This window comes from Vipera berus (genome assembly GCF_964194415.1).
Source record: "Vipera berus genome assembly, chromosome: 2".
NCBI classification, from domain to species: Eukaryota; Metazoa; Chordata; class Lepidosauria; order Squamata; family Viperidae; genus Vipera; species Vipera berus.
Window position 1 is genome coordinate 60,369,054 of NC_138203.1, and position 72,089 is coordinate 60,441,142.

At 38.5% G+C, this 72,089-nt stretch overlaps 1 protein-coding gene across 5 annotated transcripts; it reads right to left on the reverse strand.

Annotated features, from left to right (window-relative positions):
* Positions 1-8,069: 8,069 nt before the first annotated feature.
* Positions 8,070-55,501, reverse strand: SPIN1 (spindlin 1). Of its 5 annotated transcripts, XM_081320558.1 has the most exons (8): positions 55,196-55,501; positions 48,453-48,514; positions 24,000-24,199; positions 17,731-17,809; positions 16,551-16,599; positions 15,136-15,389; positions 12,459-12,692; positions 8,070-11,517 (listed from the first exon to the last, which is right to left on the reverse strand). In XM_081320558.1, exons 5-8 carry the CDS (start codon positions 16,574-16,576, stop codon positions 11,318-11,320), a joined length of 714 nt encoding a protein of 237 aa, XP_081176684.1. In that variant the 5' UTR covers positions 16,577-16,599; positions 17,731-17,809; positions 24,000-24,199; positions 48,453-48,514; positions 55,196-55,501; the 3' UTR covers positions 8,070-11,317. The 5 variants fall into 5 exon arrangements, with proteins under 5 accessions (XP_081176684.1, XP_081176683.1, XP_081176685.1 ...); XM_081320557.1 differs by lacking the exon at positions 17,731-17,809; XM_081320559.1 differs by lacking the exons at positions 48,453-48,514; positions 55,196-55,501 and adding an exon at positions 23,784-23,915 and having other exon boundaries at positions 24,000-24,189.
* Positions 55,502-72,089: the final 16,588 nt, after the last annotated feature.

A 72,089-nucleotide genomic window follows, 5' to 3' on the forward strand; every position in this document is an offset into this window, starting at 1 on the left:
CAATCTGCGGTTTGCTAGGCATAATACTTTTTGCAATGCTAATAAGCCAGGCAGATGGTTGGCTTATAGACTGAGGAAAAAACAAAGGGCATCTAATATAGATAAGATTGAGCATAAAGGAAGGGTTGTGTATCAACAGAATCTTATTAAGGATGCCTTTGTGGATTTTTATTCGAAATTATATACTAAAGAGGACATTAATGCAAAAGATATTGATACGTATTTGGAGAAGGCTAGCATCCCGGTTCTTACGCAAGTACAAAAAGAGGGGATTAACCAACTGATTACAGAAGAAGAAATTTTTACAGCTATTAAGGAACTGAAGGTGGATAAAGCACCAGGCACTGATGGCTTGACTGCGGCCTATTATAAAAACTTACAATTAGAGATGATAAAACCGTTAAAGGAACTGTTCCAGACAATCCAGAGGGGGGGAAAGGTGCCCCCGTCTTGGAGAACAGCTTTTATCTCTTTGATTCCGAAGGAAGACCAGGATGCTACTTTAGTTAAAAATTACAGACCGATATCGCTTTTAAATACAGATTATAAGATATTTGCTAAGGTTTTGGCTAATAGACTGATGAGGGTTCTGCAACAGGTGATTCATGGGGACCAAACGGGGTTTATTAGTGGAAGACAAATGAAAACCAATGTGAGACATATAGTTGATGTGTTAGAGTTTTTGGAAAGGCACAACCAGATCTCTGCTGCGCTAATCTTTTTAGATGCTGAAAAGGCTTTTGATCAATTGAACTGGCAATTTTTGTTGAAAGTTTTAGACAAAATGGATTTTGGGGAAAAATTTTTTACAACCGATTAGGGCATTATACCAAAAACAAACTGCCCGAATTATAGTTAACAATAGTTTGACAACAGTATGTAATATTGAGAAGGGCACAAGGCAAGGCTGTCCGCTATCGCCCTTGTTATTTATATTAACATTAGAGATACTATTGGTTAAGATTCGGAATTCGGAAAAAATTAAGGGGATACAAGTTGGAGATCAGGATTACAGATTGAGAGCATTTGCAGATGATCTGGTTGTTACAGTGACCCAGCCAGAGAACTCTGTTGTGGACCTGATGGAGATAATAACACAATATGGGAAGGTTTCTGGATTTAAAGTAAATATACAGAAAACTAAAATTTTGGCTAGAAATATGACAGTTTCGCAGAAGGCTCTCCTAGAAGGATTAACTGGATTTGAGATTGTTAAAAGGGTTAAATATTTGGGGGTGATTTTGTCGCCCTCTAATACAAAGCTATATAAAAATAATTATGAAAAGTTATGGGGGAAAATTCAAAAAGAACTGGAGAGTTGGGAAAAATTGCAATTGTCTTTGTTGGGACGGATTGCAGCAGTGAAAATGAATGTCCTGCCCAAATTTTTATTCTTATTTCAAATGATACCGATTCTTAAGAAAGACTCTAACTTGGAGGAATGGCAGCGTGGTATCAATAAATTTGTGTGGGCAGGGAAAAAGCCACGAGTTAAACTTAAGATTATGCAGGATACTCGTGAGAGAGGTGGCCTTAAAATGCCTAATTTTAAATTATATTATGAAGCTGCTGCACTAGTAGGAATAAGTGATTGGATTAATTTGACACAATCGAGGTTATTAAATCTTGAGGGCCATGATCTGTTGTTTGGCTGGCATGCATATTTGCTGTATGATAAGAAGGTAGATACTGTGTTTAGGATGCATATTTTAAGACAGGCATTGCTGAGAGTTTGGAAGAAGTATAGACATAAGTTAAGCAGCAAGATACCATTGTGGGCAATCCCAAAACACGCAATAGAAAATATACATGCTGGTTTCAAACATGATGAGACTACTTACAAGGAAATTTTAAGTTTGGAAAGGAATATTTGGTGCTTGAAATCATATAGTTTCTTGCGAGAAGAGAAGGTTGTTCAGACTTGGTTTCAATATATTCAGTTACAGGCCAGGTGGAAAGAAGATCAAAAAAATGGATTTGCAACGACTGATGAAAATTTGATAAAGCAAATTAGAAATCAAGGACCAGCACATATTAAACGGATATATCTTGCATTGATAGAGATCGATTCAGAAACAGAGCTTGTTAAGGATTGTATGATAAAATGGGCCCAAAACATTCAGGAAGTTATTACAATGGACACGTGGGAAAAGATCTGGGTGAGGAATGTAAAATTCACTCAAGCTCAAAGTTTAAGAGAGAACTTTTACAAAATGTTTTATAGATGGCATCTAGATCCTAAAAAGCTTGCAAGTATGTATCCGAATTATCAGCCTAAATGTTGGAGGTGTGGTGATGAAGAGGCAACATATTTTCACATATGGTGGACATGTAAAAAGGTCAAGGCTTTTTGGATAAAAGTCTGGTGGAATATGCAGAAGATTTTTAAACGGAGGATAAAGTTTTGTCCGCAATTTTTTTTGTTGGGAATAATTGTTGACGCTACAGTTGTGGACTCTAAGTTGATGTTGAATTTAGTTACGGCAGCAAGACTTTTGATAGGTCAATATTGGAAGAAAGAGGAACTGCCGACTATACAAGAGTGGATTTTAAAGGTTTCCGACTTGGCAGAGATGGCGAAGATTTCGGCCTATTTGAAAGATTACTCGCAAGAACATTATATTATGGAATGGAGAAAATGGATTGAGTTTATCCAGAATAAGTATAGGGTCAAGAAGTTTTATCTAGCATTTGAATAAGTCTTCTTTCGTTTTCTTTTTTCTTTTTTTATTTTGTCTTCTATATATATTTAATAATGCTAAGTTTTGTTTGATCCTATATAAGTTAGAGAGTGATGGATTTTAGAATTTATAGTTGTTAGTATATGGTTGTTTATGATTGCCTTTTTATATATATATACCTTGTATTTAGCTCTGGGAAGTCCGGGGGGGGGGGAGGGGGGTTAGGGGGAGGTGGGGGGGGAGGGGGGAGGGGGGGGAAGGGGGGAGGTAGGGAGGGGAGGAGGGAGGGGGAAGGGGGTTTTTTAAAGGAAAACTGTATTTTTAAAACTTTTCAATAAAAAAAAAAAAATGCAAGTAGAAAAATAGGGACCACTACGGTGGGAAGGTAACAGCGTTCCGTGCGCCTTTGGCGTCTAGTCATGCCGGCCACATGACCACGGAGACGTCCTCGGACAAGCGCTGGCTCTTCGGCTTTGAAACGGAGATGAGCACCGGCCCCTAGAGTCGGAAACGACTAGCACGCATGTGCGGGGGAACCTTTACCTTTACCTTTAATGTCAGTGTAATTATTCATAATTCCAGTTTTATACAAATTTTTCATTTTAGGAAGTTGGGTTCCAGCAAAGTTCAAAATCTAGGGTGTAATTCAGCTTCCCACACAGGAAATGAAATTCATGAATTTGTCTCTTATTTTTATTTCTGTCCAAAGTAGTCCACATCTCCCATTCACCTCATAGTCTTCCCCTCATCTGAACCCAATCAATTCCACCACCTGCCATTTAGTGCAGCTCCAGAGAACTGTAATGTCAATGTTTTTCTCCCTTTCACTAAATATAACAACTGTTAATTCATTTCAAACCTTTCAACGGTGTCTTTCTTCTTTAAAAGTCAAACTCTCTGAGAGGCAATTTAGAACTTTGTTTTTCAGCCTTGACAACATTACCACATGTGGACTTCAACTCCCAGAATTCCTCAGCCAACTGAAATATTTGGTTTAAATATTGCTGGTCCAAGGTTTATACAGTATTTCTCATTCTGTTACAGTTTTAAAGGGAAATGACTGATAAAGGGGTATTTTATTCATTGTAAAAATGTATGGATGGGTTTCTGTGCCATATGCAAATGTTCCTCAAAGCAACATTTAAAATTTAAAGCATCTTTAAAATTACACCAAATTTGTACACAGCATAATGGTCTTTCCTTAGTTTTATGCCCATCAGAGACTTGGTTGGGGAAATTAGTTGACAATCATTTGTCTTTCCAAAGAGGCAAATCTTGGGGAAATACTGAGTGAGAAGGACTTAGTTACTTTGCAACAAACCCATGTCTTCCCTCTTTTTTCTTTTGGATACATAGTGGGCAGACAAGGAATTGCCAAATACGGAAGCAAGCATTTTGAATTAAGCTTGATTCCTGATAATTATATGGACTTAATGTCTTATTCTCTTGCTAACAAATAGCTGAAATGGGATGATCTTTTTACAAAGCCCCTGATGTAGGCCTCCACTCTACAATACAGTCATAAACAGGGTACATATCTAACTTAGAACAGGCTATCAGATCTTATCCTTAGCATCATTCTTCAAAGCATGAGGGCCATTTAGTATTGTCTTCTAGCAGTAAATATGTAACAGTCTGTTTTAAAGTACTTCATAGTACGACATACGACCGACAATCTTTGCTGGCATGGCGAGTTTCTAGTTGTTTTGGAACTGTTGGTGAGACCGTTAAAAGTCGTTAGCACTGTTTGTTCTACCAGCAGCAAGATCTGACTGCTGGCCCAGTGATGGATTCTACTGCAAATCAGGGCTGTTTCCAGAGGAGGCAGAGGAGGAGAGGACCTGGAGCTTATGGAGCGAAGGAACTGGATGAGGCTGTCGGCAGGCCCAGAGGAAGAGAGAGAGGCTTTTGGAGGAGTTGGTGGCGGCGGCGGCAGCGTGCTCCAGGGGCGAAAAGAAGCAAGGCCTTTTTAAGGAAAGGGTGGAAGAGTCAGGATCAGAAAAAGGAAAGAGGGCGAGGTTGTCAGAATACAAGCGAATTTGAGGGCTAATCCACATGGAGCCCCATTTCCATCTGTCCTGTTTGCCATCGTTCACTCCCTAGAGACTAAAATGGACAATGTGAAATTTGAGTGGGCCCCGAACAAGGAGTATATATCGGAGGTGGTGACCCTTTGAGAGCTGTATGCAACGAAATTTCATTTTGATGTATGCCAATTGGTGTACATTCAAAGTGATAATAAAGTTATCATAAAGTTATCATCAGTATTTTGAGCTTCTTTCCCAGTTCTTAATTGCTTGGAAAAGGGGATCTAATAATGCTGCGTACAGAAACACTGCGTAGCTCCATCAGAATGACATTTGATTTCGAAAGAGTTAAAAAGCCTTTAGGTTCCCATAGCCACCCTTAGGATTCCTTCCTTAATCCCTCATTTTACACCCCTTATTCTATATATAAGCCAAATATTTATTTGACAGACATTACTTATTCATGTGTTTAATCTGTTCTACTGACTGGCTACTAGTGTTTTATGAAAAATTTTAACTTCATAATTTTACTGGTTCCTAAAGGGAGATTGCATTTTTGTTTCATGAGAAATGTTGAGTAGAGCCTTGGTGGAGCAGTGGGCTAATGCCTCCTTAAGTAACACCAGCTGCCTGCAATTAGTGCAGGTTCGCATCCCACCAGGCTCAAGGTTGACTCAGCCTTCCATCCTTCCGAGGTAGGTAAAATGAGGAGCCAGATTGTTGGGGGCAATAAGCTGACTTTGTAATAATGCCGCTTGGGGGGTGTATGAAAGCCCTAATAAGCAGGCATATACATAGAATGAAGGCTACTGCTAAGCTTGTAAGCCGCCCTGAGTCTTCGGAGAAGGGCGGGATATAAATGGAATTAAAATAAAAATAAAATAAATAAATAAAGGCTAGATATGTAGAATAGAATAGAAATAGAATAGAATAGAATAGAATAGAATAGAATAGAATAGAATAGAATAGAATAGAATAGAATAGAATAGAATAGAATAGAATAGAATAGAATAGAATAGAATAAAGTGGTAGGCAAATATAATTACTGGAAACCAAAGCAAGGAAATGTAAGATTTGAGTTTCTTCAGCTTCACCGCACAGGCCAGTATCAAATTCATTCAATGAAAGTACATTCTATTTCAAAGAAAGGGAAGTTTTGGCCAATGTCAAAAAGTTACATGTGTGGGCCCTTGTGGCTCTCAAGTCTCTTTTTGATGGCCTAACTTTGGCTACACAGGCTAAATATCAATGACATAGTTTAATGCTATTTTGAAATCAGTAATACTTGAAAAATATTGCCCCAAAATACTGTGAACATAGTTTAAGACTCCTTAAATCCTGGTTGAATCTACTTTGTATCATCAATGTGCCTTCTGACCTCCATTCCCAAGTTAAGTGTGCCTGCTGACCATTGAAATAATACCTTTGAAGATGTGATGGAATATGCACCTGCAGCAGCAGAGGGGGCGAATATTCCCAACTCAAGAGCTGTCCCAGAAAGAGATCTGGATTAAAAGACTGTGGTCTCGAAATGGCAGGGGAGGGGGGGGGGACAAGAGGTTGAGGATAACTACACCCTAGAATCTCCGAGGATATATCCATTAGCTTAGAAAATTATATCTTTAATTTGGCAAGATTCTGGCCATTAGGTGTAAGCAAATAAATGTTTGGACTCAATTGGATTTCACTGACTGGACTCTTGGCTTGGGCCTAAAAGAAAAGTCACTCTTAAAAACGCATTCAATACTCATTCATCCAGCAGTTCTCACATTTGCACTTTGATTATGGATTGAATACAGGCATAAATTTAAAAAATGCTTCCTAGATCATTATCAAATAGTTGTATGCAAAAATGCTGGCACTCTGATAAAATAGCATGTTTCAGTGAATTCCCATGTAAAGGAAAAATCTATATGGTAAACACTTAAAACATGTTCAAATTCATCATGGAATATTTTTAAGATGCCCTAATCTCACTAGATTCCAGCTAGTGAATATATAATACAACAGAGAATTTTTTTTAAAGACAGCACAAAATAAATCAAAATAGCTATAGTGGATGCCTATAATAAATTAGGTTTAAAGGTACGATTTTACTTGCTTGCTTGATGCAACATCGGGTGGAGCTTCATTTACCTCCAGGGACAATGTTCCATGAAATGGGAGCTACCACAGAGAATGCCTGTAGAACAGGCTGGACATTAGATTGAAGTTGAAGAAAAATCTCTGCAAACTGGTCATATCTGCAAACAGAATTCCAGATCACTGCAAATGATCAACTGGAAGGTTTAGATATCAGACTAATTGTCTACAGGCCCATAATACTGATATAAAAATAATTTGCAAGAGAAAGTTGTCAGGAGAGAAACCCTTCTCTCCAACTTCGTTGCCTAAGATTCATTTATAGAAAAAGAGTAAAGAATATGAAAAGAATATCTTGCCAATCACTAATCTACGACTATCTATAATATTAATTTAATGAGCATTTATTTGGAACTTACTTTAATTCTTGTTATTTCATGTAGCATTTTTATTCTGTATGTTCTGTAAGCTGCCTGGGATGCAATTTGTTTTTAGCAGTAGCTAAATTTCATAAATACCTCCAAATCAACCGTGAAGTAGTTACAGGTAAAGAGAGAATGGTTTTGCAGTAGTCTTCAGTCCCCCAGGCTTAAATATTACTGATACATGTACGTGCAAGCAGTCCTAAGAATAATTTGATATTAAAGGAAGGAAGGAAGGAGGGAGGGAGGGAGGGAGGGAGGGAGGGAGGGAGGGAGGGAGGGAAAAAGAGGATAGCAAGATGGTCTTGGTTGCAGAAAACATTTGGGAGCTTTTATTTTTGCCAAAAATGTTACAAAGGAGTTGTGATTCAAATGGTTTCCAACTGCCATGGTCACTTTTTTTTTGAAACTGCAAATTCGTGTTTAAACTTTGTACATCCAGATGTATCAACCTCTGTCCACTTGAGGATTCACTTGAATATACAGTTTTACTAAAGATGCCTAAATGTTTGTATACAACTTTATATTGTTTAACTATAACACAAGGACAAGGTAATGAAACATTTATCAGGTTATCTTTTCAGATGTTTGATTTCAACAGTTTAAATAATGCAACTCAAGTATTGCATTTGCTGAAGTATTGCATTTAACTTAAATGGATTGGTGCTTTGTATGATTTTTTTAAAGTATTGCCTAATAATATTTATCAGCATAATAATTTTCCATTGTTAAAGTAGTTTAATTACAAACTGGAATAATTTTTTTTAAATTTCATTTTAATTATAAAATGGAAGAAATTTCTCTTCAGTTTGAACACATCACATTTGTCTTATGAGAACAAGATTTACAGTCGTAAGTTGCACATAAAGGGTTTATTTTAAATGTTTTAAGGATAGAGTTACATCATAATTATAAAAATTACTTACAGAATTAAGTAACAGATTTAAAGATTTAAAGTGTTTATACTTCTAAATGCAGAGAACAGGGAACTGTCTACATCATTAAAAAATAAAAAAATGAAACCAAGCTCTAGAGATGGTCATTTACCTAATTTTAAAATGTGAACACGAAGACCTTTGAACTATACACATAGCAAGAACCATCCAAATTGCACTAATGATGAAAAATATAAAAAGCACAGCATTTCCAAGGAACCACACATTTTTTATTTTTTTGGTTCTTTGAAATGGTTGCAATTAATATATTCATGGAGAAGTCTTTTTTTAAAACGCACCAATTTAAGGAAGTTAAAAATTATCCAGCAAAAATAGCTTTTTCCACTATTGCCTGGGTTTTTAATATGATTCTACTTCATCACAATTCAGGATTTGGCACAAAAAAGCCTATTACTAATTTGAACTAATTTTTATTTCTTTTTGAACAAAGTACATGGTCCCTTCAAACGCTGCATGACACATACAAAATGGAAAGTTACCTCCTTGGCACTATGTTTGCCTCACCAGTGCATTTAATCCTACTATCACCATTAAAACAGCACAATAAGCAAATTCACAAAAAAAAAACCTAAAATAAAAAAACCTAAAAACCTAAACATTTTTTAAACATGCAACTTTAACTTTCTTACATTGAACATTCTACCTTCTAAGCATGCAAAAAAGGGATGATCTGCATTTAAGTTTTGTCTTAAAATTTTACAGGGCAGCCTGACATCACATAAACACACAATATACAATACTACAGCAGGTAAATGGAGAAAGGCCAATAACTTTTATACACAGATCCATAGCTTGTGCCACCACAAGCTTGTAATAACTTGGAAACCAATGCTGAATCTCTGGAGCAAGGGACCAACATTAGTTACCAGGGTGACAAGCACTGCATGCAGATCTGAAATATGAGCCTAAAATGAAGCCCAAAATAGATGGGCAGGGTGTAAAATTAAGTCTCTAGCTCAAAAACAGAAAAAGGTGGTCTAAGCTATCAAAAAAGCAGACAATGTGGACACTTAAAAAACCATAAAATTTATACAGAATATAGATTACTCTAAACTGGCAGAATGTGGTGTATTAAGAGACTTGCAGAAATCACCTCATCACAAGCTCTTTGAACATGATCTTTTTGTTCCACTTAATTCTTTGCAAGTATCTTGAGACATACTCTTGATTTATAGTTTATGTAGCCCACAATTGAAAGTACTACATTTACGTGTTTCTCTTGTGTATGTTTAATACACACTCATTCTTGTGCCACAAATATCAACTTGGGCTCATGGAGCCAGGCTCAGCTTTGAGATTTACATGCAGGACTCTAAAGAGTCAATAGAAAACATACAGATCTGCTGGATGAAAAACACTGGGTTGCAAATCTGCTCACTTTTGTTCAAGAACACAGGAACATCATGACTCAGGTACTCGGGGCTTAAAGACTGCATTGGAAAAGCTCTTCATGGAAAAGACAAAAGTTTGCCTTTGGTTGCCTATTGATGAAATACTGGACATAATGCAATAGTAGCAATGGTCAAGAAATTTTTAGATACTGTATTTATATGGTGAGTATTACCATTAAAGAGCATAATGAGGCACAAGCCTTAAGGCTACAATATGAATTCAGGCAAAACTAAAAAAAAGTCTAAACTGCATGGAGTTTAATATGCATACTCACACCAGAGGTAAACTTAACCTCAAAAAGCTGATCAGCAACACTTCCTAAAATTCCTCAGCCTTGTAGTTAAGCAAAGAGGTTTGGTTCTCATTTACTTGTGCAAAGCAGTCTTCAGTCACTGCAATGCCCTGCCTCAAATTGGTTGCTTTATGATATTTTCCACTGATTAGTTTAAAAAGCTGCCACGCCAATCTACACTTTACAAAAAAAATGACCCAAGAATGAATTTGAATGAAGCTGCGGGTGGCTTATTTACATCCATCCTCGGCTGCAGATGGCTGAACCATGGAGACTGTCTAGCTTCCGTTAGATAGTGCACCATTAGCATGCAGAGCCCTAGTGTTCTTTTAATGTAGTTCACATTAAACAGCATACCTCAAGCAAATACAATGTACAATACAAAAGGCGACAATAGGTTGGAATTGTATGTCTTGTTTGGACTCACCCCAAGAAGAAAGGCCAGGAGAAAAAAAGGTAGAAGCCTTCTTTAGCAGAAGATAAGGAAACAAGAAGGAATGCAGTATATCAAAATAGAAGGCAACAGATGACTTTCTTTCTCAGTAAGACAAGCCTTTAATGTATGAGGACTCTTGTGAGGTTCGTCATTACATGTAACAGATTTTAGTCCACATACAAGAATCTAAGTTGCTAGATTTGATAAGACACCCAATAATTGCTGTGTAGTATTCTTTAATGTTAACATGAATGACTAAGCTGCTACGGCACCAAGCACCTGGGTTCTGCTAAAAGTTAACAAAAAATCCTACAACAATATTGAGAACTGAAGGCATCCTTGCTTTAATTTTATCCAGGTCCTACATTTGATAAACACTTGCTCTGCATTTTTCTTATCAACTGCATCGTATGTATACCATATTCTATTATCCTGTAATTAAAATGTACAACATTCTCATGTAACAGAAGTGTAATAGTATCTGGAACATAGGACACTGATATTAATTGGTTTAGGCACTCCTTAACACTGCTTAAAATAGTTTTAATCATCTCTGCCCAAACCCCCAAAACAAGGACGTAATATGTTTAATACAAGAAAACTTAATATTACATACAGGAAAGCAATTTAATATCAAGCTACACTTGCATTGGCAGTTGAAAAGTTAAGTGAAAAGCCAAGGGAAAGATATAATTGGGGGAGGGGGAGAAATCAGATTAATGATTACATTGCTAGATTCTTTTACACAGCTTGAATTTGCAGCTGCTGGTTTTTTTGTCCTAACTTTATCCAGATACCCACCCCCCCAACAAGACCTCCTCTAAGAAAAGGAATTCCCCTACATAAAATGTGTCATGTTCACATCAAAGTCTATTTGTACAGTTCACAATGGAATAATTTTCCTGGCAGATTGTGGGCTCGCAGGGACATTTAAGCTTTCAAATAAACTGGAAAGCAGTTAAGTCTTCTGTGTCTACAAATTTTACACTGAAAGTTCCACAAGTTTGGCAAAAGTTTGCATGGTGGCGTCTAGGATGTCTTCACCAAATCATAGACATAAATATGGAAATCATCATCAAACTTGATGAAATAGACAGAGGGTTTGGCTTCAACTTGATGAATCACCATGCCAGTCCTTTTTGAGCCATCTTCTTTGGCATATTCCACTTGTTTTCCAACTAGGCTGTCCACAACTTCTCCAGGTTCCCGCTCTGCTGGAGGTGAATCATCTGAAAAGACAAAGTTTATATTAAAACGCAACAGCGTTTAACATAATATACCCTTATTAAGTCCATTTCTTCATCCAATTATCTATGTTACCACTGTCAGTTTATTCACTTCTAATAATAAGCAGACAAGCAGACAGCTTAAAAGAGAAGTTCCTTCTTTACAAATGAAAACAACCAGGAATGTATAATTGCAAAAAGTACACCTTTTACCAAGTTTATCTTAGTGATCCATTTCAAGCACCTTAAAAGAAATGGAAAGAATGGATGTTCCCAAAATGTTAAGACTAATTCGATTGATTGAATGGTTAATGACTTATTCAGATGGATAACTTTGTAACCTTGGTAAATATATTCTACTTTATGCAGCATAGCATAGCCAAAATTTCAAATGTCGAAATTATTCTCCTTAAACTCAAACTCAGGGTGAACAGTCCAACAAATTCTTGTTTAAAATAGGTTCTCTTGTACCTTTCCCAACATCAGCACTACATTCATGTACATTATTTTTTGTAAGCCTCATCTTCCCTTGCACCCAAATAGTGGGATCTGAATATTCCTATAGCTGGATGTAAATATAGGGCACAAGAGGTGATAACATTATATTCTATAAAGGAAAAGGAAAATAGAAATTTAAGAACATTAAATCTAGGTAACTATTCACATGCCATGGATGTGAATACTGCCAACAGCAGCAGTCAATTCTCTCTTGCCTTCCCTTCCAATTAAGTATTTGTCATGCTAACCTAAAGGTTCATCTTGATTGCACAATATTCAAAACATGCAACTGTGTTGAGGAACCTTTCTGTTCTCTACTTGGGTAGCTCTCAGTTCAGTTCACAAGAATTATTCTTTGTATCGGTGATAAAATTTATTCTCAAAACTCCCGTATTCTAGCAAACTCTGAGAATTTTAAATTGATTTTTATATATGGATCAACTTACTAGAATCAGGCATAATACGGAGATCGCCTTCTTTATAGTCATCTAAGAGCTGGTACATGTACAAGACAGGATCCTTTTCATAGGTAATATAAAACCATGTCTTCATTATAGGTGCTTGAGCCAAGACCATTCCCCTCCATTCATCTTTTGAGCCATCTTCTGTCTCAAACATATGCTCTACTGCTTTGCCAATCATTATGTCTGCCAGGTGGGCATCACTGATCCGAGACGAAGCTGAAAGATACAGTTCAGTGCTTGATTAACATAAGCTATACCCATTCTATTTTAAGGTGCCAGAAAAATAGTATAAATGCAGCAATTGAGCATTGCTCGACTTCAAAACTAGATAAATGCTTGATTTTACTCAAGATTTTATTCAAGATTAACATAATTAAAAATTCTCTGTATGGGATTTAGGTAAGAAGGGTATTCAACAATCACACTTAAAGGCTGAAGAAAACTTTATTAGATTAACTGAAATAAAATTATTCATTAAGCATTGACTACACTTGCAAGAAAAAGTATGTGAACCCTTTGGGATTACGTGGAGTTTTGCATGAATTGGCCATAAAATGCGCTCTAAATGTCATGTAAGTCACAACAATAGAAAAACACAGTCTGCTTAAAATAACACTACACAAACATTAGCTTTTGTCATGTTTTAATTGAAGATAAGATGGAAACATTCACAGTGCAGGGTGGAAAAAGGTATGTGAACCTTTGGACTTAATAACTGGTTGACCCTCCTTTGGCAGCAATAACCTCAACCAAACGTTTCCTGTAGTTGCAGATCAGACCTGCACAACGATCTGGAGTAATTTTGGACCACTCCTCTTCACAAAACTGTTTCAGTGTAGCAATATTCTTGGGATGTCTGGTGTGAATCGCTCTCTTAAGGTCATGCCACAGCATTTCAATCGGGTTGAGGTCAGGACTCTGACTGGGCCACTCCAGAAGGCGTATTCTGTTCTGTTGAAGCCATTGTTTTGTTGAATTACTTGTATGCTTTGGGTCATTGTCCTGTTGCATCACCCATCCTCTGCGGAGCTTCAGTTGGCGGACAGATGGTCGTACGTTTTCCTGCAAAATGTCCTGATAAACTTTGGAATTCATTTTCCCATCAATGACAACAATCCGTCCAGGCCCTGAGGCAGCAAAGCAGCCCCAAACCATGATGCTCCCTCCGCCATGTTTTACAGTGGGGATGAGGTTTTGATGTTGGTGTGCTGTGCCTTTTTTTCTCCACACATAGTGTTGTGTGTTTTTCCCAAACAACTCAATTTTGGTTTCATCTGTCCGCAGTATATTTTGCCAGTAGTGCTGTGGAACATCCAGGTGCTCTTTTGCAAACTTCAAACGTGCTGCAATATTTTTTTTGGACAGCAATGGCTTCCTCTGTGGTGTCCTCCCATGTACTCCATTCTTGTTTAATGTTTTCCTTATTGTAGATGTCTCAACAAAAATGTTAGCATGTGCCAGAGATTTCTGTAGGTCTTTAGCTGATGCTCTAGGATTCTTCTTTACCTCATTAAGCATTATGCACTGTGCTCTTGCAGTCATTTTTACAGGACGACCACGCCTAGGGAGAGTAGCAACTGTGCTAAACTTTCTCCTTTTGTAGACAGTCTGTCTTACCGTGGACACATGAACATCAAGGCTTTTGGAGATGCTTTTGGAGATACTTTTGTAACCCTTTCCAGCTTCATGCAAGTCAACAATTCTTGATCGTAGGTCTTCTGAGAACTCTTTTCTGCGAGGCATGGTTCACATCAGACAGTGCTTCTTGAGACCAGTAAACCCAAAACAGGTGTGTGTTTTTAAAGGGCAGGACAGCTGTCAGCAACACATCCAATATCATCACACTGATTGGAGTCAAGGTTGGCTCACTCCTGGCTTCAATTAGCTCTTGGAGAAGTCATTAGGCTAGGGGTTCACATACTTTTTTCACCCTGCACTGTGAATGTTTACATGTTATGTTCAATTAAAACGACGACAGCTAATGTTTGTGTAGTATTATTTTAAGCAGACTGTGTTTTTCTATTGTTGTGACTTACATGACGTTTAGAGCGCATTTTATGGCCAATTCAAGCAAAACTCCACGTAATCCCAAAAGGTTCACATACTTTTTCTTGCAACTGTAAGATTCAATTTTAGAGTTATCTTATTCAATTTTGACTTATTTTAAGCTTGTTCAATTTTACCACAACCATTAACATTTATATCAATATTATTTGGAAATGCTTTTCTTAGAAGCTAAATTTATTGACAAAAAGAGGGATTCTTTGGTTGTACTGCCTTTACTATGTAAAGCTCATCCTTGAAAAGGTTCAATAGGAGAACCTGGTAAGCATTTATTTCAGTAAGAATTCAGCAGAAGGGATAGGCTATGATTCTTAGTAAACTGGACACATTGCATTTGCAGGTTCTCTATCATTTGACAATTTTTTATATTTTAATTTGCTGCTTTGTAGGATATGAAAATGTTTATATTTGCACTTTAAACAGTACTATGTTCAATTGGCAGCTGTTCATAAAGACATATGGGGATTATTTAAATCAGTAAATTTTCTATCTAACATTCCCTAGTGCAGAAAATCATTATCAATTCACTTCTATTGCCTGTGGCAGTATTTGACGATTAACACCCAACACTTCTAGACTCTATCAAAATACTTACCAACTCGATCTGGAAGGACTTCAAGCGCTGAAACCCTCTCATCTTTGTGCAGTTCGAGTCCATAGACACAATCAAATCCATCGTATTTAATAAGGAAGAGAGAGGGGTTTACAGGAACCTGGTCTAGGACTGTGCCTTTCCACTGTGTAACAGGCCCACTCCCTTCTTTCCATCCATGTTGTATTCTGCAGCCTACAATATTTCTTCTAGGTTGAGAAATGGGTTTACTTGGTCCCACGTTGTTTCGATGCTTTCTGTATTTATATATAAAGCCATTAAGATGTAAATACATTGAAAAAATTCTATTACTTTGTAGGAGCTGCTCAGTCACGTTGAACTGCAAGATTGGTAGCAAATCAATTTAAAAAATAATATGAAGCATCTCATACTTTACTCTTTCATATTAGGAAATTTATTTATTTAATACATACACATGGACAAAATTTTCAGCAATGAGCCAAGTCCACAGTACATTTGCACCACGTTCAGTAAATAATACTATGACTGTATCTCCTCCCAAATATATCCTCATTTAAGAGATGAAGTTTTGAATCTTTGTAAAATTATTTCATGTGATTCTAGAATTATCTCAGAAGTAGACTCTGGCTGAACTCCAGAAAATTTCCACTTTAATGTAGTGCTCTGATCTTGGCCAAAGAAACATTAGTCTTTTCTTAGAAATATATGTTTTGTAATTAACATAAATTTATTTTACCTATCTGGTTTCAAAAATATGGATTTTACTAGAATCCTTGGCTCCAAAGCATAACATTTCGTATTTATTAATAACAATGTTTTTTCCCTGCCCTATTCCCACCCTGCAACTTGACAGGAGGTTTGTATTCTCTCAAAAAAAGCCTCCCAGGGCTGGGAAACACTTGAGACAGTTTGGGTATATGAGAAATTACAGCCAAAGCTTTGAAAAACCAAAAGCCTTGTGTTTCCATGCTGAAAATTCTTTAATCTTGAACATATGGGATTTGATTTCAGGGGTGCAGAAAATTTTTACCACTCTTACCCTGAATAACTCATGTTGCTTAACATGAATTCAATGTGGTTCATATAATAATTTTTATTTCTTGCTAAAATTATTATATAGCAATAAGTTGGGATGGGATAAAAATACCTTTCAACTCTATAACCTTATCATTGTCCATCTTATACATTTCATATTCTACATTCCTTAGCACTCTTTTGCTATGATAAAATTGATATATTACAGAAGAAAACACAAGAGGCAATAAGTCTTCTCATAATGCCCACGTTAGATAAAAAATAAAGTCTTAAAATATCCAGATAACTAGTTTTTTGAGCAGATTTGTAGATGATACAACAGCTAATCTTCACAAAGCTCTATAACTGCAGCTCCCACATAAAAATGGAAAGCATGAGATTAAAATGATAACACTACTTACTTGTGGGAAGCTCTTTTCTTCATCATGCTGGCAGAGACACCTGCATGCCCTACAAGAAAAAAAGCAAACAAGAACTAAGACAAGAGGCAAAATTGCATGATGGGAAAATTTAAACTTTATTCTTATTTCACAGAGCATTTGCTGTGGTTATACACAGAGCATATCAGTCAAATCTAATCTATCCTAATTTAAACCAGACCCAGTAATTAAACTTTTTCCCATCCCCACAGATGACTTGATATTCATAATTCAAAATTAGGCTTGCCTGAATATAACAGAAGAGCAGACATTTTCTATCCCAACATTATGGAAGACCTCCCGTCTTTTACAAACTGTAGAATTATCAGATGAAATTGTGGTATATAAAGTTTGGTGCTTTAACCTTCATGTTGCTAGATAATGTTAGTCTTGATTACTTCTCTCCCTAAATACCCTCAGTCTCCAATAACATAAGACAGACTCTATAACTAGGCTTGCTTAGGTCCTTGAATAGAAAAAAATATATTTCATGTTATTGGGATTTTATATTCCAAATTAAGACAAATATTATGGTTAGACAACTTTCTTACACAGTTGTTTTGGTTCTCATACTGCTAAAGAGCTAATTAACAAAGATAACACAGGTATGAATCAAGAATATTTTGGGTTATCTCCATAGTGAAAATATTACATAAAACCTGAAATTATAGAAAATTATTTTTAAAACATATCCTACATCTGCCTAGCATATGGCAATTAGTCATATTCTAGGAACTCTGTGTATTGTTATATACCTTATAAACCTTGATCATATAGTATCTCTGCAAATATAATGTAAAACTGATCCATAAAAGAACAAGCCAGCCATACAGAAGCATTTATCCTGTCAACACTTTTTCTTAATGTGAAAAGAGCCAATGTACATTTTACATTAATTCTGTGTCTCTTTGTAACTGTATGTGGTTGCTAAATGCTGGCATACCAAGCTAGTCATTATACCAAATGATCTTTTTTTATGCAACCCTATCAGTTTTACTATTTGTCTTTTATCCCAGAAATGTTAGAATTTGTTGGTGTTTTCATCTGTGTTTACAAATAACTTAGATTCTTTAGATAGGTGCTGCAAATATAAAATAGTATGACAGGTGGTTCTTCACTCAGGATTGTTCTTTTAATGATGGTTCTGTGATGGAATGTGCACCTGCAGCAGCAGAGGGGGAGGATTTTGCCAACTCAAAACTTTCTCAGAGGGAGCTCTGGATCAAGAGACTGCCGTAGTCCTGAGATGGAGGGGTGAGAGAGAAAGAGGTTAAGAGTAGCCTCATCCTAGAATCTCTCCGGATATATCTAGTAGCTTAGAAAATTATAGCCTTACTTTGGCAAGATTCTGTCTATTAGGTATAAGCAAATAAAGGATTGGACTCAATTGGATCTCTGTCTCATCTCTGGGCTTGAGCCTAATGGGTTCAAAGTTATAACAGTGCTGGGAAAAAATAGTTTATAATTTACTCTTAAAGTTCTGACCCTTCTACCATCCCTGCAGCCACATGGTCACAATTCAGACACTTGGCAATCAGCTTGCATTTATGAAAGTTGTGGTGTCTCAAGGTCTCATGATCATGATTTGCGACTTTCTCAGATGGCTTCTGACAAGCAAAGTCAGTTGGAGAAGCCAGATTTAGTTAACAGGAATGTGATCTGCTTAAAGACCACAATAAAATGGTTTTAAAACTGGGTCTGGTCATGTGCTGGCTTACTAAACAACTGGCTTTGCTTAGTGATTCAGTCCCAATGGTGGTCATAACTTGAGGACTACTGGTACAGCTCATATTTATTGAATACACAACTAATAACCTAGTATTTAAATTGTTTTGCACAAAACAATTTTGCATAATAATTCAAAATTGGCAAAAATAGCATATTAAATGAAATTAATAAGTGATATCAAGAAATGTTGTGTTAACCTATTCTGGCAAGTTATTAAACAAGAATAATTAAATCTGCTTAGGCTAGGCCAGGAGTAGGCAACCGTGGCTCTTTTATGACTCATGCACTTCAACTTCCAGAATTCCTGAGCCAATGGCTGGCTCAGGAATTCTGGGAGTTGAAGTCCACAAGTCATAAAAGAGCCAAGGTTGTCTACCCCTGAGCTAGGCCAAGTAATCCTTGCCTTTTCCTTTCCTTTCCCTAAACTGGAAGCTAACAGACTTGCCTTCAGAAAATATGTTCTTGAACCTTCTAAAGAAACCCTTAATTTTATCAAGGGCATCAGCTGCAGTGCAATTTAAGATATGCAACACATTTTTAATATTAGAATTTTAATTTCTATCCCCAAAGGGGATAGGATCAGTTAGGACAAAAAAGCTGAAATGCATATACTAGGTACTGGTCTATATTCAAATAAAATCATGAAGAGCAAGCAAACTGCCTAACTTTTTCAAAGCAAGATATCAGAGCCACAGCTTTGATATTCTAATATAGTTACTACTAATAGAACCTCTTTTATTAAAAGTGTGCCAGACATGTTGCTGAATACCTAACATTGCACAGTTAAAATATAGTCTATGGCCCAAAATAAAGCTTTGTTAAGTAACATATGGCTACTTGAATGTTTAAAATGGACCGTGTCACTGAAAACACATTATTAATATTCCTGTAGAACAGAAAGATTTAGAAGAAGCCTAGAATATTTAGTGGCAACAACACAATAAGAAAGATCCTATTATAAAAAACCTTGTCATATAGTTTGACTGAAGATACTAGTAAGTTTTCTCCTTATTCCACTTAAAGAATAAATCTTGCCTTAACATTTTTTGTGGGTGGGCAAAAGCCAGATTTTTTCATATTAGCAATATATGTCCCAGATAGAATTGCTATCAGTTATCTATTGTCATCATTGGTTTCAGTGTTCACCAAAATTATTAGATAAAAGATTATTAACTCAAAGATTTCCATCTTTGAGAATAGCAGATTGTCCCTACAATAAGGATGACAACTGATTTAATACACAACACAATAACACATTACTTTATATAACTACAAGGGAAGCAATTTATGCTGACACATCCAGCCTTTATGGGATGGATATGGAAGAAGGTTTGTCACTGTTTTGAAAGTCATAGCATTTGGATCTTCTAAATATAGAAAACAAAGTAAATGTAATGTGTGTTCTGACTATTATTTATTGCAAATGTACACCCTATCTTCATTCACAAAGCTATAAATAGATCTAAGCAACAACATGTTGATACATAATATGAAAACAGTATAGAAAGCTTCTATACAGATTAAGTCTCTAACACAATATTTTAATATTTAACTTATTTTATCACCTGTTAATTGCAATCTAACAAAACACAATTATATTTCATTTTCCACTATTGGGTTTCAATAATGACTACCAGTTCCTATTCTATGCTAGTATTATTCAAGCTGGATATATTTATATTGTGCGCTGATAATTAAAAAAACCAACCTAATAATAGCAGAAGTATTTTTATAGTCATTCATGAAAAATCTATTACATTTTTTCTTTTATCAGAAATTCTTTTGTGATTCTAGAGATGAAAATCAATGGACTAAATTCTGTTAAGTAGTGGTCTTTTGGTAGGATACTGAATTTAGTAGCTGGAACATTAAAGTGTGGAATAGGCCTAACAAACAGTTGTAGTTGATTAGAGTGCTGACTCATGCATGATGCAACCTCAGCTATGATTGGTTGTTGTAAGTATAAAGGGGGAGTTTCCCTTTTTTCCCTCCTTTTTCTTGTGTGTTCTATATACTGTTCAGGTTTACCTCATGATATTCCTGTGTCCCTGACTATCTTGTATTCTTCCTGTTCTGGATGATGACAAAGACTGCTGTAAATTTGATAAATGTTAAATATATTTGTGTCTGTGTCTCCAACTTCATCTTGATGGCTGCTGCGCAATTCCCTGTCATCTTTATATAAAAAAAGTTTTAGCCAGGTTGATTGGGTAGTATAAAAGCAGTTAAATTCTGTGCATTTTTGCTGGATCTGGGAAGACAGATACAAGCCTAGTACTAAGATTTAAACTTTGCACATTATAATTTTGAGATAAATTTTTAAAATTATTTTTATGAGGTTATATTATAATTTTGTATTTTATGTGCTTGTTTTATATTGATGCATACTGCACCCAGGACCAAAGTAAATATTTGTAATAGGTCACAAACGTTTTCCTCATTTTAAAATATCAGTGCCTTTATCTCCTCTGATGTAATTGCTTACTAATGGTGATTTTTTTTCCTGGCTTACAACAGTTACAATAAATTTAAGTTACAAAAATAATTTGGCTATCCTGATAACTTAATGCTCGATTAATGTTGACCAATAAGGAATATTTATATTAACATTTATATCCCATGCAAATATGCTTTGAATGGCTTGTAACATTAAAAAACATACAAATTAAAAATGGAAAAGACTACAGTAAAAGTATTTATAAACATTTCTAATAAGAATTAGCTAGTAAGAGTAAGTAAGGCAAACATAATAACCTCAGACAAAATTTATACTACCTATGGGGTGAAATGGCTTAAAGATGATCACGAACACTTTGAATTGAACCCAGAAATAAACGAATTAGTGCAGCTGAAGAATCAATTATGTAGTGATGTCAAAAATATCTGGCACTATTTCTGGTCCTACATTTTAAACCTGTAATAATCAAACCTAAATATTATGATGTAGCCATAACTACATGCAATATTCACTACAATACATGCGGACATTCACACACCACCCATGATCCATTAGATAACTGTTTTAGAGAGATTTCCTTACTAGATTCCTCAATGCCTTCAACAATGGCAGAGCTTCATATGTTCTGGAAAAGTTCTGGGAGATATACAGTAATTATCTGTCTTGAAAGTAGTTCATACACACACACACACACACACACACACACACACACACACACACAAAAGGTAAAGGTTCCCTCACACATGCGTGCTAGTCGTTTCCAACTTTAGGGGCCGGTGCTCATCTCTGTTTCAAAGCCAAAGAGCCAGCGCTTGTCCAAGGACGTCTCCGTGGTCATGTGGCCGGCATAACTAGACACCAAAGGCGCACGGAACGCTGTTACCTTCCCACCGTAGTGGTCCCTATTTTTCTACTTGCATTTTTATGTGCTTTCGAACTGCTAGGTTGGCAGAAGCTGGGACAAGTAACAGGAGCTCACTCTGTTACGCGGCACTTGGGATTCGACCCGCCAAACTGCCGACCATCTGATCGACAAGCTCAGCGTCCTAACCCACTGAGCCACCACATCCCTGTACAGACACATATATGAGATGACCACAGAAAATGTTTATGACATTTTGTATTATCTCATAAAATGCTTTATGATAGTTATGTCATAAAGTCATTTATAAAATTTTTCAAATTTCAATTAAATGGAAGTTTGGGATTTTGGACTTTATTTTATTTTAAAGGCAAGTAATTAACCTTTTTCTGTTTAAATCTACACAAGTTAGGATCCTGTGAAGTTATTTTTGTTAGGGTCTTCATTAACTTTCCAATTCATCTTTTTAACTCCCCCCTTCTTTGATATTATTCTGCTGGGGATCTCAAGGACATATCTAAAATCAGAATGTGAAAGCGATAAACTACTTGTCTCCCCCTTCAAAGTAGACATGTTTTCTCAGAGTGGTTCAAATTATGATGTAGGATGGTGAAGTTATTTTCACTAGCAACTAAAACTTTTCCATACTTGCTACATTCACTCTCTGTTATCAATATTGCATAACATTCATCCTGCAAGTTTTTTCCTTATAAACTTAAAAACACATGTTCATACGTATATTCCAATTATTTCTTTTTCCTATGATAAAGTAGTAATTGCAACATTGCAGTATAATCCAGGCTTTCTTTTGGTGATCACTTTACTTGACTGATAATGAAGTTACTCATCTTAAAAAAAATTGAATCAATTTAATCTTTATTAGGGAGCCCCTCCATCGAGTTTTTCAATACACAAGCCAATGGGGATTCATTCCTTTTTTTACTCTGGAAAAACCTATGCCATTGTCTATAGTCCCGACCTTTCCTTTGGTTTCTTCCCTTCGGGACTCAGTGGGTTGCTTCCCTGAGACTTCCCTTGTCCAGAACTTGAGTCTTTTCGAATCTCAGGTAAACATATATGGGGAAACTGAAAACAGCACTTAACCTTTCCATGATCTGGACTGTTGAGTTGTCCCAGAGAGTTGGTCTCACTTCTTCTTTAGTTACTTATTCTTTGGGCACCTCACCGTTGAGTTTGGAGCAATCCGAGTTCCTTGTGTGGCCCCTTGGGAAAATTAATTGCCCAACCCTGATCTATGGTAATTGTTATCTGTGGTTAACATTTCAATTTTGGCACGCAAGTTTTTATCTGATCTGTTGTTAAAGCTTGCTTCTCTGCTTGTCAGACTGAGATTGCTAAATCTTAACAGACATAGGTAATTCCATATGGAGTAACCTGTAACATGACTGACTAAAGTTGGTTTATTAGCTGGAAGTAAGGTACTAGCCTTCAGACACACTATTTGAGTTATTCTATTTAAGGTACCTTGGTTCAAAAATAGTTGCCCTATGAGGCACCTTGTTTTGCCCAAAGTTTACAGACCTGAGAATTTTAGTAACACACACACCCACACACCTACCTTACCTATATACGTCAAAAATCCAGCACAATTCCTGGTACTACATTTTAAACCTATTGTAGGACAACACTCTGCAATAACCAAATATTTATATGCAGTATATTACACACACACACACACACCACAGATCCTATAAGCAAAGTCTGCCTGAAATGATTTAAGGAATGATATAAATAGCAAAACACAATTTGTCAAATTATGTCAATATGAGGACAGCAGAAAAACTACAACTAAATCCTCTGTATATGCAAACATTCTTAACTGTGCATGAAGTGGAAGAATGAGTTGCAATTGTACAGATGGCCTCCCTCCTTCAGCATGCTTAATTCATGCTGCATACAGAGACTATAAGCAAACTTGCCTAAATATTTTTGCATATCCTGTTTGATTAAAAAGAACCAAAGCCTTATCAGGACAAAGCAAATTTAGGTGGACACCTGCACACGCAAGATAATATTCGAAGAAAAGAGGACAATTAACAATCAGTTTTAAACTGATTAGAATTTTCAAAGAGACTTCCTGAGAAACTGATCTAGATCTCCTGTTTAGTAACCAATAGTTCTAAAGAACAGCAGGAACATCACCTACCCTCTTACGTCCCTCTTGCCATGTTGAGCACTCCAGTATGAATGTGCCAGTCTACATTTGCAGTGGATGTCTAGTGTGACAAACGCAAGAAACTAGCAGAACTCTCAGGTACAGGCATCTGGCCTCCAACACCTAGAAGCACCACAATGCAAGATATGGATCTGCAGCCGTCAGTGTTTGCTATCCACTGATGGGATGTAGGATGGTATTACCTACCTGCATCAGCTCTGGATCGCTGACCTGGTGCCTTTCCAAATGGGGTCTTCATTCATCAGTATTTAAGTGAGCAGCAAAGCTGCTAAACTAGGGTGAAAATCCAGTTCTGTGTGGAGCTGCAAAATTTCTCTGTCTTGGAATAATAATACCAAACTCCAAAATGGAATTATTTTCCCTTGATGATCTTCAATTACAATATTCTGCAAATGAGAAAAATAATTAGTGAAAAATCTATAGAATAATGGTAAGAGTCTGTGCATCTAAATGGGCCAATGAAAGGCATAGATATCCACACCAAGTCACAATGATAAAACAATGTGTGTGTGTCTTCACACTGCAAACTCCATCCTTATGCACATGCATTATGCCTGACAAAGAAATAAGTTGCAAAGTTTGTGTTGTGACATTATGACACATTATTTGGCTTCCTTGCTTGCTCCTTTCCTCAAACTCCACTGACAGACCTCTAGACACAACAACCTCTTTCCTACCATCATGTTGTGGAATCATTAAGAACAGTTATTTGTAGTACAGTAAGGCTGTCATATTTTTCTTTGGATTGAACAAAGTTATCAGTTCTCACTAATCTGACTGAGAAAAAAAACCCAGATTTCTTATTTTTCTTGAAGTTTAGACCAGCAAAAAGGTAATTTCTTTATTCCCATCGCCTTGCTGAGTACCTCTTCCACACCTAATATTTTGAAAACCAGGTAACTCTTAAAATGCAGTCAAGTCTTTTTTAATTTGGACGGAAAGAGAACAGATTATCCAAAAGAACTTGTTACTCATCTACGATGAGGGTTTCTTGGAGTGACAATCTATGAATCCAAACACACAGGACATGTGGCTATGCACAGTTCATAAAATATATTTTATAGCTTATAGTTGTGGTTCTCAACATTTTCTTTATCACAGACCCCCTTTAAATACCTTGTGCGGCCAAAGTCCATGGCCACGGATCACCAAGACTTAACTAAAGATTTAAATCATAACATGTCTTCAAGACTTCTGAAGAGTCAGATGAGAGAGAATATGTGCAGATGAAGCCCTGGGGATCAGAAGAGGGTCATGTGTGGAGATAGGACCCAGGTGTGGGTGTGATGGACTGAGAGTGGAGAAGATGAGTTGTGACAGAAACATTTACTCTTAGACAATTAAACAATTTTTTCTTTCTGCTCACTAGGGCAGACATGTCAAACTCATGACATCACGTGATGTTGTGCGACGTATCAGAGCTTTTTCCCCATTGCTGGCAATGGGATGGGCATGGTTTCGTCATGATGCGTCCAGCCCACGGGCCGGCAGTTTGACACCCCTACACTAGGGGATTTGCAGTACAAGCTTGCTAACAGTTGATAGCATTGAAGGGGGCGGCCTGCAGGGGCAATGAAGCGAGACAGATTTACCTGTCAGAAACCACTTAGAAAGGATGTTGGGTACATGAATAGCTCACTTACAAGAAAACTCAAAACCACATAGCTGGCACAGGAAACTAGAAGCTTTGCAAGATACCCGTGACCTGAGGTGGGCAATAGGTGGCATGACATTTAACTATTTTGCACAGCAAGCGAAAAAGCTTTAGGGGGCTGCAATCCAGGTAACCAATCAATACTATATGTTATACATGTATTATTGAGGGGAGGGCAAAGGGCTGTATGTGAATCACCTTTGATTATAAAAACTGCTGTAAAACTATAATTGCGGCCTTGGTAGCTTTCAAAGCTGGGGCCACTTATATCTTGGTACTAAAATAAAAGTCCTTTTGTTTCACACCTTATGTGAAATTGGTCAATTGGCTTCAACACCAAGCTAATTTCTCTCAGTTTTGAGGAAGTGGGAAACCACGGTAGTCAATATAATAGCCCAATCCAAGTAGAATGCAGAGTCAGATATAAGGAGGAAAAGTTTGGACAAACAACAGTCTTACCCCATGAAATTAAAAGAAGGATCACATCTGTGCAAGACACATAATGCTCTCAGTTGGTGAGTTGATGTGACAATGCCATCTTTTATGATGGCAATTGACTTGGGAGTCAATCTGAAGGGCTTTGACCACATGCAGATAAGGCTTGAAAGATTTGATAACATGAAAATAAGAAGGAAACCTTCCAGCAGAATGATGGAAATAAGCAAGCTAGAATTCGTGAAGCATTTTATTACTTATTGGAAAGAAGTTAGTACTGTCTGTTGAAGGGTGGAAGGAAGAAATGGTTATGAGGTATATTTTTACGAGAGGAGCCGTGTTATTTTATGATTGAAGTACACACTCAGTGAATCTGGCTTTGTAAAGAGTCAGTGTTCCTTATGTATGAAGTCCTCAAAAGGATTTACATTTAGCTACATATCATTGAGAAAACCTGTTTAGGTGACTATTAAGAGTAGTAACTGACCTAATAGCACAGAATCAATCAATATGTAAGAAACTCCTTGAGGACAGATGAGAAGGCATGAGGAACTTAGGTTAAATTTTGAGGTGATGAGCAACTCAACCCACTCTGCCAAATGGGAAGTTAAGATCCAGATGATCTGTTTGCTCTTAATGGGTAGAAAATGGTTTGGAAAATAAATAAAATGCATCAAGAGGAGCAAATCGTGGCAGCCAAAGCTACCATTATGTAACGATGGTGAAGTTGATAGAATTCCTCTGGACTTTTGCAAAGAAACTCTTTAAAAGGAGAATCTGTGGAAAAAAGCATAACTGAAATCTATCCTGAGAGAAGAAAGCATAACCTAGAAGAGGGGGATCTATTCTGACCCTCAAGTAACCAGGACCTATGCCATGTATGGCTTTATAGACAGCAACCTTGGATTGCTCCTAGAAACAAAATGGCAACAAGGGCAGCTCACAAAGCAGAGGCATTAATGTGGGCATACTGAGACATGCCTATCACTGCCTGTGCAGTTGCATTCTAGACCACTTGAAGTTTTCAGTGGTCTTTAAGGGCAGCCTCACATACAGTATATTACAGAGGTCAAGATGTGAGATGAAACAGAACAGATAAAAAGGACATATCATAGATCCTGTCTATGATGTTGTCATTTGGCAAGACCCCAGAGAGCTTTTTCTGCTGCAGGCCCCACCTTTTGCAACATCATCTCCCAGTGAAACTGGCCTTGACCTTGTTGACTTTTCAGAAGAGCCTGATGACATCATGAGGATCCACTGATGTTGGTGGAGAGCTTGGCTGTATTTCTAGGGAAATGAATGGTGCTCAGAGTTTGTGTTTTTTATGGTTTTTAATATTTTTTTAAATGATTTTACTGATTTCTATGATTATTTTTAGTTATGTTTGTACTATTTGGGGGGAGATGTTTAACCTTGTAAGCTGCTCAAAGGCAAGGCAATGAATGGGCATCCATCTAGAAGGAAGGCAGGAAGGCAGGAAGGCAGAAAGGAAGGAAGGAAGGAAGGAAGGAAGGAAGGAAGGAAGGAAGGAAGGAAGGAAGGAAGGAAGGTACACAGACATGATTCCAACACATCCAAACTTGTGTTGCTCCAGACAGTGGGACAGAACCTCAGTAGCCTCATTTGGCCAGCCTGGAATCGAAAGACACAAGTACCCTCAGCATACTGATGATGCAGAATCCCATACAGGTGGATGATCTCTGATCTACAATAAATACTGAAAAGGAGGGGGGGGGGAAAGAATCCCTGTGGTAACCCACAAGGGAAGGGGCTAGGGAACATGGAATATGGAAGACAGCCATTAGATACCATACGCTTACATATAACATTTGATATCTAATATTTTACAGTACAATACATATGGACAATACACTTGGGAACATGGAATATGGAAGACAGCCATTAGATACCATACGCTTACATATAACATTTGATATCTAATATTTTACAGTACAATACATATGGGCAATAAACTTGACTCAAACTATACGTTTAAAACATAGCATTTTAGCACCCTCTTGTGGCAACTTTCTGCAGCTATCTCTGCTAATCTTTCCCAAAAGGTGAATCTTATAGCACTTTTTAGACAATGATCCTCCTATCTCATGGTCCCAGTTGGCCTTAGGGTTTTATGGTTGTCAGGGCATGTGGCTTCTGGCCTCCAAGTGTGATTTTCAATGGTTGTTTTTTTTTTTGCAGTACTATTAAACATGGCCCCATTTTATACATTTTAGTCTTCTCATTTCATGTTTTGTGAAATTTTAAATGCTATAACTTAAAATGTTATGTGCTGCCTAAAAAGTGCATAACCTAGCATCCTGTATGCAAATATGTAAAATAAATATAAATAATCCACTTTCTTACATGATTCAAGATTTACTCATAAGCTATTAAACAGCCTACCTTTGGAGTCAATTCAATAACTAGTTTTTTTTCCTTAGAGAATAGCAGTATAGGTGAACAGCAGTAAGATTTAAGCTCCAAATACAGTTACTTGGATTTTCCACATGCTGAACTACTCAGTATGTTTGCTTTTCCTATGTTCTTTTCAAATAGCCACTACAGTGTTCTGTAAATGTTAACAAAAGTTTGTGCATTGTCCATTTCAAATGTCCTCTATTCAATCTGAAATGAGTTTGAAAAGTACTTTATTCCTCCAAGGTTACATGACTGATTGCAATACAAGTAACAGCCTTTATTTTTTTATGCATCTAAATCAGTTACCATATAGAGAAACATTTTCATTTCTTATTGAGGCACAATCAGAACTAGGTAGAAAAACAAGCTGTTCCCCAAGTATAAATCAATATTTTAACAAATAGCAATTATATTTCCCTCTAGGAAGGAACTATGGCTACTACACAATAGTATAAGTGAATATAGGTTTGCAGTTCCATATGGACTAACATTCTTTGAGGTGGTCACTATATTAGTGATATGCTATCTATAGGAACTGCTATACTACTGAATTTTTTGTGTCTGTCTGTATTTTCAACTTCAGCTGGGCAAAATTACACAGTATAGGGCAGGGGTCGGCAACCCGAAAAAGGAAAAGAGCCACTGGGAACCGGTTCCATCACACATAAAAAAAAGTGGGAGCCGCGTGCGTGCGTCCATGCACGCGCATGCGCAAAAAACGTTTCTTGCACATGCGCGGACGCGCGCGGTTGCCTTTTTTTTATGTGTGATGGAACCGGTTCCCGGTTGCGCGACGGCCCGTCTGCAAAGCTTCCAAAAACGGCAGCTTTCGCAACAAGCGGGGCTGCTACCCATTCCGAGGTGCGCACGCACCTCCCCAAACCTGCCGACGTTTGGGGAAGTGTGCGCACCTCTCGGAATGGGTAGCGGCCCCGCTTGTTGCGAAAGCTGCCGTGGCCCGTCTGAAAACCTGCCACTTTCAGCAGCTTTGCAGACGGGCCGCGGCAGCTTTCGCAACAAGCGGGGCCGCTGCCCGTTCGCGCGGAGGTACGGAGACCTGCTGACGTTTGGGGAGGTGTGTCAATGTTTGACGAACGTGGCAGGTCTCCGGACGGGATGGCGGCAGTTTGGCGAGTGCGCGCGCACTCTCCAAACCGCCGCCATCCCGTTTGCACAGCTGCCATGAACGCGGCAGGTCTCCGGACGGGAAGGCGGCGGCTTGGAGAGGTGCGCGCGCACCTCCGCCCTTCAGAAAGGTGCGCGTGCACCTCTCGGAACGGGCGGTGCCACTCTCCATTTGGAGAGGTGCGCGTGCACCACTGCCCGTTTAAAGAGGTGCGCACGCACCGGGCGGCTGGGAGCCGCAGGAGACGGCTCAAAGAGCCGCATGCGGCTCCGGAGCCGCGGGTTGCCGACCCGTGGTATAGGGAAACAATTATTGAACCAATGTAACATAAATGGGCTAACAAACAGAATGCTGGAATTCATGACTCCTATGGAAACAAAATTTGGGAAAGTTGTGACCACTTCAGTGCTCCTGCGCTTTCTGACTATACTTTCCAGAAACCATAGGTTGTCTAACACAAGGGAAGATGGGAGAGGCGTATTCCTGCTCTGTTTCCTGCCTCCCTCTGGGCCCTGCACCCTTGCTGCACTTTAACCCTGACAGGCAAGCAGCTATCGGCTGCTTTGGAGGATAAAACTTGAAATCTCTTAATGGTGGTGAGTAGTAAGGGGAGGTTGAGGGAGTGACTTGGATGCCTGCTTGTGAGATAGGGCTGGCAGGGGGGTGTTAGTGGTTGGCAAGTGAGCCCTCTTCTTCCCTAGAGGGAAGAAACTCTTGTGAACATGTCAGGGGAGCGAGGGTGCAGTTTTCCTCACGACCCATGGCTTCCTTTGTTCCCCTTCCTCTCAGCAAAGTGGCAGACAGTTCCACACATCAGCCAAGGAGGAGGAGGAGGAGGAGGAGGACGAAGAGGAGCAATTTCCAATGTTCCCTACCAACTACCCAGAAATAACATCAATGGGGAAGCCATCAGGATGTTGGAATTTCCTTCTGTTCCCACTGCTTCTTTTACCCACCCATGATGATTTTGTTTCTCTGTTTATGTATGGAAATATCTCTGAAAGGCTGACTCAAAAGACCAAGGGTTGTCTAGTATATAATAAAGCTCCTTCTTTTTTTGTGTGTTGTAATAATGGGAGACAAATTAGTGCCTTTTCCAGGACTAAAAGATTTAGAACAGGCATGTCAAACTTGTGACGTCACATGACATCGCGCGACATATCGGAACTTTTCCCCCATTGCAGATGAAGCCCTGGGGATCAGAAGAAGGGTCATGTGTGGAGATAGGATCCACGTGTGGGTGTGATGGACATGAGAGTGGAGAAGATGAGTTGTGAGAGAAACATTTACTCTTAGACAATTAAACAACTTTTTCTTTCTGCTCACTAGAGCAGACATGTCAAACTCATGACATCACGTGATGTTGTGCGACGTATCAGAGCTTTTTCCCCATTGCTGGCAATGGGATGGGCATGGTTTCGTCATGATGCGTCCAGCCCACGGGCCGGCAGTTTGACAGCCCTACACTAGGGGATTTGCAGTACAAGCTTGCTAACAGTTGATAGCATTGAAGGGGGCGGCCTGCAGGGGCAATGAAGCGAGACAGATTTACCTGTCAGAAACCACTTAGAAAGGATGTTGGGTACATGAATAGCTCACTTACAAGAAAACTCAAAACGACGTATCAGAGCTTTCCCCCCATTGCTGGCAATGGGGTGGGCATGGTTTCATCATGATGCGTTCGGCCCGCGGGCCAGCAGTTTGACACCCCTCATTTAGAAGCTTAACATGGATTTAAAAGATTTGAATTGTGGAAATTGAATGTTTAATATTATCAGCTCTCCCAGATATACAAGACAGGAAACACGATTATGACCTAAATTTACTATATTGTAAGGCTATATTAACAGAATTTTGCAAGTCTGAAAGTACAAACTTCTCTCCGCCACTGTTAACCATCTGATCTACTAGGCCAAGTCCTTCCTACATTTTTCTGACCATTAAGCCCTTGGGGACTCCCCTTCCTTTATCTGTTTCCTATTAGGCAGCATCTCTTTCCCTCATCCCCCAAGGCCATCCACACACTTCCATTACAAGTATCTAGTTTGGGGCTTTATGGACCAGTAATACTACAGAGATAAATATATAAGATGGAAACAATAATTTTATATGACTAGAATATATCATTGACTCTAAAATCTAGATACTTTGCCTCTTCCTGACCACATAAATAGGTGACCAAGCATTTTCAAATCAAAATCTAGTATGAAGATTGAATTTACTTCAAAATAAATTTACTTCAAAATACAGTACTAATTTGATATTCCTTTTCATATGAAGAGGACGGTATATGAAAGCAGATTATATGGTGATGACCATTTAACGGCAGCCTGTTCATTTCCTCTTTGAAGGTCTACTTGCCACATAAACCAACGTCTTTGATCAATTACTCTCTCAAGCATCATCTCAAGTCTTTTAAGTTTGCATAGCAAAATTTATCTGATGTTTTAAAGACAAGACACAGGTTTCTTTGCACATATAGTTCAATTCTAGTTATAAATTATTTCTGAAAATATATCATCTCTCTCAGACTAAATATAAATTGCACAAAGTATAGATAAAGTCAACTATCCTGGAAAGAAACACCCAGTTTCTATGCTGTAAGCGATTGATGTTTTCTCTTCAGTCTCCTTTGCTGCTAAATAGTACCCAAACTAGGTAGTAATAATAAACAATCTACAATACAATTAAGAATAAAGCAAAACCAAAGTAAACCAAACCAGGCAGCCCCAATCAGCTAAACCTAATGACAATACATTTACAATTTAGGTTATGGAAAGAGATTTTGTGGCCAAGAACAAACTAGTAACTGATGAAACTGCTTTAACAGTTTGCTTCCCACAATCATGCAGCATTCTGAATTAGCAAAATAATCATACAAAATCAACTAAAATAGTCCAACTTAAAATGTGAATCCAAGAATAGCTTTAAATTTGTCATCATTATTATGTACAGAAAAGCTTCTGACCATTATCATGAACATCTGGAAAATTACAAAGTGGCTAACATGACTCTTTACATGTTTTTAATTAAATCATATTTTTAAAATTTAGACTAGGTTTAAATATTTAAATTTTTTTGATACAAATATAAAATGGGAATCAGTTTGATGTAGCAGTTAAGGTACTAGACTAGAAACCAAGGTATTGTGAGTTCCACGTCCCAGTTTAGGCATGAAAGCTAGCTGGGTGACTTTGGGCCAGTCACTCTCTCTTAGCCCACAAACATCAGGCTCAGGTGACAAGCCTATTTATTGGTCAATTCCCATAACAATCAATGGATCAACACTTGGTTGATCAAAAAAAAGTAGACCCACACTTTTAGGGAACTGCTAGGAAGAAAAGTATAAAGTATAAATATGAACGTAGCCCAAACAAACAATAAAAGTTCTAATTCTTGCATGTTCAACTTGGCAATATAGAGAGGAGAAATTAACCAAAATACTGGATAAATGACTTATTTGCAAAAATACAAAACCCAAAGGTGAATAAATAAAGAATTTGAAATCATGGAGTAGATATGAGCAAAATGGGAAAGTCTCAAGTAATATATCTCTGCAATCCTAACAATTTTAGAACTACATTTCTGGATCTAAAGCTTTAGTCTGTTATTATTATTAGCACATGGAGTTGTTGTATTAGCAAGGAGACTACAATGATAATGCAGAGTAGTTTTTTGGTTGCCAATTTACTAGTAAATTTGTAGTAAATGCTCACACATTTCCCTATGGTCCACCTGCTAGCTTTGCTTACAGTGCCATCCAAGGAGCCCCTGCCTCCACCAGTCACCTTGCAAATGGGCGTCACAACCAAGGAAGTTCAGAGTTGGCAGGAACCTGATCATCTGCGTGAAGTACCACCTCACATCCATACCAAAGTGGTACCTATCTACATGCATAAAACATGCTTTCAAACTGCTAGGTGGGCAGAAGCTAAGCAAGAGACGGCAGTTCACCCCACCATGCAGTGCTAGGGCTCAAACCACTGGAGCAGAGACTATCTCTATGGTCATTAAACCATGCTTTAGTCTGTTGATTAGAACTTAATAATAATAAAAACCATAAAAAGAGCATATTTGGGAATATTTTAGTAAAGTTTGTATTTCTTCCATAAAAGACAAGACCACAAAATGCAATAATGAGGCAAAACAGTGAAAGATTAGTGCTAAGTAAAGTAGCATTGTAAGAACTTCTGCTTGGAAGCTGCTGAAAAGGAGCATGTGTTATATGCAGGACCTTCAGGTTAATTAATGTTGCTATGTCATTGTCAGTTTTTATTAAGGATCTTCTCTGATCAGAGATATGATTGTGTTTATTTGCTTGTTTTATTTACAGGACTGATTTGGCCATTTATCTCATATAATGACTCTAAGTGGCTCGTAACAATCCATAAAATATACTGAAAAATAAAGGTACCCTTCCCCCTCCCCCAGGTGACAAACCATACACTTTCACAGCTCAATTCAGTTCCTCAAACTGCTGCTAGAATTCTCATCTTTAAGTAAAAGCTGTAGCTGTTGTTATAATGTAGCAATTTAATGCTGTTAAATAATTACTTAAGTACAAATAAAGCTATTAATGTTATTTTTTTTTAAAAATTCCATTTATATCCCGCCCTTCTCCGAAGACTCAGGGCGGCTTACAAGCTTAGCAGTAGCCTTCATTCTATGTATATGCCTGCTTATTAGGGCTTTCGCCCCCCCCCCCAAGCGGCATTATTACAAAGTCAGCTTAATTGCCCCCAACAATCTGGGTCCTAAATAATTACATTTATTGCTGCATTGTATGCATACAGAATACTACAATAGGTATGCAGACTGCACTAAATTAATGTACCTACTATACTACAAGATTTGGTGACTGTGTATCTGTATGAAGTTCAATGTCATCGTTAGTCACTACTACCTCAGAATCACTTCACAGCAGTGTTTCAATCACATCTGAAATATATTTAAAATAGACATAGTTAGCTTTGTAGTTAAAATATAGATTCCAGCACAAAATTTATTTAAAAATCATTCTGTTTATGCAACAAATTCTCCTTTCCATATGCTAAGAACATAAACTTTAATAATGTTGCTTTGTCGTACTTCATTAATTTGGCTTAGGATAGCGTCCACTGAATAGACAATGCAGGAAAATTGTTGTAGAACATGCAAAAGAAATATTGTCAACAATTATACGTACCAAAGAATGAAGCATCTCCCTTACTAATATAATACACCAGAAATACAAAAATTGCTAAATACAGGTAGTCCTTCACTTACAATCATTCACTTAGTGACAGTTTGAAGTTACAACAGCATTAAAAAAGTGACTTATGACAATTTTTCACATTTACAACTATTGTAGTATCCCTGTGATCATCTGATCAAAATTTGAATGCTTGGTAACTAGCATGTATTTGTAATGGTTGCAGTGTCTCAAATTCACGTGATCCCTTTTTCCAATCTTCTGACAAGCAAAGTCAATGGGGAAGCCAGATTCACTTGACAACTGTGTTACTAACAACTGTTGTGATTCACTTAACAATGGTGGCAAGGAAGGTCTTAAAATGGGGTAAAACTCACTTAACACTGTTTTGCGTAGCAATGGAAATTTTGAGCTCAATTGTGGTCGTAAGTCAAGGACCACCTGCATTTATAAGTAATAGTAAAAGCTTGCAACAAAGTATTAAAAGAAATTTCAAATGTAAGGAATGCAAGATGAGAAGTGAATACTTCAGAATAATATAAAGTTGCAATGCTCATTTAATGTAACTCCTCCTAGCAAAAGACTTCAGTCCTCCAGAAAACAAAGGCAAATATAGTACATGTTATAGTACAGTTTCACAGAAACTAGATTGTTACTGTTGTTAAGAAAGGAGATGAAACCTGTTAATTCTTCCATAAAATGAGTATCGAGACAAGAGCTAGTCTATTCTGATGTGAGTGTGTAAATAAAATTGTGAACTATCAGGGCCAACATTCTTAATATGAAACTAATATGAAATATTGAAGTCCATAATGGTTACTGTTTGATGTTATTCAACATGTAATGGCATTGAAGTTTGGAAGCTAAGATTCTATTCAAAGTCAAAGTTTCCAGGTAATATAAAGAGATTAATAATCTGAGATTCAATTCTAATTGAATCATTGGGAAAACATAAAACATTATTTGGCAAAATGGGATTACAATAACAGGAATGGTAGACTTTCTAGAACATTAATCTTGGAAAAAAAATGTCAGCAGGGTAGTTTCAATGCAATTTTTTTTAAAAAATATTCCCATACAACTATATTAGAGATCATAGTAATGAAGACAACACACAGCCTCCAAATTATCCCGAAAATATCTATAGTGAACTAACTATTGCATAAAATGTGCTTTTTCACTTGGAAATTAAGCATTGGGTGCTTTATCATTACAGCAAATACAAAAGTCTCTCTCATGCACATACACACTATATAGCAGACATGTCAAACTCGCGAGATCACGTGACGTCGTGCAACGTATTGGAGCCTTTTCTCCATTGCTGGCAATGGGGTGGGTGCGGTTTTGGGATGATGCATCCGGCCCACGGGCCGGCAGTTTGATACCCCTGCTATATAGCATTAACTCAGACCCACTCATGCACTGAAAAAAGATCAAAACAAAATTAAATGAGAAGCAGATCAGAAAAGGAACAGTTTTTGGACAGGACTGGAAGAATAAAAAGAACACAGAAAAAATATACACAAACTTGATTTAGAGACTAACAGAATATACAAGTCTACCATAAAGATTTTTCATCCATGCCAATCAAAACCATCTAAAATTTATAAGTCATAATTCTAAGAACATAAGATTCCAAGACTTTCTAAGGAAAAAAAAAGTTGTATTCTCCTGCTACAAAGGATCTCTTTTGGCATGATGCTATCTTGCATATAAAATTTGTTCTTAAAAAAAACCTGTTTAAAATAGCTTTTCTAATGAAGGCATCAGAATTAATCATAGGACAATTGTTAGAGATTAAACTTGATTTAGGTGACAATATTATATAATGGAGTAAAAGCACCTTTAAGGAGTTAAACGGCCTAAGGGTGTGGCTGTAATTATTCCACATAAAAGAGAGTTAGATGTTACATGTAGTTGCTCTTGTATATGTGTTTGATGTTAGTGTTTGGATACCTCTTGTTCTCTTGTTTGCTAACTTGATATTTATTCTCTCAAGAATCAACTGCTTGCTACAGTATATATTGTTTTTGATATTGGTAAGCAGCTTTTGTATTTTGATACTATGTTTTTATGGACTGACTTTTATGTGCATGATACTGGATTGATACTTGGACTATTTCTTACTGTGTTTCTTTTTGTTGTCTGAGTAAAAATAAGTTATAAAACTCGTGTTAGTGCATTACTGTTTGCCTACAAGTCCCAGTACAACTTCCACTGTGTATTAATAATACTCTGTTAAACAAACCATTTTTTTTAACAACATATTCTAACAATGGTTATGGGCCCAGATCCAGTGTGGTGCTGAGGACAGGCACAGTATTGTATTTATATTTCCTAACTGAGTTTTCTAATTCAGACAATGGCACAAGGACTATTCAATCCATTCTGCATTACCCGGCTTAATGGGTCAAACTACGTATCCTGGTCTACACAATGTAGTTTGCTATTACAAAATCAAGGTCTTTGGAAAATAGTCCATAATCCTCCTGATGTAACTGCCTGGGATCCAACTAATGAAGAAGATAACAAGAAGATTGTAGACTTCAATAAAGACAATGATAAGGCTTTATCTATCATTGGGCTAACATTAGGAGACCAACAGCTAGTCCATGTGCGTGGAGAAGAATCTGCTGCTAAATGTTGGGCTAAGTTGAAAAAGATTTTTGTTCGGGACAGTGTTGGTGCTCATATAAATCTTACCAGAAAGCTATTTAGAGCTAGACTGGAAAAGAATGGCGATATGTTAGCTCACCTTAACTTTATAAAAGCAACTTTGTTGGAACTGCAAGAAAAAGAACTTATTTTCTCAGAGCTTCACCAGGTTTACATCATTTTATCATCATTGGATGAGAGCTACGATGCCTTTGTATCGTCCTTGGAGGTTTTGTCCAAAGAAGACCTAACTGTTTCTTCAATAACTGGAAGGTTGTTGGAAGAATCAAGATGTCGTATGGAGAGAAAACAGTTGAGAGAGCCATTGCAACAAGAAATAAAGAAGACTGAATCTGCTTATATTTTAAGGAAATGCTTTAATTGTGGGTTAAAGGGACATATTGCTAAGTTTTGTCAGAATAGTAATTGTCAGAGAAAGGAAAGCCATAGAAAGAATAAAAAGCTGATTAATGTAGCTGTAGCTAATAGAACTACTAATAACCACAATTGGTGGGTGGTAGATAGTGGAGCTACACACTGTATTTCAAAAATAAAAAGGGATTTTGAGAATATAAGGTCTAGTAAAAAATATATTTCTATGGCTAATGGCTGGAGAGTCAAGGTCTCTGGAGAGGGTAAGGTTTACTGTTCATTTTTAAAACAAAATTTGGAAATGCTATATGTTCCCAGATGTGATTATAATCTATTATCAGTTAAGGCATTATTGGAAGCAGGTTTTAAAGTTACTTTCCAAGGGGAGGAATGTCTTATTCAAAAGAATGAAGTGAACTTAATAGCTAATATGAAAGACGGTTTGTTTGTAATTAGCAATGATCCTATTATAATGGCTACTACTTGTACAAATCAAAAACCACATGATGAATGTATTCATTTATTACATAGAAGATTGGGTCATGTGAATTTTAATACACTAAAAAGAACTGTAGCTTTGTCTAATGGGTTTAAGTTAAAGGCTTGTAAGAAATATCTGCAGTGTAACGTATGTGGTAGAGAAAAGAGCAGGGCAGCACCAGCTAATAGGTTAGATGGATTTAAAACCACAACTCCATTAGAACTGGTATTTATGGATTTGATAGGTCCTATGAAACCCAGTTTAGGGGGTGCTTGCTACATATTAAATATTCTAGACCATTATAGCAGATATGGGTTCTGTTATCTCCTTACGTCAAAAACTGATATGGATATGGTACATTCTTATGATTGCAAAATGCTGATATTACAAGGCTAGGAGAATTATCATTCTTCAGTATTCACACAATGGTCCAAAGAATATTGTTCTCTTTCTGTATCTGAACATGCATTTTATCACCGAGAATCTCACTGGAATACTATATAAAATTTTTATCTGTATATGGCATGACCAACCCACCAACTCCTAGTAATGTGGCTCCACAAGATTGTAAACTTTTAGCCTAAAAAAATTAAGGAAGTCTCTATTTATATACATTAACTATATATTTTATATGTGGCCCAAGAAATTCCTCTTCACTAAAAGAAGCCCAGACAAGCCAAAACATTGGACACGCCTATGTTGTATCTACAATTTCCTTAGAAGCTAAAAATTCACCTAAACAATTTCTGGTAGAAAAATGAAATATATGCATCTCTCTTCCAATTGCTTTGATAGCCAATAAAATATTTTGGACAGATAAAGGTAAAGGTTCCCCCGCACATGCGTGCTAGTCGTTTCCAACTCTAGGGGCCGGTGCTCATCTCCGTTTCAAAGCCGAAGAGCCAGCGCTTGTCCGAGGACGTCTCCGTGGTCATGTGGCCGGCATGACTAGACGCCAAAGGCGCACGGAACACTGTTACCTTCCCACCGGAGTGGTCCCTATTTTTCTACTTGCATTTTTACGTGCTTTCGAACTGCTAGGTTGGCAGAAGCTGGGACGAGTAGCAGGCGCTCACTCTGTTATGCGGCACTCGGGATTCGACCCGCCAAACTGCCGACCTTCTGATCGACAAGCTCAGCGTCCTAACCCACTGAGCCACCGCGTCCCTACTTTGGACAGATACTGATGTCCAATCCTAGAAGCTCATCATGCCCTCATGGCGCTGTATTTGGCAATGAATTATTTCAAAGAATACTTGTATCAGAAATAGATCAATATACGTTATCTGAAACACACAAAAGCACACCACTCAAAGAAGTGTGCTTGAGCATTCAGAAAACATTTGAAATACCAGAGAAAATTGAACCAGTGTAGTTTTGCTCCTAAATCTTTTCCCCCCCCTGAAATCAGTTTCTCCCATAAATCATTTTTAGTGAGGCAAATGACGTCTTTTCTCTCCTGAACCACATTCCATGTGATACTCTCTTTACCATTTCCCCATAACACACACACACACACACACACACACACCCCTGACTGGCAGATCTACTGATCTCTGATTTTGATAGTCCAAGGGGGGGGGGGAAGACAAGTTTTCTGATCTATGTCCAGCAACCTCAGGTGAAGTAGCATTTCTACACATTTGCTATCCTCCTAGAATTTAGCAGACTGCTATTCTAGATGGAGTCATTCCCACAGTCAATCTTAAAGCATCCCAGATTATTCATGGAAAAAGTTCCATGTCTAGAGAAGGAAAACTCCACTATGACACCAAACAATTAAAGGCAGTTCTCGGCTGTTTCAGCAACTGGCTGTAAAAGAAATGGAGATGACAACATAAGGATATGCCAATAAAATCCAGCTAATAAAGTACCTTTGTATCATAGCAAAATACAATGGGGTATATTGTTATATTTGTTACAGGTTAAAAAAGACTAAATATATTGAGTTTACAAAGGTAGCTTAGACTATCACAATACTGTACTTACCTAACCAAATTACTAGTGTATATCTACAGAAAAAAGTTAAGGAAATGATTGGTCCATTAGTGGGGGAAAGTGGCAAGAAGGTGACAAGCAACAGGGAGAAAGCAGAACAATTTAACTCGTTTTTTGCATCTGTCTTTACACAAAGGGAAAAAACAGTCCAACCTACCAAAACCAGTCCCATAAAAAACAGAATAGAAACGCAAGTCAAGATAGGCAAGAAAATGGTAAGTGAGCACCTGTCCAGCCTAGATGAGTTCAAATCACCAGGACCAGATGGATTACACCCCAAGGTTCTCAAGGAACTGGCAGACGTGATCTCAGAACCACTGAACTATATTTTTCAAAGATCCTGGAGCACTGGGGAACTACCAGATGACTGGAAGAGAGCTGAGGTAGTTCCCATATTCAAAAAAAGGGAAAAAATAGATCCAGGAAACTACAGACCCATCAGCCTGACCTCAATACCTGGGAAGATTCTGGAAAAGATAATCAAACAACAAATCAGTGAACACCTTGATGCAAACAAAGTTATCACTAAAAGCCAACATGGGTTTGTCAAAAACAGATCATGCCAGACAAACCTTATTGCATTCTTTGACCAAGTGACAAAACTAGTGGACCAGAGGAATGCTGTAGATATAATTTACTTGGATTTCAGTAAGGCATTTGATACAGTAGATCACAACCTACTACTTGATAAGATAGAAAAATGTGGGTTAGATAGCATCACCACCAGATGGATTCGTAGCTGGCTGACAGGCCGTACTCAGCATGTGGTCCTCAATGGAACTGCATCTACATGGAAGGAAGTGTGTAGTGGGGTGCCCCAGGGCTCTGTTCTGGGCCCAGTGCTCTTCAACATCTTTATCAACGATTTGGATGAGGGGATAGATGGGGAACTCACAAATTTGCAGATGACACCAAGCTGGCAGGAATAGCCAATACTCCAGAAGATAGGCTTAAAATACAGGAGGATCTGGACAGACTCGAACACTGGGCACTATCTAACAAAATGAAATTCAATTGTGAAAAAAGTAAGGTTCTACATTTAGGCAGGAAAAATCAAATGCATAGGTATAGTATAGGTGGTACCTTGCTCGATAGTAGTAACTGTGAGAGAGATCTCGGAGTCCTAGTGGACAATCACTTAAATATGAGCCAGCAGTGTGCTGCAGCTGCCAAAAAAGCCAACACAGTGCTAGGCTGCATTAACAGAGGGATAGAATCAAGATCACGTGAAGTACTAATACCACTTTACAATGCCTTGGTAAGGCCACACCTGGAATACTGCATCCAGTTTTGGTCACCACGATGTAAAAAAGATGTCGAGACTCTAGAAAGAGTACAGAGAAGAGCAACAAAGATGATTGGGGGACTGGAGGCTAAAACATATAGGGAACGGTTGTTGGAATTGGGTATGTGTAGTTTAATGAAGAGAAGGGTGAGGGGTGACATGATAGCAGTGTTCCAATATCTCAGGGGCTGCCACAAAGAAGAGGGAGACAAGCTATTCTCCAAAGCACCTGAAAGCAGGACAAGAAGCAACGGATGGAAACTAGTCAAGGAGAGAAGCAACCTAGAACTAAGGAGAAACTTCCTGACAGTTAGAACAACTAACCAGTGGAACAACCTGCCTCCAGAAGTGGTGAATGCTCCAACACTGGAAGTTTTTAAGAAGAGACTGGACAGCCATTTGTCTGAAATGGTATAGGATTTCCTGCCTTAGCAGGGGGTTGGACTAGATGACCTCCAAGGTCCCTTCCAACTTCTTCTTCTCCTTCTTCTTCTTATTATTATTATAATAAAAAGGCTTGGCAAAATAATTACCAGTTTTGAGACCCAAAGAAAAGGAATGAATTATCTTTTTCTGTTAGTTAAAATGGCTTCCGTATAACTGTTTCTATATTTTTCTAATTTAATTATTTACTTAATTTATTTCTCATGCTTGGCAGATAGTACTATTTCAAATTATCTTTGTCCATGACTACAGTGGTACCCTTGGTACTTGACTGCTTCAAAAGTCATCGAATTTGGTACGACGCATTTTGAAGTAAAAATGTACCGGTACTTTTTTATTTAATACTTGATGCCTTAAAATAGGAAGAAGGGACATCTTTGGAGAACGGACAGGAAGTCAGCCATACTGGGAAGGTCACTGAAAAAAGAAGCAGGGGAGGCTGACCGAAAGTTGGCCATGCTGGAAAAATTACTGACATAGGAAAAGGGACAGACAGGAAGTCCTTTCTACCCAAAACAAAGGGTCATGTTGTAAGTCACGTGGTTTGTTTGGTACTTGTCAACCAACTAATGGCGAGTATCGAAGTTCCACTCTATATAATTTCCTCCAATTGTAAAATATTCTTGGGTTAAACACTATTGTAGTATATACTTCTGAACAATTTTCATTAATTTCTGAGATCTGTGTGAAGTTTTCTGGGGATCTCCTATTGAAGAAAGACATAAGAAAGACTTCTGCATCCTGCATTTATTGTCTTTCCTTTCTAGCTCTACATTAATTGAAACTAGGCATCACAGGATGTTTTCTCTCAGTTGGTTGTCACTCTTTGTAAGACTTATTTTCTTGACTTTAGGCAGTCTATATAACCAACCAAATGTATCTTTGGAAATAATTTGTATTTGATTTATTAATATTTTTCCCATTTACAACTATTGTAGCATCCCTGTGGTCACCTGATAAAAATTTGAATGCTTGGTAACTGGCATGTATTTATTATGACGGTTGCTGTGTCTCAGGTTCATGTGATCACCTTTTGCAATCTGCAAGTCAAATTTGCAAGTTGAAAAAGATGAAGGGTGATTTTGAAGCAAGAAAAACCACATGAGCATATATGAAAAGAAAAAAGAACTAATTCAACTCTCACTGATTTATTATTCTAGTATGTTGAAAGAAGGAGACAAAAATACCTTTTGGAAAATACTTGTAATAATTTTTAGATAACATTAAGTTAGATTGCTGTTCAGATACACAAAACTGAAGCACTCCTCTATCAGGGAAAATCCTTTCATTTCACCTATTAATTTCATATACAGGATGCCTATACTTAACCTATTGTTAACTACATTTCAAAGTTTGACAACTTAGCCAAAACGTTCAGGACTCAAACATTCTAGAAATAAATCTTAATGAGCCTTTAGGCAAATTAGAGACCAGTTATTTCAAAGACAAAACAACTGAGAATATAATATATAAAGGATGAACCACATAAACAGATTTTAAAAAGACATCAGATAGAAGAATATTACAATAGACGTAGGTAAAATGAGATAGTAACATTTTACCATGATAGCTGTGTTAAGATTTTGGTTCTAGGCAATGCTGCACTCTTGTCAAAAGAAAAACTTGAGTCAATATCTTGTGCAGTATAGGTAGTCCTTGATTTATGACTGGTCATTTAGCAACCACTTGAAGTTACGATGGACTCCATAAAAGCTACCTATGATCCAGATTCAAAGTTCTGACAGCTGCCCTCCACTCTGCCACATGACTGCATTTTGGGCAGTTGGCAACCAGCCCGCATTTGCAGACATTTCTATGTCCCACACTCATGTAAGTGCAGTTTACAACATTTTTTGCCAGAAACTGGCATTTATTCCAATTTCTGATGGAAATTCCCCCTAGCAAATGGGTTTACTTAATGACGGTGGTATCCTTTTAACAAGCACTGCAAAAATAGGTGGTTGTAAAATTGGATGTGGTCACATGACCTGTTTTATCCCTGACACAAGTTATGACTGAAATTGCAGGCTCAATTATGATCATAAGTCAAAGACTACTTGTATAGTGATTTCCCTTTTGTTTATTCTTTGGCAAAAGGGATTACCGGTAAGTATATTTTATAGAAAGCAAAACACTACCTGCTATTGTTAAGTTACTAATCACAGAATAAAGTCCAGGTTTACAGAAACTCATTTTTTTTAAAAAAAATAAATTTAATAAAAGAACTGTATTTCAAATATATCACAATTCAATTTGGGCCTCATTTGATATTATACAACTTCTTCCCCGTTCTCAGTCCTTTGCTCTTGGCTTTCTTCTGTCCTAGTTAAGATTTCATCCTTTAGAGTTGGTATTTTATCTGCATCCATTTTCAGTTTCTCTTGGGATATTTGGTTCTATAAAAGTTCTACTTTTGTTCACCTTTGTACTTGGCTACCCAAAGACCTGCTGGTTAAGATACATATAACATATAATCCTTCTGTATTGTCTGTCATGAAGCTATTCTCTTGTCATTGTGCTATCTTTTAACACGGCATCCTTTCCAACTTTTCTGATCTCTAGATGTCTGTTAAGATTTTTAGTTTTAGAAATATCATACACACATATCCATGCTAGATTACCTTTTTTCCAATTAAGATAATTTTAATCTCTTACCCAGTCTTTTTTGCAGTTCATTATTTCTACTAATTTCAAAACAGAATATATGTGTACCTCTGTGCTGGCAGTTAACCGAATGGAAAAGAGAACCTTCTAATATTCTTTTTCAGAAACAGGTTCTGCTCACCAGAAAGAGGAATCATTTTTCTTGTGCATGTGTAATGCTGATCGTAACCAGGGCTTTTTTTGTCATAGAACCCTCAGAACGGAGTTCCGGCACCTTTTTTGGATGGAACCTTTGTAGGGTAGGCAAGGCGGGTTGTATGACATGTGTGAGTTCTGGCACTTTTTTCTTTTACAAAAAAAGCACTGATCGTAACTATTATTTTTAAATCGACTACAGCACAGCCACTGCATGTATGGGGTTAACAAACGGGGGAGGGGTACACTCAGAAACACTCTTATCAGTACATGTTCTATGGCTATGCACTTTTGGGCAAACATGTTTTGAATGAATTATTGCCTAAGCATCCCTTTCAGACTGATACCTCAATTAAAGGGATCAAGTTCAACCAGTTATTGCTGGTTTCGTGAGCTTCTTTGCCACAGGAATGCATAATTTAGCAATGTCAAGTTTAATTTTATAAACTTGAGTTTTATAATGTTAGAATAAGATTATCATTTATTTGATTTATATGCTGCTCATCTCACAGTTCAAGGCAACTCTGAGCAGCTATATTTATAGTAGTAATCAATAAAGTTAGCTTGCCATCACGTGTCTGGGGAATATCAACATCGAGCAAATGCATGTAACTTTTACACTTAGTTCCTAATTTGGGGGTTTGGAGTAAAGGTCAAAAATGAGAAATGAAAAATGAACAACAAAGGATAAGTGGATCAAATATAAATGTGCTAATGTTGTTATAGTTGAAAACAAGCTGGCTTAGTGTGGTCTGCCCAAGAGGCAGAATTAATACCAAATTATTTTACAAGTTTCCCAACAGGCTTTGTAGATGAATAGAACTCACATGCAAATCATATATAAATCATTGCGTAGAACCTTCATTGCTGCTTAGCCTCCCTTAGGAAGCCAAGCAGAATTGTTGCAAAGTGTGAAGCAGGTAGAAACCACAGTTCTTACTGGAACTGTTTAGATACTACTGCTGGCAAATATCACCATCACCCAGCTTTTATCTAGGAGAGAGATACTGCTCTGTGTGTACTGAACTGACTGCACACCTCATTCACACACTCATGCCTGTAAGTTATGCATTATTATTTCAATAACATGCATGCATGTGACTAACACACCTATCAAAGTCAGAAAAGACTACAGGGTCAAGTCTCTATGCTCATACAGAAAGCTCCAGAATAATTTCAAAATTTCTGGCTCAAGAGAATTATTGGACAAGAGTTCAGTTCCCTGTTGTGGAGAAAGTTTATTTCAGTGAGCCAGCCAAGTCCTTTAGAACAATCCATTTGATTTTATTCTCTCATCTGGTACTGTTTTCTCTTACACCAATCTATAGCAATTGAGCTTACTCAATTCTCACTGCATTAATTCTGAGATTCCCATTCTCTTAAACTTCCTCCCTCCCTAAAGCAAAATGCATAATGCAATAATGATTTTGTCTCGCAATAATGGAATTAGAAAAGATATATTTACTGATTTTCATCAAACTTCTAAAATTTCATGGAGAAAATTTTGAAGATCCAAAACAGTATTTGTTAAATTTGTGTGCCCCTTTTTATTTGAGGAGTTCAAGGCTGTTTATATATATTTTTTCCTATTTTTTCTCACAACTTCCCTGTGAGATAAATTGGGCTGAGTCAAAGCACCTGGTGCCAGTTAATGCATTGGACTTCTGTGGCTGACAGTCTCCCCAGTGCAAGTCTAGCAACTTCACCATTATATCACACTGGCAAAGAGATTTTTTTTGTTAATAATTTTACTGAGGTTTTTAATGAATGTAGTAAAAATGAATACAAACTGAACAAGAAGAAAAAAAAGATCAAAATTCAGAAGCTGCAGAAAAAAAGAAAAAGAAAAAAAAACTAGAAAAAATATAGACAGTCCTTGGGTTAAGAACGAGTTCCACTCCTAAGTCTGTCTTTAAATTGAATTTGTATGTAAGTTGGAACTCATAATTATGAACAATTACTAAAAATGGCAGACTGAATTCTCCTTCCTTTCATGAACTGCTGAAAATGGACTGTATATTAAAATCAAACTGCTTCAGCAGTTCATCAAAATACTGCACACTTTCAGCAGTTCATTAGATCGTGGAAGAACGCTGTTGTTTTTAGCAATAGGCAGCCTGTTCATAAGTACGAGTTGTCAGTATGCTGGATGTTCTTAACCCGGGGACCACCTGTAAAAGAGAATTGCAACAAAGACATTAATAAAAAAACTGGCTTTCAACCTTCATCACACTAAGCACAAGCTAACATACAGTAGTTTTAACACACTTTTAAAATTACAAAGAAACAAAAAAACCACCACCACCATCTTTTCAATCCTAGTTTATCAAAAAGTCCAAACCTTGGTCAAACAGTCCATCTACCTTTATATTCTTCTTGTTCTGTACAACTTGGACCTTTTAAATCATTGTATCACAGGATTTGATCTTTCACTACTCTTTAGTATTTAAAAGATTTTGAAATTTCACCAGCCTATTTTGTAAATGTAAATCCCTTAAAAAGCCATCATCCAGGATTTTTTGTTGCAGCTATTCCATGCCCAAATCCTTTGTTTTTATATATTCTTGTTTTGGTAATTTTGTTGTGTTCCATGTCTTTGGATTCCATAATATCCATGTCAGGTATTTTTATTTTGAATTTTTTCTTATCGTCTTCAAAATGTATCCATTAAAATCTACATCCATTCTAAGACATTATTAATAGTTCAGTCCATATATTAAAAACATTTTTAAAATAAGAAAAAAAGTTATAGTTGGCTTAGCTACTTTAACCTTTTTCTGCCTGGTTGTTTAGTTTCTTCTACTGTCCATTTGCAATTTTCATTAAAGACTCAGTTCCCAATATGGGTTTAATTCCATTTTAATCATTTCCCACGAGTATATTATTTAATTCTATATTTGCTTTTCAAATCTTAAAGCAAACGTAATCAATATTCCAAATACTTGGGTCCAACACATGTAATTCTTAAATCAAAATGCTTTTTTGTGACGATAAATCCTTTTAAATTCTATTTAAAAATCGTAAGTTCAAAGAACACAAAATTCAAAAGGCATCAAATTAAACTTCTATTTTGAAGTTTTTCTCTAGTAAAATGGTTAAATTGAGCATTTCTAAATGTGATTAGGGAGCGCCTAATATCCTTATGAAAGGCTTTGCTGCTGCTGCTGCAAGCCAAGAGGAGGCGTCCCTTGGAACCTTGTGCTCTAATCCACCACTGTTTCAGGGTCTCCTCACTAGGAACTGCCATGCAGAGCACTCACGGCCATTTCCGAATCTCTTGAGAGATCAGAAGGACATGTCTATTTGCCAGTCTTTTGTTCTTCACAGTGGTCGTCATCTCTCTCATCTGCAGAGATGCCTCTACCATCAGTCATGACTCACACTGGCAAAGTTGTTAGAGAAAAAGAATTTGGTAAAACAAGACTTTTTTATCTATTTAATTTCTACTAGGAGGAATATTTCCTAAGCAGAATTCACTTTAAGTACCTGTTAGCCCAATTCATGTGCTTTGAGTAAGAGTGTCAAACTCTGATTTATGAATATGAATTTATAGGGTGACACTAGGTATTAAAGAGTATCACTGAAATCTTATACTATGGCTGTTCAACCAAAGTACCAGAATTTCATATTGTCTTGGTCTCTCCCTTTAGACTGGTTTTCTTTATGCATCTAGTCAAAGCAGAACCACCACAGCGCATCCCACTTAAGTTGGAATGTAACAATTTTCCAAATTTTAAAGCTTAGTTAAGAAAATTATGAATAATAGCATTTTACTTACTTAAAAAACACTTATTGACCTCCATTAGATGGACAGCCTGGAATTTGTTTCCCTTTTCTGACCTACGAGTGAAAATATTTATAGTTTAATCCCTATGCTATTATATGTGTATGCCATTGGATCAATCAACCCATCTCACCAAATATGTCAACCTGATGCTCCTTTTTATCTAATGTTTATATTAGGTGAAAAATGATTTTGGTCTAAATGTTGCTGAAATATTTACATGACAACTTACATGAAGGAAATGGTCAAATTCCTTGTTAATGTTACTCATCCCTCTACTTTCCCAGGGCCCTTTCAAAACTTTCCAATTATATTTTTTCATATGATAAAATGATTGAATGAGTATGCAACAACTACTTTTGAGGTTTATTCTATAAAATGAAATTAAATGTGGTTTTTGCCAGGAACATTAACAAAATATGATACACTCTCAAATCAATTGAAGTCCTCACTTTGAAAAATAGTGTACAAATCTAGAAAAAAATTATACAATTCCATTAGTTCCTCAGGTTATCTAGGTGCTATTTGGTTAAAAAAATAGTATTTAGCATGCTCTTTAAAAAAAGTAGCCTTAAGATCCCTTGCCCTATCTTATAAGCAAATGCAAATGTTACTGCAGCCCTGAAAGTATATTAGTGTGCTCCAGGAAAACTATTTTTGAAAAAATCACTTTTGGATTATTCAGTGTTTAATCCGATCATTCCACAGTCTGCAAGCCAATCAAGCTTGCAAGTTGTCATTACAGAAGAATGACCAAATCATGTCCCTCTCTTTTTCCTTTCAAAGTCTTAAACACAACAATCTGATATATCTTTTAAAAAGTTAGATCCATTAACTTTTATGTAGCAAATTGCCCCCTATAACAATTCATTGTTTAGACCAGGGGTGTCAAACTGCCGGCCCATGGGCCGGATGCGTCATGGTGAAACCGCGCCCACCCCATTGTCGGCAATGGAAAAAAAGTAGATACATCGCAACACGTCACGTGACATTGCGACTTTGACACCCCTGGTTTAGACAGTGGAGGAAAATAGCTTTGGGGATCTGACTTCCAGCAGTGTGCCAAGCACAGGTTACTGTTTGCGTTACTAAATCAACAGTTGGTATACAGTACACTATAAGGTATGCAATTTAACATTACAACACATCCTTACCCTCTAATAGGGATGGATGATCCAAAATAAAAATCAAAACCACTCTGATTTCCTTTCTTCTTCCATCATTATTCTTAAACTAAACAATTTGATATTGTACAAGGACAACTTTTTCATCTACTTTTCAACAGCTCAAGTACTTGACCTAGCTGGGTAAAGCACTTTTAAGATGTTATCATCTTTCTTTCAAACAGCAACTTAGCATAACAAAGGGATCTAAACATGCATGGAATTGGAAAGGGGGAGTTCTGGGGTTGTAAGAAAAATAAAATAAATAAATCATTTTTTGTAGAAAAAAATAAGTCTGATAATCCTATATTAAAAGAAGCAATTCTCCCTGGCAGTCTAGAGAGGTCACTCTTCCCTTCTATTTAAACAGCAGTGATTGTGAACATGTCTGTAAATTGTTCTCACTTGTTTTCATTACTTAGTGGCACCATTACTGGTAGTCCTCAATTTACCGACAACTGAGCCCAAAATTTCTGTTGTTAAGTGAGTTTTGCCCCTTTTTACAACAATTCTTGCCACAGTTAAGTGAATCACTGCAGTTGGCAAGTTAGTAACCTGGTTGTCAAGTGAATCTGGCTTCCCCACTGACTTTGCTTATTAACATCGCAAAAGGTGATCACCTGACCCCAGTATACAGCAACGGTCATAAGTATGAACCAGTTATCAAGCATCTGAATTTTGATCACATGATCAGGGGGATGCTGCAAAGGTCGTAACTGTGAAAAACAGTCGCCACTTCAGCGCTATTTTAACTAATGGTAACTAAGTGAACTGTTGTAAGTTGAGGATCACCTGCATATCATATTCAAGAATTAGGGTTTATTTAAAAGGGGAAATAAAAAATGACTCTTGGAACTCTTTGTTGATTGGTATCAGCCCTTTGAGGTAGTTCAGACAGCAAACCAAGGCTCCGAGTGCTAAGACTACATTTACTGTATGGTTACAGTAACAAAATATTGCAAATTTGAAAGCATGTCCCCAGTCCCCTGCCTTTACTTTCCAAAGGACTAAGGAAAGTCATTAGTTTCTCCACTTTCTCCATCATTATCCCTCCTTTGGACTCAGATTTCTCTTATCAGACTATTTATTGCCTAGCTTGCAGCTATCCCTTCTATCACCCGAGCTTATTCTCACAGTTCATTACACCTGATTTCAGGGGTGTAGTGAAGCTCTGCTCTTCACCCAGGATCTAGAAATTGTCTTGTGATTTTTGTCAAGAGCCTTAATGTCCTCATCTTCCTGTATCGCTGATTATACCACATCACCTCATTGAGGGAAAAGAAAACCCAAGAGGTGAGCTTACTGTGGGTGACCGAGATATCTTTTACTGGGAGCCATGAAATCTGGCAATTGCAATGTTGTTAGCAACTTATCAGGATGGACTGAGAACAAAAGTAACACACTGTAATATGTTTCAGCTCAGTCAAGGCTTTAACATTCTTTAAAGCTAGTTTTGTCTAGCATGCGGATAAGTGTGAAAATAAGGTAGCAGGAAACTATGACAGCAAAATAGACCTAAGTAATAATAAGCAGTTAAAAACACTGCCTGAAACACCATGAATAACGCATTAAACTAATCTCAAAAGTCTTAGAAGATGCAGTCTTCTGTTCAACAGGAGACTAAAACTTTTACTGTTACGATATGCTGTATATAAATTATATAAATGGGATGTATCCCACAGCTGATTCATATCATACGAAACAAACATCTTTGCCATGCCAACTACCTTTTTCCAAGGAAACCATTGCTTCTTACTCATTTAGATAATTTTGAGGCCTAATGAAAACAATAAGTTGGCTCGTGATTGCATGAAACAATCTCAATTAATAAACAATGTTACTATCAAAACATATCAATGTGAAAGGTAAGCAGTTGTGGCCTTGTGGTGATTAATACCTGTTTCTTTAAAAAATGTTAATCTTTTTTTGGGGGGGGTAAGCAAATGTGTCTGTTCCCTCAATATGCCTTTTCACAAAAGGGCTCCCTATTATGGCACTCCTGGCTCTGCCTTGTAAGCCCCACTGGACTTCAAGTGAGCAAGTAGTAGACTGTAGATATATAGTAAGTACATATTTGGTCATTTTAGGGCAGACATGTCAAATTTGCGACGTCACGTGACATTGAGCAACGTATCGGAGCTTTTTTGCCATTGCGGGCAATGGGGTGGACGTAGTTTCCTGGTGACGCATCCGGCCCATGGGCCGGCAGTTTCACACCCCCGTTTTAGGGTATAGTCAGGCAGCAGAACAGGAAAGTGTTTTAAACTTGCCTTAGGATTATATTAAACACTGTAAATCTTGGAAGTTATTTCATTAATTTATTAATTTAAATAGTATAGCTAATAGAAATGGGCTAATGGAATATAATTGGGCTAACTTAAAGTAAAATGTTGACTTATGATGATAGGGGAAATTTATGCAGAGTTATACCTAAACAGTAGTTTTTAACAGAACCTGTAGGAACAAAACAGTTTAAAACTGCATTCCCAGTCAGCCCAACATATACTCTTAAGAGTTAAATGCAAATTGCTTCCTGTTCATATTCACCTTTGTTTATATTACTGGGACAAATGCAACTTCTATACAGCACCTCAGAATTGCTAGACAATAATATAGTCACTAACAAAATTTACAAAAAGCAATAATGCAAGCTCCTAATTAGTCTCATTTCTTACAATGATCTAAATGTCACTAAAAATATCAGAACAGTTACTGAGCAAATACTTTAGCCTGGTTCTCAATTAAGCCCAACTGCTGAAGCTGAAGAAACAGCACATACCCACCTAAGCTTTATAATTTTAAATTATTCTTCTGCTGTATCCCTTAACTCATAAATAGTAAATATTTATAATCATAAGTCACAGCTTCTTAAAATATACAATCTTTACAGAAACAGAAAGCAGTCCATTACAGAGTAATCCTTAAATCAAATTACAAATTGCAAATCATGTATCACTACAACCATGTTAGATGAAATTGTTTTTCATCTGCAGAGATTCACGTTTACAATGAGATTTTATTTTACAGACTTTCTATTTTAATGTTATTCTTCACTCTATAATTTTAGAAGATATGAGGATTTTTATTAAAAGGAAATATGATAAACAATCTTCCAAAAAATGGAGCACATCAGTTGTGATCTTCACAATTAATTGATAGTTCTATGAAAAATACTGAAGATGGGGAAAAAAGTGAAGGCCCTACTTCATTTTAGATAATTCCATTATACTGTCTGTCCACTTTGAAATTTTTTATAACATATATTGCTTTGAAAATCTTATAAAATGATATAATACATTCTACTTAAGCTCCTGGTTTTAAAAAAATGTATCACTTAAGTAACAGAATCAAAGCTTAAATTCCTAAAAGAGTTAAAAAGTCCCATAATTTTGAAGTTAATTTATAAATCACTACATAAAACAGTAAGTTCCTAATGGTTATAATCTTTTTATTAAAAATATTTATTTTATAAACCATTTATGCAAAATTGAATAAAGGCATAAAACCTATCCTATTACAATAGAGATTGAGAAAGATCCATACAAACAACAGCAAAACAGTTTTTATCGGTCACAATTTCCCATGGGAAGAACAAAATGAATCCCTGCACAGTCATCCTTTAAAACTAAACAGCAATTATACTCAAGGTCATTTCATTATCTCCCGCCCCCTCCCCCCCAAAAAAAGTTGGCTAAGTACAGGGGGGGGGGAACAGGGAGAGACAGAAGATTTATTAAAGAATTGGCTCAAAACTGTTCTATGAAGTTTTGTGGAAGCCAGAAGAGGGTGCTGTTTTCACTTGAGGCAAGGGGCAAAAGAGTTTGATAAAAGTTTAGGTACTGTGTGAAACACAGGATCTGGCACAATTCTTTTGTTTCAGGCCCCCCCTATTTCAGGCCAGAGCCAGAAGGGTTGTAAATTATTTTAGAACTGCTGGCAGTTCAAAGTTTTGTTTTTCACAAGTAAGACAGTAACACCTACACCATTAAGAGGGGATTTTTAAAAAAACAAAAAAAGCAACCCATAGCTTGTTTTAAAATGCCTTATGCGCATTGCCTTTTATAAGATAAGGAGGCCTATCCCTCCCACCTGCAAGAAATGGAATAGTCCTGAGCATTTTGCTAACATAACACCCATTTAATCATCACTAACGTTTTGGTGCATTGGCCTCCCTTCCCCCATACCTAGGAAAACAGACACACACATTCCAGCCCAGCTTCTCGGCAGAGGTCGCCCCACTCACCCCTCCCCCAGGCCTCTCTAAGCTCCCAGAATCTGATGGGCTTCCAGTTCATCATACTTTTACACACCAACCCAAAGGGAGAAAAAGCTTCAGTGGAAAAATCCTTAACGCCTGATAAGCAACCACACAAAAAATATACACATTGGGGGGGGGGGAGGGGGAGGAGGAGAACGAACAGCTTTCCTTTCCTCTTTGACGGGGGGGGGGGAAGGGGGGAGGGGAGGGGAAATAAAAGAGAAGGAAAAAGCAAAGGATACAAAGACTAAGATGCAGATACGGAGAAGGATTTTTTTTTTGTGGGGAGGGGGGGGAGAGCCGTGTCAGCCATGTCTTGCTTGGGTGTGCATAAGCCATGTGTGTTGCCTGTCCATCCCCAGTATTTACAAACCTGCAGCTGCGGCAGCTCATGGAGTCTGTGAAGGAAAAGAAGGGAGGGGAAGAAAGGAGGGGGAGGAAGAGCGACCAAGGAAGGAAGGGAGAAAGGCAGCAAGAAAAGAGCGAAGGGAGGAGGAGAGAGACAAGGCAGCCACAGCAGACAAAGGAACTCGGCAAAGCCTGACAGACACACTCACACACACATACAGCCGCAGCGTGAGAGGAACTGTGGAAATGTCTGCTGCTTCCTGACACGGCGATTCGGCTCCCTTACTCGGAGAGTGGAAAAGGGGGGGGGAGGGGGAGCGCATTCCCCCAGCCACCAGCACCAACAGTTCCCCCTCTCTCACACACACACACACACACACACACACACACACGCAAACGCCGCCCGAGGTAGCCTTCCCCGCCTGCCCCCTCCCCGCGGGCAAGAGGGAGACCATTCCCACGGCTCTTCGGGGGAGGGCAGAAGTGGGGAATCCGGGCGCCCCTCGAGGGGCCCCCGCCTGGCACACAATAGCGGGGAGGAACCAGAGAAGGCTGAGGCGACCGGGGGGGGGGGTGAGAGAGACCGAAGCCAGGGCTGGCGCCTCCCCCAAAGGAGGAGCAATTAGTAGCGCCGCGCGAGGGGAGGGGTCGGAGGGTCTGCTCCGCTCCCCCACCAGGTTGCCGAGGGCTCCCCTCTGGCTCCGCTCCCGCTTTCTTCGGGGAAAGAGCTTCCGGGAGGGAGGGGGCGAGGGAGAAGCGGAGGGAGGAGGAGGAGGAGGAGGAGGGGCAGCCCAGGCCCGCCGCGAATGAATAATAAATAACTCCAACCCCAGGGGAGGGGAGGGGAGCGGCGCCTCCCCCACAGCGCCACCCTCCGGTTGTGGCCGGTATCGACCGGCCGAGCCAAGGGCGGCGCGGCAACTCCCGCTTCTCCCCCTCCCTTCTCCTCCGCGCTCGCCTTCTCTCACCTGCTGCCGGAGCCTCGTCCTTCGCGGCTTCCTCCGCCGCCTCCGCCTTCGCCCGGGCAGGCGTGAGGTGCCCGGCGGGGGGGTGGCGTAGGCGGTGGGGCCAGAGCTGCAGAGGCTTCGCCACCCTCGTTTGCCCGTCCAGGCCGCTCAGCTCCTCGGCGGCGGCTGCTGCGGCTCCCCTTGTCTCGCTTGGCCCCCTCCTTCGCCGCCGCTGTTTAGCCCTCCTCTCTCTTGCCACATTGGGAGCCTCCCCTCTGCCTGCGCTGGAGCCGCTGCCAGAAGAGAGGCCTCCGCACCTTCCTGCCAAATAATGAGCCGCTCCAAACACGCGACCCCGCCCTCCTCCGTTTTGCGGCGCGCAGGCGCAATGCCTCCCTTGAACTGCGACAGGAGAGAAGCGCCTCGAGCTCGCACACTACTTCCCTCCTACCCCGATCCGGGAATCCCAACGGTCGGCTGGCTCCGGCCGGGGAAGCTGCCGGGCTGGACGGCATCCGCGGCGCTGGGCTTGGGCTGGGGTGCCCTTGGGGGAGGCGGTCCTCTGGCACCCCGGAGCAATCCACGCGGCTAACTTGGTGTTGGACGCCCTCCTCCTATGTCTTATTTTCAGGCAGCGAAGAGAATCCGTTTTAGCCCAATCCAAGGTACCTGCGTTCAAGTGATATCCTGCATTTCCCGTAGAAAGCTGAAGTACCTCATGATTTCTGCAGGGTCACGCACTTTCAGCGCAGATGGCAAAGCTCTTGTGCGGAGTATGAAATGAATGAGGTGTGCAAAAGTTGGCGTTTGAGCGGGCTGATGAAAGCACTACCGTGTGTACCATCAGCATTGCCCCACACGTTGAGAATTTATTCCAACTCCCTACTTTGGGACTGAGAAGTGTTGCAGGTAAAGCCCACAGTACCAACTAGTATCAATAAACAACTGCTTTGGCTCACAGATGTGGCACAAATGGGCTTCCTCTTGAGTCCCAGGGTTGACTATTATTTTTGGCAGCAGAGCAAACCCTTTGCAGCTGCTACTTTTTGTTTGATGGACAGAACCAGACTGTACTCTTAGTTAAGATGTCCTTCTCTGTGTTGCTAAGCTCTTGGAAGATCTGGGAGGCATGGCTGTATGGTGCATGCAAACATTGCTTAGGTAAATTCCTATGAAAACAGAAATAACAAATATGGATTATTTTTAAAAATTTGGAAGTAAATCCAGATGATTTCTCATCCCAATCCAACTAAGTATATTTTATTCACACCCAAACAGATACTCTTCAGATGAAATTAATTGGCAATAATTGTGAACAGGTGTTGGGAAGAAGCTTCCTCTGGAAAAGAGAAAAATGGCTCTTACTATTTTATTTTTAAAACACTTTTCACAGATTAAAAAAATTGAAACTTTTGTAACAAGCTGTAGCTTCAAAAATACAGATAAAGGGTTTATTCTCAGCAGGTGGCAGCAGTTGGCAACTTTGCTGTATTTAGATTTGGAAACTAAGCAGGATTGGCCAGTTTAGTCCTTGGATGAGAGACTTCCGCAGAATATCAAAGCAATTGGTTAGTTTGGGAAGTTAAAAAACATCATTGAAGAAGGCAATAGCAAACTATTTTGTCTACTCCTGTTAAGGAAACAATGTAGATAAGACTGTGAAGATGATTTTACTGTATCTTTTTAAAAATCCATCTTGGTGGTGAATTGGTCAATTCTGGTGAACTTCAAAATCTCATTCAGCTCAGCTCCTGCTCCATAATTTATTCAGTTTCTCTAAAATTACTTGCACTTTATTCACAGAGCTTTTCCAAAGAAGTTGGCAATTGCCCTAAGTCTCACATATCATCGACTCTTTATCCATCAGTATCTGCAGAGGAAGTCAAGGCGTGCAACACAGTAGCTGGTGCAGAACAGCTAAATCTCATTCCTTTTGCATGTGCATCAGTGGGACATGAACATACAAAAGGAGTTTAGTCCATATGCTGCAACTACCTTCTTGCTTTTTTAACACAGGCACACCTTTGTGGCAGCTGCTGCCATATCTAAAGTATGTCAGTAATTTATCACATGAAATGATGCTTTTATAATGCTCTTATTGTAGTATTTGGGTTTCCTCATATTTCTATTTTTGGGACCATCTGGCAGAAAATCATGAAAGACAATTGTTTAAACCATTATTATTGCTAGCTTTCTAGGAAAAGGGATGGTACTGTAATGTGCTTCTTAAACTATTTTATCCCAAGGCCCTTTTTCATTTTGCAAAATTGTAGAGGACCCCTAGAAAGCTTTCGTTTGTGTGTGTTATACTTATCAATATTTACTGTATTAACAATTAAAATTGACATATTGGTTGCTGCTACCACATCTCATGATTTTAATATTGTATTATTTTTCAACATAGGCCACAAATAATTTTGTTTTTGCAAACCTCTGAGAAGGTCTTGGGGGACCCTCAGTGGTCCTTTGATCACACTTTAAGGAATAATGACCTAGAAGAAATATGTACATGTTTATTATAGCTAACTGTGCTTGTGGAATTGATAAGAAACAGTTAATGGCAAACCCCTAACCCAGACACTTAGTCCTGTAGGCAGTTTTCATTGATAGGTGCTTAAAGTAGGACTGTCAACTTTGAAAATGAGCATGGCTGTGGCCATTTTCCCTATTCATTTTTGGTTGACACATTGAAGGGGGGAGGGGGGTAGCCAGGCACTTCACTAGTCAAAATATCTTTGGTCTTGTGGGAACCAAGGTCATTGGCTGCTGCTGAGACTGCTGGCTGGGTGTTTTGTTCAAAGCCCGCCAAGATGATGTATTGGGAAATGTAATTGCTTACATAGCTTTAGAGGTGGGATTTCTTAACTTAGTATTGGGGAATTGTTATATGTGTCTTCAGACTTGGTTTCACTTTTGACGTGCCAATACTTTGTAACTAATAAACATGTTCTTTGAGGAATTTCCTAGCCTGGGAGTTCTGCTTTATTTGTCTCTGTCTGTCAGAACCATGACATTAAGCTAAGTCTCATAAAACTTCGTTTTCTCAGAGTGCTGGGCTCCGACCGCCTACCTTTACCACTTTGGGGAGAGTGGTAAAGACTCGGCAAGGACTCGAGATGGAGGAAAAAATTGAAAGCGCTGCTAGCCGCAACGGGACTCAGACTGTCGGACCGCAGGCAGGCGCTCCAGCCACTGAGGAGGTGTCACTGGTGGGTTACAGCCCTAGCTGACCTCTTCCAAGCCGAGGCTGTCCCTCAGCGCAGAAGCACTCCTGTAACCGCTGGAGAGAAGCTCCTGTTGCTGCCATCCCAGGGTTCTTTATCTTCATGAGTCTGCATGACAGGTAAGTTACCAGTGATATGTTAGCAGAGTTGCAATAGACCATCTGGCACAAAGCACATCTCCAATCCAAACCATTTTATTATGCCCAGTATCTAATTGGACACTAACATCCAGAGCTTTTCCCTCGTGCACCATTAAGTGGATTAGAGTTCACCCTCCTCATGATCACACGTATCAACCACATCAGCAACATACAACTCATAATCGTTACTTTCGTTCTGTGATGATTGTTCAGTTACAGGTTACATACTTAAAAAAACAGATTTATAAACTTGCAATTCCTGTCTAATCACCCCTACTCAAAACATTGTTAAATTACTGATCTAAAATAAAGTAAGTGTGAAAATAATGAAGGCCAGTGAGGCTTCCCTCCATCAAAATGAAAGCTGATAGGAAGAGGTTATCAGCTAGGCTAGGGTGTCATTCAGAAGAAGCTGAGAGCTCAGTGAAAGGGTGAATTAATTAGCCTCTTTCCTGCTCGTTATACTATTCAGTTGCATAATATGTTGGGCCCTAAGCAGCAATTTCCAATTAATCCAAATCTACACATTACTACAGTTTTACTCCCTGTTTGGAAGGGAATCGTTTTCTTCTGATATCTGGAATGCTACCTTCAGATAACAATATTCTATAATATTTCCATTAAAATGAGTGTTTTAGTTTTGGATCACAGGCTCTTATTTCTTATGTTTACCCAACCATTCTATGCCCTTGTTTGGTACAAAGGTGTTGATTTAAAATGGAATATCATCCTTTTTGGTTATGATTCCTCTCATTACTCCTGTTTGCAAACAGATGGATGGTTTTAACATGACTCCTTAAGCCAATCATAAATCATCTAGTAAATATTCTTGTTTGCAAATTAGTTTCTGCTTAAACATGGGTAGTTTCTCAGGTTCGGTCAGGGGCCACATTTTCTATGATGATTGTCCAAATACCATTCAACATTTCTCCGTAAGGTAGAATTTTGTTTAAAAAAATACTGAAAATACCTTGACCAAACGATTTATCAAGAACTTACAGACTACATATCCTGTGTAAGTTGGTCTACTGGTTAAGGAACCAGGACAGAATCCCACCTTAGCCATGAAAGCCAGCTGGCTGACCTTGGGCCAGTCACTCTCTCTCTCAGCCCAACTTACCTCACAGGGTTGTTGTGAGGAAAATAGGAGGAAGACAGTGTATGAGATATGTTCACTGCCCCGAGTTATTTGTAAAAATAATAAAGGTGAGATACAAATAAGTAAGTAAATGGCAAAGTCAGTACAGATTAGCTTTCAGAAAGGAGTGTACACTTACCTTATGCATTGTTTTCAGGTTGAGGGGGAAAAATGATTCAGTTCTTCTGCAGGAATAAAAAAAGTGGTATAAGGGGCCTGAGAGGAAGACTTTGTTTCTGGTTCCCCCATGCCCTGCCCATTAACCAAAATCCACCTCCACCCTGGATACATTTAAAATGAAATGACATACAGTGTCACAGGGCAGGTTTCAAAATACCTACTGGGTGATGAAAACTGGACGGTGGAACAAAGGCAAGGGGACTGGGAGAAATGGAACAGAAAATGATGATGAAGGAAGGAAGAAGTAAGTTTCAGGTGAAAATGGCAACACAATAAATGCGTTTAAGGTTCCTTGTTTGATAAGTGAGAAGCATAAGATGGGCATGCCTCCATATTTGTTACCTGAATTTTGAATATGATGAGAACACAGTAAAGATTTACTGAAGGTATGAGAACAGCCTAATATCAAGTTCTTTTCATCATAGTACAATAGCCAATTCACACATTCAAAAGAAAGCTTCGGCGTGAATGTTTAAACTGACCCTTAACAAATTCATCAAAACCAGGCTTAGCTTTGTTTTTAAAGAAATTGCCTGAAGTGATAAGACACTATGATCCATGTCTCATCCAATATTCACACATAAAACCATTTTATGGCCTAATTATTTTAACAGTTTCCATATGAATAAAATAAGTTAACCTATGAACTCAGAATATCTCTCCTGTTGACAGAATAAGGACAGTCAAAGGGTTTTTTTTAAAAAAAATCTTCAGTTATGTTAATTTATGTCTTTAATTCAAAAAACACTTATTATGATTGCCCTATTATAAAATAGGATAACATAATTGTTCATTGATTTTCAAAATCATTGGCTGCTTTGTAAATTGCATTATGTGGCTGGTTTTAGGCTTAGCATCCTGTTTGAACTCGCCATTGCAGCTTGTAAAGTATTGGGCAGAATGTTGTGAGAACTCTAGCAATTTTTTTCTTCTTCAATAAACCTGTAGCTTAAGCAAACTCACAACTAAAGGTTTAGCATTTGACTAATAAAAAGAGCATGATAATAAGCAAGAGAGAGTATCTCTACCTAAGATTCTAGACAATCATTGCTAGTTCAGTTAGATAAAACAGCTATGTATCGGTAGTCATTATCATTCATTGGCATCCTTCAGTCTCGAGAGACTATGGTGTCATGCTCTGGAAAGAGGTCCTAAAGCAGCATCTGGTGTGGCTAAAAAGGCCAATTCGAGAGTGGCAGTCCCTTCCACACTGAGGGCAGATATAATCTGTCCCCTGTCCAGCCCCCAGATTTTGCTGGTTCGGGGACTGCCTCTTTGCCTCAGCCTGCCGCACAAGTGTCTCTTCAAATTGGAGAAGGCCATGCTGTGTCTTTAGCCTCCAAGTTGAATGATCAGAGGTCAAGGTTTCCCAGCTGTTAATGTCCATTCCCAAGGCCTTTAGATCCCTCTTGCAGATATCCTTATATCGCAACTCTGGACTCCCTCTGGGGCGCTTTAACTGCAATAGTTCTCCGTACAGGAGATCTTTCGGAATCCAACCATCAGCCATTCTCACGACATGCCGAAGCCAGTGTACTGGTACTGCTACCAGTACCGGTAGTACTGAAGAGCGAAATGTTCTTCAAAGCGTATGTGGGCTTGCACACAACAACCATTGGTAACCCCTTCAATCAAACATGTTTCTTTCCAGGATTGTATTGCAACTCCAGGGAGTAGCTACATGATCCTAGGTAAAAACCTACCTGCTTTATTGAGTTTCTAACAGGTGTTATGTGAAAATCACCCTACATACTCAAGCTCCTTTGTGCCTCTTGATCCAGAGGCTTGCATGGCCTTAGTAGATACTACTGAACTAAAAAGGCCATTAATTTGATTAAAACTATTTGTGACTTCTTAAAATATTTTATCAATTGTTGGAAGATTTACCCTGACAAAACTCCCATATTCTCATCCCCATTAGAAAAACATGCAGACATACTTTTTTCTGTAAAAACCTTTTGCTGTATTTCTGTGACACCTCATAAAATGTTGCAAAATGCCCACTTGCCTGAGGCAAGCCAGCAGTTGGGAAACTCAGATAGCAAATCCATCAAGAACTCCTTGCCCTGCCCCTGATGGGATTAACTCCCAAAATAGAAACTGGACAAAAGAAATATCACTTGACAAGAAAGGGAACATTGGACAACCATTAAAACACAAAAGGAGGAACCAGCAAACCTACAGCCCTAGGGCAGAAAAAGCATATAAAAATCACAACTCAGGACTGGGAGACCACCCAGGTAGCAAGGCAGGAGCGCTGAAGTCACTTCTCTGTCACTTTTTTGCCTTTCTGCAATAAAGACCTGCTTTGCGGTAGCTGCTGTCCTCAAATTTCTTCATCGTTGGCTTTCCCCAGCTGGAAACGAACCGGGAAATTCTGACACCTTAATAAACAAACAAAATCTTTTTGTGTCATTTTTTTTCCTGACACAAATCTCAGAAGATTTTGTTAATTTTGTTTCACTTCAGATTTCTGTATCAATTGTTTTATTGTTTAGGTTAGAATCCTGAAGCATTGCAACATTATAAGATGTGTATACATTCCAAACGTTTTCAATTTCTTCTTGTTGTTGTTAGCTGCGAAGTCGTGTCCGACCCATCGCGACCCCATGGACAACGTTCCTCCAGGCCTTCCTGTCCTCTACCATCTTCTGGAGTCCATTTAAGCTCACACCTACTGCTTCAGTGACTCCATCCAGCCACCTCATTCTCTGTCCTCCCCTTCTTCTATTGCCCTCAATCTTTCCCAGCATTAGGCTCTTCTCCTTCCTTCTCATTAGGTGGCCAAAGTATTTGAGTTTCAACTTCAGGATCTGGCTTTCTAAAGAGCAGTCTCCTCTGGGACTGACTGGTTTGATCGCCTTGCAGTCCAAGGGACTCGCAGGAGTCTTCTCCAGCACCATAGTTCAAAGGCCTCAATTCTTTGGCGCTCAGACTTTCTTATGGTCCAGCTTTCACTGCCATACATTGCAACTGGGAAGACCATAGCCTTGACTATACACACTTTTGTTGACAGGGTGATGTCTCTGCTTTTTACTGTGCTGTCTAGATTTGCTATGGCTTTCCTCCCCAGGAGCAAGCGTCTTTTAATTTCTTGGCTACAGTCCCCATCTGCAGTGATCTTGGAGCCCAGGAAAATAAAATCTGTCACTACCTCCATTTCTTCCCCATCTATTTGCCAGGAATTGAGAGGGCCTGATGCCATGATCTTGGTTTTCTTAATGTTAAGTTTAAACCCAAGTTTTGCACTCTCCTTCTTCACCCGCAACAAGAGGCTCTTTAGTTCTTCTTCACTTTCTGCCATTAGAATGGTATCATCTGCATATCTTAGGTTGTTGATATTTCTCCTGGCAATCTTAATTCCAACTTTTGATTCATCTAGCCCTGCCTTTCTCATGATGTGTTCTGCATATAAGTTAAATAGGCAGGGTGACAGTATACATCCTTGCCGGACTCCTTTCCCAATTTTGAACCAATCAGTGGTTCCATGTCCAGTTCTCACTGTTGCTTCTTGACCCGAACATAGGTTTCTCAAGAGACAAATAAGATGGTCTGATATTATATTATGAAGCTGCTGCGTTGTCAGCGATAAGTGATTGGATTAATTTAACACAAGGGAGATTATTAAATCTTGAGGGCCACGACTTGTTATTTGGCTGGCATGCATACTTGTTGTATGATAAGAAGGTAGATAATGTGTTTAAAGTGCATATTTTAAGACAGGCATTGTTGAGAGTTTGGAAGAAGTATAGACATAAGTTAGACTACAAGATGCCGTTGTGGGCAATCCCGAAACATGCAATAGAAAACATAAATGTTGGCTTCAAACATGATGTGTCTACGTACAAGGAGATCTTAAGCTTGGAGAGGAACGTCTGGTGTTTGAAGCCGCACAATCTTTTGCGAGATGAGAAGATCGTTCAAACTTGGTTTCAATATGGTCAATTACGTGCCAGGTGGAAAGAAGACCAGAAAATTGGTTTCTCAATGACTGATGAAAATTTGGTAAAGCAAATTAGAAACCAGGGTCCAGCACATATCAAACGGATTTATCTTGCATTGATAGATATTGACTCAGAAACAGAACTTGTTAAAGACTGTATGATAAAATGGGCTCAGAATATTCAAGAAGTTATTACAATGGACACGTGGGAAAAGATCTGGGTGAGGAACGTAAAATTTACGCAAGCCCAAAACCTAAGAGAGAACTTTTATAAAATGCTTTATAGATGGCATTTAGATCCTAAAAAGCTTGCAAGTATGTATCCGAACTATCAACCTAAATGTTGGAGATGTGGTGGCGAAGATGCAACGTATTTTCATATATGGTGGACCTGCAAAAAGGTTAAGGCTTTTTGGATAAAAATTTGGTGGAATATGCAGATGATCTTCAAGCAAAGGATAAAGTTTTGTCCGCAATTGTTTTTATTGGGCATAATTACAGATGCTACTGTTGTGGACATTAAGTTGATGTTAAATCTAATCACAGCAGCAAGACTCTTAATAGGTCAATATTGGAAAAAGGAGGAACTGCCGACTATAGAAGAATGGACTCTAAAAGTTTCTGACCTGGCAGAAATGGCAAAGATTTCGGCTTATTTGAAAGATCATTCACAAGAACGTTATATTATGGAGTGGAAAAAGTGGATTGATTATATCCAGAACAAATATGGGACTAAAAAGTTTCACCTAGCATTTGAATAAGTTTTCTTTTCTTTTTTCCCCCTTTTTTATGTAATATTAGTATTGCTTGTAGTCATTTCATATGAGCTAGAGTGCGATAGACTTAATAGTTTATTGTTGTTAGCATATGGATGTTTATGATTGTTCTTTGTTTTTATACCTTGTACTTAGCTCTGGGAAGTCGGGGGGGGGGAGGGTGGAATGGGGGGGAGGGATAGGGAGGGTTAGGTAGGGGTGGGTGGAGGGAGGGGGGGATTGTTAAAGATAAAATGTATTGTAAAACTTTTCAATTAAAAAAAAAGAACTTGCCACAGTTTGTTGTGATCCACACAATCAAAGGCTTTAGCATAGTCAATGAAGCAGAAGTAGATGTTTTTCTGGAACTCCCTAGCTTTCTCCATGATCCAGCGTATGTTGGCAATTTGATCTCTAGTTCCTCTGCCTCTTCGAAATCCTGCCTGTACTTCTGGTAGTTCTCGATCCACATACTGCTGGAGTCTAGCTTGTAGGGTTTTAAGCATAACTTTACTAGCATGTGAAATGAGTGTAATGGTGCGGTAGTTTGAACATTCTTTGGCACTGCCTTTCTTTGGAATTGGAATGTAAAGTGATCTTTTCCAATCCTGTGGCCACTGTTGAGTTTTCCAACTTTGCTGGCAAATTGAGTGTAACACTTTTACTGCATCGTCTTTTAAGATTTTGAATAGCTCAGCTGGAATACTGTCACCTCCACTAGCTTTGTTGTTGCTCAACTTTTCTAAGGCCCACTTCACTTCACATTCTAGGATGTCTGGCTCGAGGTCAGTGACCACCTCATTGAGGTTATCAGGGACATTAAGCTCCTTCTTGTATAGTTCTTCTGTGTAATTTTGCCACCTCTTCTTAATCTCTTTGAATCTCTTTGTAATCTTTTTTTATTCACCTTTCTTCCTTATTTTCTTTGTTTGTTTTTGTCATATTTGCGTGTTTTAATCTTGTTTAAATTTCTTCAAGAAAAATTATATTTTAATGTAATAAAATACATTACACTGGTTAATTTTACCCTAATATAAATTAACAAAATCAATTTTATTTGGGAACTGGGATCAGTTATATAGAGATGCTCAGTACAGATTGGACACAGAGAGTTCCATAGCTCTTCTTCAGCACTTTCTGTTGAAAATATTCTCAGATAATAAGGCTGGATAGAATCTTCACCCATGTTTCTAGAGAATTAGTGTCAGTCTATGGATACCAGCCTTCCCCAACTGCTTGTCTTAAAGATACATTGAATTCATACCACTGTGGCACAGTTTATTTGATGGGCTATAGCAAAGTAATTTGTTGTTGTTAGCTGCGAAGTCGTGTCCGACCCATCGCGACCCTATGGACAACATTCCTCCAGGCCTTCCTGTCTTCTACCATCTTCTGGAGTCCATTTAAGCTCACGCCTACTGCTTCAGTGACTCCATCCAGCCACCTCATTCTCTGTCGTCCCCTTCTTCTATTGCCCTCGATCTTTCCCAGCATTAGGCTCTTCTCCAGTGAGTCCTTCCTTCTCATTAGGTGGCCAAAGTATTTGAGTTTTAGCTTCAGGATCTGGCCTTCTAAAGAGCAGTCAGGATTGATCTCCTCTAGGACTGAGCAAAGTAATATAATATAATTAATAATAATAATAATAATAAATAATTAATAATAATAATAGTTGGAATAATAATAATAATAATAATAATAATAATAATAATAATAATAATAATAATAATAATAATAATAATAATATTAGTTGGAAGGAACCTTGGAGGTCATCTAGTCCAACCCCCTGCAGATGTTAACCCTACTCAATAAAAGAAAAAAGGAATTAGTTTGTAATAGGTAAGCTTCATGTTGAAATGTTCTGTTCTTGACTACTGATAAGCAAAACCATTATCTGGTTTTTGGCATGGGTGAAAAAATTGGGTGCATATGTGTGTGTATGTACTGTATGTATGTATGTATTAAAATAGCAAAAATCTCAGAAAATTGTCAAATCTCTCAAGATGTTAGCATTCTTAAATAAAACAAAATCTTGTGAAATTTGAGGACTTTACAAGATTTCAGCTACTTTGAAAAAATCATTTCTTGAATTTTAGAGATCTGCAGAGGATAGCTAGGGACACCACATGTGACTGGGTGAACCACAGTTACCACATTACCTACAAGTAATTTATGGAATAGTTATTGCAAAACTTGAATGATGTAATGTTCTACATGAAGGGAAAAGGTGAGGGAACCACTGACCTAGCCTAATGGTTGGGAAATACTGTGCTTCAATAAGATAACCACTAAAGTTTCAGAAACCTTTCACTTGAGATTCCAGGTTTCAAATTGATTACATGACATCCATAAGATGTGTTCAAATGAAATACATATCTTGGGTCACTTATTGTTAGAATTATCAGTTTTTCTGTGGGCACCAATGAACCTTTGGGCACTTTGCTTGGCTGCATGAGAACAGTGCCCCATCTGCTAGTGTGTGTTTGTGTGTGTGTGAGTGTGTGTGTGTGTGTGTAAGAGAGAGAGGGGTGGAGAGAGAGAGGAGAAAGAGAGATGATATATACACATACACCCAGTGGTGGGATTAAAATAATTTAACAACCGGTTCTCTGCCCTAATGACCGTTTTAAGTATCAAAAAACAATATACTGAAAGGTTTAGTATTTCATGCATTTAATACTTAAATAAGAACAATAAAAGAGGCACACAAAACTAGATTATGTTATAAGAAAGAGTTTTAAAATATTAATGAAAAAAATATTAAATAATACCTGACAAGAAACAATAAAACTGTTATTGAAGATATTTCCATATTGCTTCTTGATTGGCGTCCTCACTTGCAATTTTCTTCGCTTTTATCCAAGTGCTCTGTGTAGCTAGACAGGAAAAAGTTCCAGAGCCACAACCCCAGCTAATATTTGGTGGCTTCGCTCCCTTTCCTGTAAGCACCAGTCGTGAAACTAGAGAGATGAAGCGTCTATTCCTGAAATTACCTCTGAGAAGCACCACCTAGCTTTCGCCTGAGTGACGTGATCGAAAGTGTCGCATCTCCATTTGGTTTCCGTCGCTCCTCGCTCGGACTTTTGGGGAGGTTTTTTTTTTCCCCCGCCTGGAAGTTGAATGAAAACCAGACGTGTTCTAGAAAACACAGATTTATCATAACCAGTTCGCTGAACTCAACAAAAAATTAAGTATCGCTTCTGCCGAACCAGTGCGAACCAGCTGAATCCCACCACTGCAAACCCCCTCTCCCCGCCTTTGTCAGTCTTGAATCCTGATGTCTACCTGGACTAGCCCCTGCAATTCATTTAGGCAAGATTTTTTGGAAGTGCTTTGCTGTTGCCTTCTTGATCACCTCTAGACCTGATATCCTTTCCACAAGCTTATTATAAAAATTCAGGTGGATTTAACTCTATGTTTGGTTTGGGACTGAGCCCACTGAGACTGCAGTCATTTAAAATCTCACAGGCAGGTCCTTTTTTTACAGAGATTTCACAGTAAAAGATACTTACATAGTTACAGGGACATGGTGGCTCAGTGGGTTAGGATGCTAAGCTCGTCGATCAGAAGGTTGGCAGTTTGGCGGGTCGAATCCCGAGTGCCGCGTAACAGAGTGAGCGCCTGTTATGCGTCCCAGCTTCTGCCAACCTAGCAGTTCGAAAGCACGTAAAAAATGCAAGTAGAAAAATAGGGACCACTCCGGTGGGAAGGTAACAGCGTTCCGTGCGCCTTTGGCGTCTAGTCATGCCGGCCACATGACCACGGAGACGTCCTCGGACAAGCGCTGGCTCTTCGGCTTTGAAACGGAGATGAGCACCGGCCCCTAGAGTCGGAAACGACTAGCACGCGTGCGGGGGAACCTTTACATAGTTATAAAGTAGTCAGGCTAGAACTTCCAGTCCCAATCTAACCTATTTAGTTGTAGGGGGCTCAGTTTTTCTATCAGGGATTTCTCCTTTCATCCCAGTTTTAAGAAAATAGAAAGGGGGATGCTTCAGACTTTCCTGCCCAAAGCAGTAGTAATGAACTTAATAAAACACATTTCAGTTCTGAAACATAATAGATAACTTGCATATGGAGAACCCATTTTTTAATTAAACTAATAAAACCACATTTCTAGATGCTGAAGAATCCTTTTTAGAAAATAGAAGACAATATCCCCACACACAGAATTTCAAAGAAAAACAGTACAACCAATCTAGCTGAATTATCTGTTTGACTAAGATGTTAGGTTTTAGAAGACATTCACATTTTGTTGCTAGATGTAGAGAGTTTGTCTGGTGCATCAAATTAGATATTCTTGAATTTCTTGCTGCTTCCCCTTTGTAAATCTTGAGCACTATCCTTAATTTCATTTCACTTTAAGGGAGAAATTCCATCATCTCTTTCCCATGCTCTCTCTTTCTTAGGAATGGATAGATCTGCATCATTACGATCAATGTAGTCTTTTATCCTTAAGGAATAAGCTTTATAGCTGTGCCAGCTAGACCTGTGATCAGCAGATTTAAAGGGAAGGAGATGATATAGAGAAAGATGGAGTAAGGCTGAAACTGATGAGATAGGAACCAGTGATTCTCAGCCAAGATTATGTCAACATTGAGCCTCTGACTAATGGCCACGAAAAGGTTAAAAGTCTGTTGACTTGAAGCCAGAGGAGGAAAGGGCTAGAATGTATAGTATAGGGACATTGTAGTGGGCAGTTCTTCTGCGTATATAGGTCTTCTTTCTTATCTGCAATAAACGAATTTATGTAGCCATGTTATGTTTGTGAAACCTCTGTTTTATCTGAACTCAAAGTTGAGCATCTGGAGTATCGTTTCATTGCAGTGCCTAGTATAAAGTTTGATAATAGCAGACGTTCTGTAAATGGGTCAGCACCTATGTTAACAAAGGTTTAGAAAGCCCTACAGTATATTCTCAAAGTTTGAAATCTTTCTATAGACCAAAAGGAATGGGGACCTACTTGCAAAGGCTTCTAACTACCTTATAAAATAGCTCTTCAACTGGACTCCGGTGGCGACGCGACGCCGAAGACAGCCGTTTTCGGGCTGTCCGCTCCGCAGCTGTGTTTTTCCATCGTAAACAGCGCCGATCAGCTGTTTAGATGGATTTGAAGCCCCCTCCTCGGGAGAAGAGGAGGGGGTGAGGCCCCAGGTAGGGGTTGAGCTCTCCGGGGCCGCCTGAGCTGAGAGTTTGGGCGGCTGAAGGATTGAGCCCCCCCGAAGCCTGGGTTGCTCCGAGCTGCGCAGCGCCCCTGCTCCGGGATTTATGGAGCAGAGCCAGGCGTTAGCAACCACCCCTGCCAAAAGGAAATACTTTTGATTGTCAAGATGCAGGCAGAGCGGTACAGGAGGTCAAGGTGATGTGGACTCTTATCTTTACTCTCTAGCTCAATGGATTTTATAGCTTTAAAGTGAAAGTGCGCAATAAGTGAAAGTGGGGGAAGATGGCGGCTAAAACCTCTAAAGCTCTTCGGAGTGCGGGGTCTTCCCTGGTGCAACAGACCTCATTGCAAGCTTTGCTTCCTCCTGCACCTCCTCCGGCATTGACGCTTAAGGATTTACAAGATGCTCTTGGAAAGCATTCACAATTGATGTCTGACATGATGGATGAAAAGCTGAAAAAGTTGGAGGAGAAACTGGAGAAGAAGATGGAAGAGAAGTTTAGAGCAATGAGGGTGGACATGTTGTCTATGATTGAATCTGTAGCTGAATGTGTGCAACAGCTGGATGAAAAAGTGAAGGATCTCAGTCAAAAGAACTCTATATTAGAAGCAAAGGTATCAGAAAATGAAAATATAAGGGATAAAATGGACGGAGAATTGAGCCTTGCTCAGTATCATCAGATGCAGTATGCTATTAGAATCAGGGGTTTAAAGGAGAACTGTAAAGAAGATTTAAAGCAGCTGATTTCTGAGGCTCTGGAAGGGGTATTGGGCCAGCCAGCATCTGAAATTGAGGGAAATATGGACAAAATTTTTCGTGTAAATTCATGGATTGCAAGACAAAGGAAGTTACCCAGAGATGTGGTGGTCTATTTTACAAAGAGAGTAATTAGAGATGAAGTTATTCAAGCTGCCTATGATACTAAACTGGTAGTGGCTGAGCAAGAAGTCTTGGTTTTAAAAGAGATTCCTCCGAAGATTTTAAGGAGAAGGAAAGATTTTGCATTTTTAGTACAGGAACTTAAGAAATGTGATATTAAGTTTAGATGGGAGATTCCAGTTGGACTGGTGGTGACGCATGAAGGTAAAAGACATCGTCTGGTTACTGTGGCCCAGGCACGTGATTTTTATAGCAATGTGTTAAAAGCAACCCCCTTATCATTTTTGGAAGCTGTTAAGAGATACGGCGAGGGAAAGCTTCAAGATGTTGCAGACAGACAGATAGAGGACAATGGTGTTGGAGGGGATCAAGATACAGTTTCATTGGATGTTGCAGGAGGCCAGAGGAAGACGCGTGCCGCCCTAAGAAGAGCGAGACGAGAGCAAGAGCAAGACCAGCAGATAGTTATGGAATCTCCAAAGTGTATTTACAGTGAAGATGTGGGAGGGGCGCGGTCCAAAGAAGTTTTGGGGGTCATGACAGACGTGCTCCAAAAGTTTTGGGGCGTTAAGATTGCTGATTAAATTTTAAATTAGTATCTTAATGGATTAAATTTATCATAGAGGAGAAAGAAAGTTTTTTTTAATATTTAACACAATTTAAGATGGATGTTATTTGCTTGTTAGAAAAGTATATTAGGGTTATGGACTAAAAGTGTGTGTTGAACTAAGAATGGGTATGCAAGCTCCTAATTAACAACAAGTTGTCTTACAGACTGCTTAACCCTTTTTTTTTTTTACTCTTTTTATTTGAACTCAAGGATGACTTGGAACTGCGAGACATTTGGTGTGATACATGCAAGAATTATTTTTGATTATGGTTTAGTTTGGTTGGAGATTATTAAGGTTAATAGATAGGCGCTTTTGGCGCGTAACTGAGAATTTGTTTATTTTTTTTTCTTTGAAATTAATATGAATAAGGACTGGGATTAAGAAAATCTATTCTGAGTAAAGCACTTTTCTGTTTTTCTCTTTTTCTTTTTTACTTTATTTGTAATATTAGTATTGTTTGTATTCATTTTACATGAGCTAGAGGGAGATAGAACTAATAGTTTATTGCTGATAACATAGGGGTGCTTATGTTTGTTTTTTGATTTTATACCCTGTATTTAGCTCTGGGAAGTCGGGGGGGGGAGGAGGGAATGGGGGGAAGGGATAGGGAGGGTTGGGTGGGGGAGGGGGAGGGGGGATTAAAGTCAAAATGTATTGTAAAACTTTTTAAATAAAAAAAAATAGCTCTTCAACTATCTAGGAAGGAGCTCTAAAAGGAACAAATATAAAACTGTATTTTGTATAGAATGACTAAACTATTAAACTAATTCTTGTCCCAGAATTGTTGAACCCACAGAACAAACTAAGAAAGCATCAGTATGTCAGAATTTGGACTGTGATAATTCCCATCTCTTTTCAGAAACTGTGTTTGTACAGTATTTCC

What these genes read in the sequence shown, in the direction of transcription:
- SPIN1 (XM_081320556.1), bottom strand. Translation starts at nt 24,051, where the DNA reads ATGAAGACCCCATTTGGAAAGGCACCAGGTCAGCGATCCAGAGCTGAT. An exon ending in GCGATCCAGAGCTGATGCAG is followed by an intron (nt 16,600 to 23,999) that starts GTAGGTAATACC and finishes TTTTTCTTGTAG; the next exon opens with GGCATGCAGGTGTCTCTGCC. An exon ending in AAGAAAAGAGCTTCCCACAA is followed by an intron (nt 15,390 to 16,550) that starts GTAAGTAGTGTT and finishes ATATAAATACAG; the next exon opens with AAAGCATCGAAACAACGTGG.